This window comes from Cupressus sempervirens, chromosome 5, assembly GCF_028749045.1.
Source record: "Cupressus sempervirens isolate cs-2001-9-10 chromosome 5, ASM2874904v1, whole genome shotgun sequence".
NCBI classification, from domain to species: domain Eukaryota; kingdom Viridiplantae; phylum Streptophyta; class Pinopsida; order Cupressales; family Cupressaceae; genus Cupressus; species Cupressus sempervirens.
This window is the reverse complement of record NC_143122.1, coordinates 433,948,222-434,020,310: the sequence shown is the minus strand read 5'-3', so window position 1 is coordinate 434,020,310 and position 72,089 is coordinate 433,948,222. Positions and strand designations below refer to the sequence as shown.

Sequence of the window (72,089 nt, the reverse complement as noted above, 5' to 3'; positions counted from 1 at the left end):
TCACACTTCTAGAGCATTTCTTTGTTCTTAACATTGGGAAGGTGTTCCAAAGTACAATAACTTACTTGTCATGCTTGCTAATCTACTTAGTTGTGCACATGAATGGAAGAAAAAATCAACTTCTAAGAAAGGGAAGCTACTTCAACAAGCTAGTCAATGACTTTGTTTGTAAATACTTATATATAATAGAGTAGGTGTTTTCAGCTTTCCAAGAAGTGCGTGTGCATATTTTTTTCTTCTATCCCAGAGCTTCCTAGTTCTCCGTGGAGCTCTTCAAAGCTTTCTTCTTTTTCTTGGTTGTAATTGTTTGTGAAGTTGTAGGTGGGTTAATGTGTCATTCTCTATTGGTGAGTCCATGCCCAATAAATTCTTAAGGCCAATGGTCATATGTTTAGTAGGCAAGCATCCCATTGATTTGCTAAAAATGTTGGGTATTTTTTCCCCCATTGAACCCATCACAAATAATTGATTTAAGAAAGCTTTAATGAGCTGGATTTTTTTGTAGTGGATTAACCTTCATATTAACCCATTGCGCTATTTTACAGGGGTCATTTTTGGCATCCTGTGAAATAGAAAAATGTTTTGTTGTTTCTTCCATTGTGTATTGAGAAATGTGTGAACCATCATATTTAAATTTCATTCATCAATGATTGTGTTTTAACCATTTATTGGGAATGTTTTGCAACATTTGTGTCATCCATTTCAAAATGAAATATCTTCATCAACAGTTCACCATTTTTTTGTGGTAGATATGATCTTTTTCAAGTGGGTCAACTCTACAGGTGTATGTAGGTTGGTTAACACTTTGTGTTATCCATTCCCATATTTTTTGGTAGCAATGCGATTTGATTTGTTGTAGCCATGAAATCTTCCCAAGGCTAGTTCCTTAATGTTGGGAAACTTTTTTGGCCTTGTATGCATGACGCTAGTGCACTCCACACTAATTTATTGTTTGCAAGGATTTTATTCTACCAAATTTATTTTTCTACTAGTTGAATGCATTCATTTTGGATTTTCCTAAGCAAGTTACTAAAATGATTAGATTTTCTTCTAATACTTATTTATTGTTATTTTCTGCAACTTTACACTCACCATAGCTAGGATTTGAACTAAATGTAGAATCTGGGTTATGCATAAAACTTATTAAGGAAAAGTTTGTAAATAATTTTGGGGGTTCTTCTTTGGTTCTTTTACAATAAAATTATTTTCTATAACTATAATTTTCTTATTTTTCCTTGCATTAATAGAAACCCATGTTTTCCTCTTCTTACCATTTAATTATCATGTGCATGTATCTTTTCCTTGCATTGAATGTTTCCTTTTTATCTTTTAAGTTTTTATGTTGTGTTTAATTTTCTCATGGTTGTTGCGTTATGAATATATCTTTCCTTGAAACATTTCATTTTTTTAAACCTTCATATGAATCCTTGATGGGTAAAAATAGAGTTAAGATCTGTGTAGTTTGGGCCCTTTTATTAATGTCATGTTCATTTATAGGCATAGATCAACTAAATTTTTTAATTTGTTGTATCACCCCATTTCTCTGTCAATGTTTTAGTTTTATGCAATCCTTCTCCCTTTTCCCTTAAATTTTTAGTTTAGATGCATCTTTATTGTAAGGAAGCCGACCTTCTCCAAAGATTCAATCTTAAATCATAAGTCCCATACTTGGAAGTTGTTTCCATCTTTCACTAGATTTCTGAAAGTTCATTTCAGCACAAGGGTTCAATCTAAGTGACAACAATAATATCATTTGTTTCTTGTGCACTTCCCTTGAGAAAGCTAGTGAAGGGACCATCTTTCTCCAAAAGATTTATTGTTTTCCTATCATCATTAAAGACCTATTAGTGACTAAAATTATTAGTTATACAATAATTAAAAAATTTATTTACCTTAAGCAATCTTATCCCTTCATCTAAAATAAACATCAACCATAGCAAGATGTACATAGACAATTACACCAGATATGTTAACTAGGGAAACCCTTGATTAGAGGGAAAACCTTGATGGGAATGATGCCCAAAAGATGATGTACTAATATAAATATTCCTTGTTAGAGGATGGACCCTATTAGGACTCTATTACAACATTTAGTACATAGAGTCCTTGTTAGGAGACATTGAATCCCTATTAGGAGATTCCAATCCTATTAGGAGTTGTGCCAATCCTAGTAGGAGTTGTGCCAATCTTATTAGGAGTTGTAGTACAATGTATGCAAGAAGAGCCCACTACCTAAACATGCAATTTAAATTACAAGAAGAGTTTACTACCCAAACAAGTAATTTATTGTTAAGTTCCTCTTTACTCTATTCTGTCAATTGAACCAATCATTGTTAGATCTTGTAGACTAGTTTACGAACCTTGGATCCAATTATCAAACTTTGGATCGCTCTATAAAACCTCGCTAATGAAGTTTCCTTCACTTCTTCTTTGCTTTTCTCAACTTTTCATTCTACTCTTTGTGCTACTTACAATAATCTCATATCATTCTTCTAAGATAAAGGAAAATTTCCTTCCTTTATACCGAATCCATAAAATAATTCCTTGAGTCGGTTGTTACACCTTCTCAATTAATTATTATAGGACCATATTAAGAACATGTTACATTAGCGATAACATTAATCTTCTACCTTTCAACTTGAATAATATAATTTGTTTCTTGTGAACTTCCCCTGAGAAAGCTAGTGAAGGGACCATCTTTCTTCAAAAGATTTATTATTTTCCTATCATCATTAAAGACCTAGTAGTGACTAAAATTATTAGTTATCCAATAATTAAAACATTCATTAACCTTAAGAAATCTTATCCCTTCATCCAAAATAAACATCAACCATAACAATATGTACGTAGACAATTACACTAGATATGTTAACTAGGGAAACCCTTGATCAGAGGGAAAACCCTAATGGGAATGATGCCCACAAGATGATGTACTAATATAAATATTTCTTGTTAGAGGATGGACCCTGTTGGGAGTCTATTACAACATTTAGTACATAGAGTCCTTGTAAGGAGACATTGAATTCCTATTAGGAGTTGTGCTAATCCTTTTAGGAGTTGTAGTACAATGTATGCAAGAAGAGTGCACTATCCAAACATGCAATTTCAATTACAAGAAGGGTTCACTACCCAAACAAGTAATTTATTGTTAGGTTCCTCTTTCCTTTATTCTGTCAACTAAACCAATCACTATTAGACCTTGTAGACTAGGTCATGAACCTTGGATCCAAGTATTGAACTTTGGATCACTCAATAAAACCTCGCTAATGAAGTTTCCTTCACTTCTACTCTACTCTACTCAACTTTGCATTCTACTCTTTGTGATACTTAAAATCATCTCATATCATTCTTCTAAGATAAAGGAAAATTTCCTTCCTTTATATTGAATCCATAAAATAATTTCCTGAGTCGACTATTACACCTTCTCAATTAATTATTATAGGACCATATTAAGAACACGTTATAGTTAGCCATAACATTAATCTTCCACCTTGCAACTTGAGTAAATTTTTGTACGTGCAATATTATGATGAGTGAGCTTGACCATGTCATCACCAAAATGTCTTCTTCATATCCTAAACCTCGATTCTCATAATAAAAATTATGCTAGGAGATATAATCAATTTACCAAAACATGCCTCTGTAAACTCTATCTTAGAACTGACATTACCAAAACTTACATAACTTCTTCCAAGCTTAACATTCCTTCACCCAACATTAACTGTGTATACTAGATACTTAGAAGTATCTCCCATAACCTCAGGTAGTGAGAATTCTCAACTAGTCATCAGTACCAACTTGATTTTTCTATTGTTCTTCTATCAGATACCACATAAAATTGCTATGTTGACATCAATGAAAAACATAGTCATGAATGTAACATATCACCATGATAATGATCTAGCCATGTATCTACAATACTTCCCCATAGGAATATCATCAGCACTCATGCTTCCAACAATCTCCCCCTTTGGCATTTATGGAAACATAGATGAAAAACATCTAGTTCCAAGAATACCAATTGCAAAAGACAGTTAACTTTTCTTTTCAAATCCTCTTCATCAGTCATTCTCCCAAACTATTTTATTCTTAGCTACTAAACTTCTCTTGAACATGTTGTACTTGTTCTTGCTTGTTTTCTAGCTTTTTTTTCATGCTAATCTTCTCCTCCATTGACATCAATATCAAAGGTTTTAGCAACCATCTGATTCTACAACAACTGATTCTTACTAGCTCAAGTTTCCAAAGACACTATTCAAAAACAACATCTAAGAAGAGTCCTAGATGACTCTATCCAACACAAATACTCCCCCATATAGGAAGTATCAACATTCAATTTAGATAATAATGGTGCTCTATTACACTAGACTGATGCATCCTTGCATCTTCTACTTTGATGTAGGAAGGGGCATAACCCCTAGCATACCTTGCAAATACTCAAAAGTCTCTTTGGGAAGAGGCTTAGTGAAAATATCTACAATATGCTCTTTAGTGCTCACATACTCCAATCTAATTTCTTTTTTTGCAACTTTCTCTCTCAACATATAATACTTGATATAAATGTGCTTGGTCTTAGAATGCAATACTAGATTCTTAGATATATTTACTATGCTTGTCTTATCACAATGTATGACAATAGATTCACTAATTTCTATCCTTATATCCTTCAACATCTACTTCATCCAAACAATTTGATTACAATTTTTTGCTGCTACAACCTATTATACTTCTATTTTTCTTTGTTAGGTACAATCCTACTTCTTGTTTAGCCAAGAAACTAATCTTCCTCCAAGAAAGAAGGCTCTACAACTGGTGCTCTTTCGGTCATCCATATTGCCTACTCAATTAGCATCAGTATAAGCACATAGAGTGAAATCATTTGACTTGTCATAACACAATTCAAACGCTAGTGTTCCTTTTAGGTATCTAAATATCCTTTTGACTGATGTGTAATGTGCTTCTTTGGGATCAACTTGGAATCTTGCAACAATTTCAACTGCATTTTCTATATCCGTCCTTGTGTGAGTTAGATATTGCTAACCTCTGATCATAGATCTATGGTTCTTCTGCTCAACAATAGGTGTCTTATTCTTCGTAGATAACTTGTGCCTAGTTACCATAGGTGTTCCAATAGGTTTAAATGGTTCCAAACCAAATATTTTAAGCAAATCCTTCAAGTATTTAGTATGAGAAATAAAGATTCCTTCTTTATCCTGTACAAATTGTAATCCTAGAAAATATTTTATTTCTCTTGTCATACTCATTTCAAATTCCTTCTTTGTTTCTTCTGCAAACTTGTCACTTTCCTCATCATTTTCGCCAAATATGATATCATCAAAAAATATTACCAAAATCATTAATCCATCATCAATTTCTTTCCAATAGAGATTACTATCTAGCATACTTTTGCTATATCCAAGCTTTGTCAAATGCTTGTCTAACCTTGCATACTAGGTTCTAGGTGCTTGCTTCAAGCCATACAATGCTTTCTTCAATCTACATACTATGTCCTTGTCATCTATTAAAGGAAAACCTTCAGGCTATTTAATGTATACCTCTTCTTCAAGTTCTCCATTTAGAAATGCTAACTTGACATCCATATGATATACTTTGAATTTCTTATATGTTGCGTATGCTAAGAATAATCTAACTACAATTCTAGCCACAGGAGCATAGGTCTCATCATAGTATATTCCTTCTTGTTGTGAGTAACCTTTACATACCAATCTTGCTTTGTTCCTTACAACTTTTCCTTGTTCATTCATCTTATTCATGAATACCCATTTAGTTCCTATCACATTCTTATTTGCTTGTCTAGGGACCGATTCCCATGTCTCATTCTTTACTATCTGATCCACTTCCTCTTTCATAGCTTGCTTCCAAAAATCATCTTTACATGCTTCATTTTCATTCTTAGGTTCAAATGAGATATCAAACATAGTTCTTCATTGATTTTGCTTCTTGTCATCACACCTTTATCTTTGCTTTTAATGATCTACTCAGGTGGATGATTCTTTGTCATATTTTTACCTGAAGGATGATTTGTTATCTTAACTCTTGGCTCTGTTGAAGGTTCTAAGCTTTGTTCCTACCTTGGCTCTCCTTCATTCTGCAAATCATTGTTAATCTCAAGAAATAATTCATCATTCCTTGGTTTAGTAACAACACCATCATCAGAATTATAATCAACTATTTTTTCTTGTATTCTAAATTTCTCATCAACTCTCACATTTTCACTTTCCATAATAGTCTTAGTTCTTTGATTATAATATCTATGAGCCTTGCTTTTCAATGAATTTCCAAGAAACATACCTTTATCACTTCTAGCATCAAACCCTACCAATATCATCATATCTTTTGATATAACACTTACTACCAAAATTTTTGAAATAGTTAATTGTAGGTGAATGATCAAACCACAGTTCATAAGGGGTCTTATTTTTGTCTTTCCTAACTTGTACTTTGTTTAGAGTGTAGACTATTATATTCATAGCTTCTCTCCAAAACATCTTGGATATTTCATTCTAAGATAACATAGCTCTTGTAGCTTCTATTACTAACCTATTTCTTCTCTTAGATATACAATTCTGTTCAGGGATTCTTGGAGCTAATAATTGTCTTTTGATTCTATTTTCTTCACAAAACATGTTAAAATAATTTGAAGTAAACTCTCCTCCTCTATCTAATCTCAAACATTTAATCTTCATGCCTAATTCATTCTCAACTCTATTCTTGAATATCTTGAACTTATCAAATGCCCCAAATTTTTCTTTATGAAATGAAATCCACATCATTCTAGAAAAGTCATCAACTAAAATCATGAAATACCTTTCACCATAGATACCTTTAATCTTCGTAGGACCATTGAGATCTATGTGTACAATCTCTAATTTTTTTGTAGTAGTAAACTTCTTGCATGGAAAAGAAGTTCTATTATGCTTTGCCATAACACTCTCCTTACAAACTGTGTTAGAAGGTTTTATAGTCTTAGGAAAATCTCTAACTGCAAACATACAACTAGTATTCACAATGTTGTCAAAGTTTATATGGAAAATCCTCTTATTCCATAAACAACTATCATCTACCTTTGCAACCAAACATGTCATTTCATTAGGGTTCAACTAAAATATGTTACCTCTAGATCTAGTTCTTATTCCAATTATCTTTCCATCTTTGTCTCTAATCATGCATGTCTTTTCTATGAACTACAACTGATAATCTTTATCCACTAGTTGTCCAACACTGAGAAGATTGTGCTTCAAACCATAAACAAAATATACATCCTCAGTGTTAGTTTTACCATCAAGATTTATAGATCCAATACCTTTAACATGGCATACTACATTGTTTCCAACTTTGACAATGCCTCCATCCTAACTTTTGAAGTTAACAAACTTGTTCATATCACCAGTCATATGATGTGAACAACCATTATCAATTATGCAATCATATTTCTTTTCAACTTTTGATACCAAAGCTACTTTCTCTAGGCTTTCTTCTTTGATTGCTACAAATCCTATTTCATCATCACTAGCATTTATTGCTTGTTCATTAGATTCATCATCTTCATTTGCATACAAACACTCTCTATCTCTTTTAGGTTTAAAATTTCCTTCATAAATTTTCTCTCTTTTAGGACACTTAGATACATAATGACCAAATTCATTGCAAGTCCATAATTTAAGAATTTTCTTACCATCTTTTTCTCTTCTTACTAGAAGGGTTACTCCTTCTTCAATTGTTTCATCCTCAGATCCATTGTTGCTAGCAAAGTCTCCTCTAGCACTTGATAAACTAGGTCAAATATTCAAGGCACTAAAAGCTATTTCTATTCTGGTCAATTCTCCAAACTGTCTAAGCTCATTCTCAACTACTTCAAGTCTTCCAAGAAATGTCTCCTTTGTGAAATATTTTGTACAAGATATCAAAAATTGTATCATTTGAACTATTGACTTAAATAGTGGTGTTAAAGTCTTCAATATCTTGCATATGACCTCATCATCTTCTTTAGTTCCCCCTTGAGATTTAATACCTACAGTGATTTTTGATAGTCTGCCTACATATGATCTTATAGATTCATCTTCCATCATTTTAGCATCTTGAAATGCACAAATCCAATTTTGTAGCCTCAATTTCTTAGAATGTTCATCACCTTCAAAACTAGTTTCTAAAGCTTTCCAAATCAAATGTGAATTATCAAGTGAATTTACCTAATTATATTCAATTTTAGGAGATATGTAGTCAATAGTGCTTCTCTAGCTCTCGTGTCACACATAAAAAGATCTCTTTCTTCCTTGGTACAAGTTTCCAAAAAAATTTCAGCAATGATTATCTTTGATGTTTTTGTCAAGATCCAATATCCTGGACCCATATACAATAGATGTGTCTTCATCTTTTCCTTCTAGCTATCAAAATCTATTCCATCAAACTTCAAACTATCTTACTTGAACATGCTTGCCATGGATCTCCCAAAGTTCTTAGATTATATCTTCAAGGACTTGATACTCTGATAACAATTTTTAGAAACAATAGTCCACCAAGATAATGGGGGGGGGGGGGTTGCGCTAGTGAATCGGTTATCCAATAATTAAAATATTTATTAACCTTAAGAAATCTTATCTATTCATCCAAAATTAAAAACAACTATAACAAGATGTACATAGATAATTACACCGGATCTATTAACTAAGGAAACCATTGATTAGAGGGAAAACCTCGGTGGGAATGATGCCCACAAGATGATGTACTAATATAAGTATTCCTTGTTAGAGGATGGACCTTGTTAGGAGTCTATTACAATATTTAGTACATAGAGTCCTTGTTAGGAGACTTTGAATCTTTATTAGGAGATTCCAACCCTATTAAGAGTTGTAGGACAATGTATGTAAGAAGAACCCACTGCCCAAACATGCAATTTAAATTACAAGAAGAGCTCACTACCCAAAAAAGTAATTTACTATTACTTGTTCCACTTTCCCCTATTCTATCAAGTGAACCAATCACTGTCAGACCTTGTAGACTAGGTCACAAACCTTAGATCTAAGTATCAAACTTCATATCACTTAATAAAACCTCGACAATGAAGTTTCCTTCACTTCTACTCTAGTCTACTCAACTTCACATTTTGCTCTTTGTACTGGTTACAGTAATCTCATATCATTCTTCTAAGATAAAAGAAGATGTCATTCCTTTATACCAAATCCATAAAATAATTCCCTAAGTTGGTTGTTACACCTTCTCAATTAATTATTATAGGACCACATTAAGAACACATTACACTGAGTGATAACATTACTCTTCTACCTTGCAACTTGAATAAATTTTCGTAGATGCAATATTATGATGAGTGAGCTTGACCATTTTATCACCAACATGTCTTCTTCATATCCTCAATCTTGATTCTTAGAATAAAATTTTTGCTAAGAGATAAAACAAGTTTACCAAAACAAGCCTTTGTAAACTCTATCTTAGAATTGACATCACCAAAACTTACATAACTTCTTCCAGAGTTAACATTTCTTCACCCAAAATTAACTACATATACTAGCTACTTAGAAATTATATCTCCCATAACCTCATATAGTGAGAATACTTAACTACCCATTTGTACCAACTTGATCTTTATATTGTTCTTCTGTTAGATACCACAGAAAACTGTTATGTTGACATCAATGACAAACATAGTCATGAATGTAACATATCATCATGATAATGATCTAGCCATGTATCTACAATACTCCCCCATAGGAATATCATCAGCATTCATGCTTCCAACAATAACATAGGTCAAGATAAGAATGCATCTATTTTTTTAGTGATTGTGCACATATAAGTATCTAATCGTGTTTCCACATACAATATTTCTAATATTGGGTCACTAATTTTTATTTATAGTGAATTTTCCTTTAGGATCATATTCTAAATATTTTTTTTCCCCATCTAATATAATTATGGCATAAGAATAATCAATCTAAATATCTTGGAACTAAATCTTTGCAATTTTTTTTCACTTAATAGATATTTGTAATCATCAAGGATATTAGAAAATGATACTATCAAGTTTAGTCTCTTCTTAGGATATAAAGCTAAGGTAACTTGGACATATCCTTAATTTATCCCATGATTGTTACTTGAGTGGATTCCATAGAGTAACATTTTTTATGAGAAGAGGTAATCATAAATCCTAAAACTTTAGCTAGTTGAGAGGGATTGACATTGTCCAGGGCATTATATATAATGAGAAAAAGAAAGGTTTTTAATTTTTAGAAATTTCATCAAGAAAAATGGATTTTTTAGATATTATTGAATAATTTTGATCTTAATTTATAATAGATTCTTCATTTGGGCATTAACTAAAGAACCTAGGAGGGGGAGGAGTTTTGTTTAAAAAATTAGACCATATGATGTAATTCCAAAGGATTAAGAGTAAGGTATTTGCGATATTTGAACCTTTTTATTTTTATAACACTCAAGCATATCAAAAGAGAATGATAAATCACATTTGAAGGAATGAAATGCTACATCCTTCATATGGATTGACTTGGAACTATTTATCTCACTTTCTTGTGATTTTAATTTGAACCCCTAGATAAAGGGAATTTAGGATTGGACTAAGAATTAATAGTATTACCCTTTCCTAATGTAGGAGAATTATTGGGTTTGTAGACATCCTTCATCAACCAAAAATATTTTCTTTCAATTTGTTTCCCATAGTGTTAATTTTTTGTGTTTTGATCTCTATATTTTTTGTATTTTTTTTGGTGATACAAACCTCATGGCATGTTTTGGACATCATGTTTTACCTTTTTTTGGGCTTACACCTTGATCTAATTCTTCATATAGGAGATATATTAGATTCTTTCTTGAACCTATGTGTTCTTAATGTTCAATGGATAAGTTTAAGTACTTTAATGATGTGAAGTGATTCTGTGATTTAAATTTTTGTGTGGATCATCATTAAACATTCCTATTCATGGTTGCTCTACTTGTGGGTTCACAATTTATTTATAACTGTGTCGATTAATTTCATTTTGGTTTAGTTCTTGAAGTATATTTTGGTATTACATTTTCCTTACCTTTGAAAAATATGATGCTCCTTGGCCAACATATTTCTAGCAAATAATCTATATATTGAGACATTTTCTCATTATGTAGGAGGGGTTGTTAGTGATAAAATATTGAAGTTTTGAAGAAACTATAAGTATGTATCTATATTTGTAAATCAAACATGTATTCCTAGAATGTAATCCTACATGTTTTTGGACAATTATTCTTAGGATAAAGCAACATTGAGGGTGGGGGGAAGGGCGACCTTATTAGAGGTGTGAATGCATATTAGGAGTTGAGAATACAAAGAAAGATCTCACTACTCAAGGGTGAAGGTTACATCCACCTTCTAAACTTATTGTCCAAATAAAATAATAGTATTAAATAAAAAACTATTAGATATCATCATAATTTCTCATTAGTTCCACTAAATGTTAGATATAATCTAGTCTATAATTTAGCACCAAGGCTCCACATTACATAAACATCACATCACATTCCATCCACATATGCTTGCATACCAAAAGATCTTTCCTATAATACCCTTATGATTTACTAATTTAGTTAGCTTGAGTAAACTTTCACAAACATGTCCATTAAATTACCAATATATAAAATTAGACCATTTTATCCAACATATAATTACTTGGATGTCATCTCACTATTTCTAAGCAATTTAATTGAGAATTCAATTCAATTTGCTAGGCCAAATCATTCAATCTCATAATCTATCATGAAACTTTGTCATACTAGACCTATTTAGTTTTGCATCACCAAAATACATGTTATTAATCATAGTAGACAAGAAACCATTCCTGTAGCTCATATACATTGTATATATCATATTTTAAAAATTATAACCTCATCTAATAACTCTGTTGTTACTAATGACCAAAATTATCCAACTGTATCCTATATTTCTTTCCTATACTTGGGCATTTTCACATAAATATCATAAAAAATTGCTTTTTAATCCAAGTTATCATGAAAACAAGATATTTTTTCCATCAATAACAACATCTAAACACTCATTTATCACTCACTTTGTAACAATCTCCCCTTTGACATTGGTGTTAACACTTAGTGAAAAATGACTAAGTGTCCACTGCCAGATACCAAATTCTCTTAGTATCTTGATCTAGTAATACTGTCCTCCTTACAATAATAAAATGTACATATATCATTTTTCAATCTATCACCCCCATTTTGACATCAATAAAAAAGGGGAGATGCCAATATCTTCTAACTATGTACATCTAGTCAAAACCTTGCATCTAGAAAATCATACTCTACACAAACCTCATAATATTTGTAAAATTGACTTTCAATTATTAAAAGTTAATGTCCCATGTCTTATTTGTAGAGAGAAGACCCCATATCTTTGAAAATATCTAATGGAATCTATCCTTATCACACTATAATTTAATTATCTTATCCATTAAATTTATATCTTCCTTATCAAAATTTGCGACTGCTTGGTTAGAAGATTCATACATTGTAGATAATTCTTCAAGATTTCATTTTCTTCCTTGATTAGTTTATCAACATCTATTACATAATTAGTTGATCTTATAAAATAAATGTATATGATTTTACCATCATAAATGAAAGCTTTAATTCCCTTAATGTCTTCATCAATTAGTTTTGTGTCATCAACAATAAAAGCACATACCTTATTAAATCTATTTTCCTTGTATTCCCTACTGTCTCTAGAGATTTAAAATGAGTATCAAGCTCATTTAGTACCCTATCCAAGTTTTCCAAAAATTATTTACTATGAAATGTAAATGGAATGTGAAATAATTTATTTATACTATCTAGTGATCTATAGAGAACTCCGGCCTTCTTCTTTAGCTTCCTTTTTTACTTTTTTTTAGCATATGATTGTAGATATTCTTCCTTATAAATAGTAGCAAGTGTCTTCCTCAGATAAATTTCCAAAAATTATGTCACATCATATTTACTAGGAGCCTCCAAGTCTTTCCACTTTTCTTATTTTCCTCTTTGTCCTCTCAAATTCCTCACCCTCATTAGTAGGGTCACTGCAAGGCACATTATCCTTTGGAGATTAGAGATCTAACTATATATCTTATTTATTAACCTCATCAAGTGTTATCATTGATGAATTTCCTTCAATTATCACCTCCCCTATCAACCTTTGTCATGATATCTTCTTCTTTTTTCCTTTCTCTTTCTCTTTCTCTTCTTCTTTTTCCTCATCTTTAAGCATATCTTGTGCCTAGAAGATTATCTCCTTGTTTTCTTTATTGGAAATGAAATTTCCCATGTAGACATTCTTATCCCAATGTTACTTATATGGTTATTAGGTAATTGGTACACTTGAAACAAATAAGTATGGCTGTTGAAAAATACTAAAAAATGATTGACAACATCAATATCATCTTTTCTCTAATCAATAGGGGTTACAATTTTTGCTATTACTGTAATGATCTTAGAGGGGTTAATTTTTTTAATATTTCTATAATAATCTTAGATTAAGGTGCATATTATAGCACACCCTTATAATAAATATCCATTAGTACTTGAGATATTGTTCTCTTAATATCTTTACCAATCTCCTCACACTTGTTTGCCATTAGCTTAATGATTCTCATCTTGAAGCTACTTTTATCCTTGATTTTATTCAAAATTCTATGCATCTCATCAAATGTAATAAAATAACAAAGATTCTGAATGGTTTTCTCTATTATCATTTGATATTTCTCTAAATCTCTCTACCTTCTAATGTCAAATCTTTCAAAGAGATCATTAGGAATTCTTCCTTAAATCTTAAAGAGATTTATTTTAAAAATCAATAGATATATAGGTTCAATACCAAATCTTGTAATAACTTTTGACCATTAGGCTTATACCTATCATAGTACTTTCTTATCTCAACGATTACTCCTTCTTTCTCTATTCTTTCTATGATCTCATTCATATTAGATTTCCATTTACCTTTTTTCTCATCTTTCTTCTCTTGTGTTTGTGATTTTGTTTTAGTTTGTCTCTTGGGTGCAAGATTAATCACCTCTTCCTTCTTAGGACTAGGTCCCTTAGCCTTAACCCTCTCACTAATGGTGAAACAATAGGATCTTCATCTTCTTTGAATGGACATCTACCTTCATGGGTGGAGCTCTTCTTGTAGACTTCCTTGTATCCCTGAGTTGCAAGAGTTAACGTATGCTCTATGATTACTGCCAATGGAAAATTTAACAACTCTAGTGATTTATCTTCTATTCTTTCCTCATTATCTGGCCTCATAGGTGTAGAAGCTTTAATCTTGCCTTATCTTACAACTTTTCTTTCTTTTCTCAAGGTTGTCATTTCTCTTTTGTGATACCTTCCCTCTCTGTAATTTTATCAACAAGCTTATCTACATTTTTCTTTCTAGATACTCTAATAAGATCTTCTCTTACTTTTCTATAGTTTTTATCATATTTCTCCCATCTATAAACATTGGGATCTTTCTCAAATGTAGGGATGACTTCTACATGCTAGACAACAATGAAATGATCTACCTCATATCCCATAGGAAGGATCCATTGTACATTTAGTTTTAGTTCTTCTATGCATTTAATATTAGCTCATAGTCTTTGCATACTTTAAAATGATTTTGTTAATAATTCTTACCCTCTATTTTATTTCCCTTTGAATCCCTTAAATAACCCAAATATATATCACTATCTATATGATCTCTATCTTGCATTCTGTAATATTTTGTGATATGAAGTGTAGTGGGTACATCATTTCTCCATGCATGAGGATGCGTATTTGGAAACTTATGAATGATATAGAAGAACAAATGTGGAATAAGGTATCCAAATCTAAATATCTATGAATCATGCTTGATTATTATGATGTTCTTGTGTAATCTTTGTCTAATTATATCATAAACTTCAAATTATTCATGCTCTATAACTATTTTTGTAAACTATATGATTAATCCTTGATAAAAATGAGGTTTTCATACTATCATAATACATATTGTAACCCATTATCTTGGAGATAAGCCTCACAACCTTCTGTAAACTTTTTGTGAGGATCATGGCTCACTTATCCTTCTAACCAATGTTCTTTTCTACTTCCTTCTTGATTAAATTTATCACATTGGGTATTATGCCTTCATTCTCAAATCCAATCACTAAATGAATAAATAATTTGGTTATTTTAACAAGTTGATCTCCTAACCCAAAAGTAAATCATGAATCCTATTGAGAATAACATTTATCTGTTACTAGTCCTTAAATTCTTAAAATTCCATATTTGAACTATGTTAAGGGTTTCTAAATGTTTAAATTATAACTTGAAGATCCTATCCTCATTAAGCACATCCTTAATATCACTCCAAATGTCAACATTTCTATTTGTTTCATATTTTTACTGAATTTAGACCCTTATGTCTTCAAGATGTAACACTTCGTCAGGGGTTTGGAAAAAAACACCCTCAGGATCACCTCCATCAAATTAAAGGGGAACTTCTTGAAATGATATATATTCCTTTCCTCAATATCATAATTTTTTGGTGTATTCATGCTTAACTAACTAGAAATCAATCAGAAATAAACCTTGCAAGATAACACTAAATATGTTTTTTGTCAAACTATAATTTGCTTGAAGACTTTAGAAATCACTTTGTCAAATGCTTGAATCAATTTGACTACTTTATGTTCAAGCTCTAGATTCTTAAATGGTTACAAATAAATCATTTTTTTCATTAAATTATCCAAATTCATTTTTTAATTAATGCATTAGGTCAGATTATAGAAAATATGGTATAGAGACAGTAGTCATGAGAATCCATAGTGATGTCTCAGATCAATTCATCAAGGCCTGCAATTAGAGGTATCATATCTCCTAACCTTGAAACTTCTTAATCCATGCTCACATATCTTATGTCTATGATTTTAGGGGAAACATATTTTAGTACACAATTGTTCTCCCTAAGGTCATGCTTGCCCAACTCAAGATGATGTAGAAGGTTTAGTGCTTGAAACTAGAAGGATTATATTGAAAGGTTCTTTTTTTCATAATGATTTATTCTCCATATTCTCTTTCCATTCCTTCTTATTCCTAATCTTACTTTCCTTCACAAATGTATCATTAATTTTCTTGTAATCTATCTGATTTGATCCACTATTATATCTTCCATTATAATTGTTCCTTCTAATATTAGGTTCTCTTCTATTGTTCACAAAACCATCAAATCTATTGTATGTAGTTGGAGGCCCTAGATTGTTACATTTTAAACATGTAACAACTAAATTTCTATACCTTAGCCCACCTTGATTTACTTACAACTTGCAATCTCTTGAAATATGTCCATAGTTGTTGCACTTATAACATGTAACTCTAGAATATATGACATTATTATTTCCAAAAGGTCTTCTAACATCACATCTAGGATTAGATCTCTCATTTATTTCTAATTTGATTTAGCTTTGCATTCATGTGACTTATGACTTTAAAGACAACAATTAAAATAATACATAGTAAAAGGCTTAATATTAGTATTACCTTTGCAATGTTTCTTTGTACACCCATACTTGTTGCATTTATAACATCTTCCTTTACTTTTCTTGATCTTCTCTTTAGGTTCATCAATTTGAATAGGCATCTAAATATGATCTTTCATTGGTCTTTCTAGCTCATCTTCCTTATAATTTTCAACACTGTAATAACCAAGTCCATTCATGTCACCCTTAGGTTTTTACTATTGTAATTTCTCATTAAATTTGTCACTACTTGAGCAGAGTTTCTCAAGATGTAAATTTGCTTCAACAGATTCTTGCTTGACATTATTAGTGTACTTTCAAGATCCTAATAGTTAGATCTTGATTCTTCAATTTATGACTTCACTTGTCCAAGATGAGTATTCAAATTGTGGCATTCATTTACCATCATCTTTAGATATTCTTCAAGTTTTCCCCTTTTCTCTTTCCCATCTCCAATCTCTTTGGCCATTTGAGAAATGGTAATTGCAAATTCATGTTGAAGTGATTTTTTTCTTCCTTTTCCTTTTGATGTTTCTCAATTAGATCTGATAAATGTTCAACCTCAACTATCTTAGTCTCATTAATCTTGTTAATTAATTCCTTCCTCTTCAACCTTGAGATATTAATTAGTTCCTTGAGTTTTCTAATGAAATATTCTATAACTTTGAGATTAAATTTCTTGGATAGGTTAGTTCTTAAAACTTCATTATTAGTTCAATATTTTATATAGGTTAGTTATTATTCTCTTTCTCAGAAGAATAGTTTGTAACAATAATTATTTGGAAAACTAAATATGCAATTATAGTGTTGAGAACCTACTCAATGTTTGAATAATTATTTATGATATTTATTTTAGGCACATTGATAAGGAAACACATTTCTCTGTGATGTATAACTTATAGCTATAGTGCACTACACTAGTGTAAGAAAATATTTGAACAAGCTTCCAAAATATAGCAACAATAATTATAGAGAAATAATGATATAAAAAGATATAGTACCTCCTTAGTAAACTCTATAAATACATTGTCAAATCTACACTCTTTTATCTTTTCTGCCATTTTTCATATTCATTAATCTACCATCATATAAAATTCATACATTATTTGTACTATTTTCACACTCAATTAATATTTTCACATTCATGTATCCACTATCTTGAATATTAAAAATATCAATAAGGATGGCCACAAAAAGATAAATAATGTTTGGATAAAGAATACCATCATGACGTAAATATTTAATATGATCCATCCAAGGAGAAAAAGGAGCCAAATTCATCATAACACATCATCCATAGAAAAATTCATCAAAGAAAAATCATTGAAACCCTATTCAAGGTTGAACCCAAATGAGACATGTAGAAAGTTTTAAAGCATGCTATTGGGTTGGCCTAAAAATACTCTTTGATGCATATGATTATATGGAAAACACAAAATCCCATAACATGACCTATTCCAATGTATTAATCCTTATTCCAATTTTTTTTTAATCTAATAATTTATAAATCAATTCATCAAAATTTGCCAAGTTGGCTAGAGACCAACTTTAACAACAATATCACACTCGAAACAACATATCTTCATTGTGGAGAAAACCATTATAAGACATCCAAACTAGAACACTACACATATGTTAGAAACATTTCCACCAAATTTCACAACCTATATCTCCATAAAAATAATTATCCAAGCTTGTCCTGATGATTCTTGACAACTAATTTTTTTGTCAAAAAGTAGGAAAGTGCAACTTCTTCCTTTGAACTATTGTATTCTTGAAAATATGGTAACTTCTTATGTGAAGGAATGTAAAGTATTTTTCCATAAGATTTTTTTGTAGTTCTAAAATATGCACCCCATTTTAGCCTTTTGGCCTAATAGTGTTCCCTTTTTTGGTATTCTTATTCTTTTAGTTGGTTTAGAGTCTTTAGGGTGAACTTGACTAGGTATCTAGTGAGTCATATTATGGACCTAGGAAAACTCTTGATAGTTGGATACCAATTAGTCTTCCTTCTTGACCCCTACTCTCCCCCACATTTTCCCTCTTTTTGCTTTCTTTAAGCCCCCTTTTGGCCCCTTATGAACTTTTACATTTTTTGAGGTCTTCAGACCTCTAAAACCCTAAAAGGCCAAAAGGTTATTCCTCACACTATGTTAGGCCCATTTTTAGGCCCTTTATAGAATTTTTATATTTCAAGTTCCCTTGGTCTCCCAAAAAAATCAAATTCCTAAGCCTTTGATCATCTTAGCAATGATAGGCATCAATCTATTAGACTTCCATAGTCTAAAATGCAGAAGAATCTATGGCTATTGCAGATGTGATCACATCTACTAGGCTATAAAAGGGAAATTTTTAGGGTTTCTTTCTCATCCTATGACCTCTTGTTGTATGATTTTTGACTCTCTGTGAATTTAATGACCATTTTACAAATTCTTTTCTTTCATTTATTGATTGTGACAACCACCCATTTGAGCACTTTTATCACAAATTTATCCCTTTTCCTTTTCATTTCAAGATAGGGTTTTGTCATTTTTCTTTGTAGTTTCTATCATAGTTGTTTTAAGATTTCCTTTTTCTAGGTCTTTCTAGGGTTTAATTTTTCTTTTGGGTGCATTTTTTATATTTTATATTTTATATAGATATGTCTTAGCTTTTTTTTGTGTCATTGTCAAACACAAGGTTCCTAGTTTTGCAGTACAAAACTCTAAAATCCATTATCTTGAAAGCCCTTTGGCAGATGACTTAGTGAGTTAACTAAGTGGTGCTAAGTCATTAGAGTTTCACACTCCAATACTATGAAACTAACATCATCTCTAAACTCTTCACTTGCTAAAAAAATCTCTCCCTTATTGATACCTTCCAATATTGTTGTAATATCATGCTGAAAAACTTTGATATTCATATCTTTCAACGTCATTGTAATGTCATACTATGGAACTTTGATTGGATTAATAAGGCATAAAACTTTGATTCTAACTCAAATGTTTGAAGGTTACAGTTATTCATTTGTGCATCAGGGTGAAATTTTGTACTGTACAAGTGTAAAAGTGCAAAGCCTATAGAAACTAATGGATTATTGTGCAATTAATGATTTTGGGATCATTTCTTGGGTTTTTCATTTCTTTTCTAGGGTTGTTCTTGCATAATTAAGATTCATTAGCTATATTTACCTTTCTTTCTTTAAAGTAAGATGTTAGTGACAATTGCTTTTGTATTCAGAATCCTATGAAAATCGTTCTCCCAATGAAGTATCATTACAAGGGTTACCACATTCCATCCAAGATGGGCAACCTACATGCATAAATCATGGACATTGACATTAGACACATGGACTAGGGTGATTTCCTAAAGAGATGCATAAACCCACATGTTCATTCATTTAATTACACTACTATAGTTCAGGTGGGACTACAATGACACATCTGGTATCTATCCTATTGCTCAAATTAATCATGATCTTGGCTGAAATCTATGTTCTTGGTGAGAGTGTAGTCAAGAATAGGGGAGAAGATGTGGTCCTTGACATCCACCAAGATGTGTTTGAAGAGGTTTTCCATGTACCAGTTGCATATTAGTATTACCCTTTTAGCACTAAGAGAGGCCAAAGGTGGTTCAATGAAATGTCTTTTGTTTATGAATTGGTGAATAATCACTACCTAATTCATCCAAGGAAGACAAATAGGTTAGAAAAGATTCATATATGTAGAGGGTACCTCAATGATGGTATGAATAATTTATCACCATGATGAGAAAGGTATGGGGCCTATTTTAAGCCAAACAACTAAAGCCTTGGATGGTCTTACTTATCGAGAAAATTAGAAGAAAAAATGTTAGAATTGATTGGAGGACTATCATCGGTGACAACCTGGATGAAAAACTAAAACAAGTCAAAGTGAATCCCAAATTCTACATGACCTCCTATGTGGTCTATTCATTGTTTTCCTATGTTGAGTACTTGGGTATGACAAGGAGAGTGTTAATGAAATACTAGAATGCTTACCCATATATTATGTACTCTCAATTGGTGAGGAAGGAGAAAGTAGAAAACCCTAAATATAGGATAGTCAATGATTCTTTCATCTTTTCTATCATCAAGTCCATCAAGGGAGACTATGCCAAAAGGATGTTAGAAGACACAATAGATGATGTTTAAACCTCTGAGGGTTATTTCATTTAGTTCCATACATTTGCATACATTAGGGTATCTAAGAGTTTCCTTAACCCTAAGAATCTACTAAGGTATCCTACTAGTGTGATAGTCCTCATGGTGATAACCCAAGTAGATAGTTGACTCATATGAGCATATAAGGACAAAGAAGAACTAATGAGATTTTCCAATCTCTATTGAGACCCATACAATACAATATATAAATGTATGTGAGTACATTAATATTTAATGAGATAAATACCCCCTACACAAATTTAAGCTTCAATTTGGTCAATGTTTTATCCAATTAGTACCTACAACAAGAGCGTAGGAAAACTCTACAAACATGATCCCCACCTCGAGGACCACTAGATCAACTACATTGATGATTATGACATCCAAATCCAAGATAATTGGAGGATGGATTTGGATCTAAAAAATATTTCTATCCTTGAGAATATTCTACTAATGGCCTCAAGGAATGATACTGAGGATGTTTTGGATCCTCTATACAATCAAGATAAAGTATACAATAGTTCTATCCTAAATGTAGAGGTGGATAAGGATGAAAATGATGATGTTTCCATCCATTGGGGACATAAATGATCTAACCAAGAAGTTGGTGTATTCTTCATTTAAACTTGACCGCGTGTTGATGAAGATGTAGGTGGAACCATCTTCAAAGATAGATAAAGGAAAGAAAGTGAAGGTTGAAATCTCTACCTTTAAGGAGATGACCCCTTTGAAAATAGAAATAATATATAGATACTATATGGAGATCAACTAAAATCCATAAGAAAGATCAAGAATATGAAAGAAAAGGGATAAGGGTGATGTACTTTCCGCTCCTTCCCAAGAAGCTCCAACCCTAGTCATAGACATTCCCTATCAAGATTCATCTACTTATGAAAAAAGAAGAGAAAAGTGATTAGGTTCAAGAGAACTCAACTAGTAGAGGTCTAATATTAGGAAAAGGTCTACAAAATAATAAGGAAAGGGGCTTTAGTTTCACCATCTGTTCAGATGTTAAGTAAGGAAGAAGAATTAGATGGAGGTACACATGAAACAAAGAGACATGAATATTTTGTGTCTCCATGGGCCCAAACAACCAAGCGACATCAAGTGGATATTCTAATACACCCATCACAGATTGAAGGGAATTAATTGGGTGAAGATTTTAAAGAACCTAAGTAGAGGGAGTAGCCCAAAATGAATTGAAGGAAGGTGAGATAGACACAACACAAAAGACAAGGAGCCTATGGGAAATGAGTTGGTATAGGTTAAACAACACATTGACGTGTAAACCCTCCCCCACCCCCCCCGCACCTTCTCCTCAGCCACAGATGGAATGACAAATCCCATGAAAGAAAGGCCATGGATAAAAAAAGAAGGGATCAAAGACAATGCTTGAAGTGTAGCCATCCTTTGAGGGAAATAGAGAAGTAGAACCTCCTAAGGAAGAAATGCATGTCGAAGAGGTAGAAGAGGAAATGCCAAAACATGAAAGGCATGAAGAAAAAGAAGCGCATGAAGAGAAAATTGAGGAATCAATAATAAAAGTTTCAAGATATGAACCTCTAATTACTAGTTGTAAGCCCATCTAATTGGTGAAATAAATCCAACCTCTTAAAATGACATATACATAGATTGAAGATGTATATATGGTGGAATTGGGTTAAGATTTTTTCATAGGAGAATCTAGTCATAAGGTACAAATGATGTCTTTTCTTACCCCAGATTAGAGTGGGAAATGGAAGGTGAAGGTGGCCATACTCACTCCAGATATCATTATAGAGGGCATCTCATCAGGGGATTACACAATGGAGGTTGATTGAGGGGAAACAACTAGGGAAGGTGGCAAGAAATTGGTGACACTAGGCCTCAAAACATTATTTGATTATTTAGATAAATACGAGACTCAATTTGAAGGCCTCCAAAAGAAGAATAAAGTCTTGAAGGACCATGCTAGTGAAATAATTGGTCTTATTGACCAAGATAATCCTAAAATTCATTAGAAGTCACCCTTGACAGTCAAGAAACTCCAGATACTCCATGGGCTTCAAATTATTTTACCAAGACTTGTAATGAGTGGAGAGAAGAGTTGAAAATATTTGGGTAAGAAATCATCCACATAGTTTTGAATCACTGTGTGATAGTCAGAGAACTAACTCAGCTTATACAGTTGTAGATAATGAAGATGACATTGTGGCTAATATTGATGAGTGTCAATAGGAACTACAAGACTTGCAGGTAATAAGGAAACAAAGGTACAAAGCTAGATTGATACTTGCGTCAGTGATATGGATCAGAGAATTGAAGTTTATCAAACGAAAACGGAAAGGATTGATGAGACGGAGAAGGGTGTGCTACTCTGGAAAAAAGAGAGATTTTTTCTGACGGAATGGACTTGGAGTTATATGAAGATGAGGATCAAGAAAGGTTGTATCTAGTACAAAACCTCATTCAATAATCTACAGGAGTTGTAACGACCATTAATGCTCAGGAAGATTTGCAACAAATGTTTTAAAACAAGGATGACATGCGGCAAATCGTGGAGCGCATCCAAGAGATTTAGGAATTTGTTTCTAAGTTAGCTTCGTATTGAAAAAAAGGAAGAAGATAAAATCAATGAAGCTACCCAATTTTGATGAGGTCCATAAAGTCAGAAAGGTTTCACAAAGTTCATCGTGACATTCTTCTTGAACATTTAGTGTTCAATTTTGGGAGATCGTATTTTTCAATGTTACTTAGCCACAAAATTTCCGGGTCAGCCAATTCTATACTTAGCCATTTTCTCTCTCTAGAAATTTCAGAGTTTCCATCAACCTTTAAATTTCTGTACATTCAGATTTTTCACTTTTTTTTTTATGGAAAATCAAAATTTTGACGTAGTCTGATGCATGATATGGGTCATTTCTAAGGATCAAGTTGTTCACTATCAGTTAGCATTTAGAAGGGAAAATGATCCTGTGCAATTTAGGTATTTAAGATCAAATTAAATATTCAAAACATGGGCACTTCCAGTTAGAAATGGTTGAACAGCAGTTCATTCCTTGAAATCTAGATGCATTTGTGGCCCATTTTTGCATATTTTAGGTAGGCAAATCATTGTAAAATCATCTTGGAACAATAACTCAAAGGATAGGATCAATTTAGCATAGTTAATCTCTACTTCTATTTCTATTTTGCCCCTCTTTTGTCAATAGAAATCCTATTTATGGGTTTACATTTCTTAGCTATAAACATCTATATAAACTCATCTCACCAATGTAATTGGGGTTGGGGTTTTATCAAATTTAATCTATACTCATCTCACCAATGTAATTGGGTTGGGGTTTTATCAAATTTAATCTATACTCATCTCACCAATGTAATTGGGGTTGGGGTTTTATCAAATTTAATCTATATGCTATTGGTGCTTCATACACTGTGTGGTTTTCCTACTATCTATGCAAATTTGTGAGTTTATATTTACTAATTCAAAGAGTGAGTTGCATTTTGGTTGCAAATTACTCATGTGATCTTATAGTTTGGTACTGATTTCCTCAAATTCATCTTATTGTGACAAATTATTGGACAAATAATTCTATTTGTACTTGTAAAGGTACTTTGTCTCATGCGTGTGTGCATATGGAAGACTCACCGACTAGATGAGTTTCCATATATCTTTCATATTTAGTGAACTTTCCTTGGTGAGTGCATTTGCATAATATGAATTGTGAGTATATCAGATTTATATTGTGTGGGTTTTCAATTCCTTTGGTAATTTAATTCAAAAGATTGAATTCATGGTGATCATTGTCCATTAGATTTATGTTAAGGTTATTTACTTGAAAATCTTATAACTCTATCTTTTGACATTTTTGATGAAATTGGTTAAGTTAGGAAAATCATAGTAGATTTTAAGTTAAATTGCATTGATAGATTTGCATTCATTGAAAATAAAATAAAATTGTTTAAGATTCATTATTTTAGTCACAAATTATTACAAACTAGCAAAGGCTTTCTAGTGAAACATTCAAATTATCTTCAAGTTAGCTATCCATGCGGTCAATGCACAACTATACCGAATCTTGGCAATAACATAACTGTTCTTTCAAGAGGGCAATTTGGATCTCAATTTCCTAGTAGTTGACTTATTTTTTAAAAAGTGCTCAAAAAACTTCAAATGAGCTTTTCTACATATACCAACTTTGCATAACTCCATCTTTTCAATATACCTTACACAATCTTGTTATTACTACTACCCATTAGATTAATCATGTGAACTTATGGTACTTCAAATACTCTTTCTTGCATATCAAACTTCATGTACTCTTTCTTGCATATCATAATTCATATACTTTTTCTTGCATGTTAGACTTCAAATACTCTTTCCTACCTATCAAACTTCAAAAACTCCTTCGAGCATATCAAACTTCAAACACTCTCATACTCCTTGTGCACATCTCTACATTAGATTAACATTAATGTGTGTAGTATGTTAACATTGTGTGAGTAGTATGTTAACATCAATGACACCACCAAAACCACAATTCTAACTCATGTGATTTCGATGAAGTGAAGGGAGTACTTAATTGAATTATTGGTATCACCAACTGAGATAATACATGTTACGAGCTGTGTGTGTGCGGCTAACGAGGATCAAATGGATTGGTAAGCTCAAATAAGATTAGGTGAACATAGAGAAACCAAGATAAAACAATATAATTAATTAGAAGAAATGTTATCAATATAAAACAAAATACAATTAATTAGAAAAGGTGTTATAAATTAAGATAGGATGCTATATAAAGATTATGTTTCTATTGAAATAAATATTTGTTATCGAAAATACAATCAACAATAAAGAATATACCTATTGAAAAGGAAGTATGAATGCCTACTAAAATGTGAATAAACATAAATACTATTGATGATGACTAATTCATGAGATCTCCTAAGACAACATAATATTTGCCATATTAAAATAACTTGTTTTAAAATAAAATAAAATGTAAAACTAAAAAACTTAAATGAACCATGACAACTATCAAGCTATTTCTTTTTCGTACGAAAGAAAACACCTATACTTAATAGGTAATGATAAGTCAACAATTGCCAAGATAGCATCAAAGTAGTGGATTTATCAAATATAATAAAATGAGGGCGTCTATCTTTTATTAACGTATGTTGCATGGATAATAATGTATATTGTTGAAGGAATGCAATGAATGTGACATAAACAAATTTAAAAAACCATCAAAGGGTGTCGAATTGTATAAGAGGATATCCATCCAAAACAAAGTTTCAAACTTAATTTATCTTTAAGTTATCTATTAGCATAGGAAAATGAGTTATCCAACCTTTTCCTTAACTTTACTATTTCTCCCTAACATATTTTATCATTTCTTTATCTTTAAATATGTTTTGTTTTTATTTGGTGCATGTGATTTGGATCTAACGAGGTTGTGACTTATAATGTTGATTAATTCTTTAAGTGTTCTTTTGTATTGATGCATATTTTTTAATTGGTTTATATTACAATTTTTTTTTATAGATTTTTAAAAATAATTAGATTTAAATATGGTGAATAAGTTAAATATATTTTGAGTTTTTGAGCTTTTAAGTTTCTAAGAAATAGTTTAAATATGATGTAGATGTATTCATTTAAATTAGAGTGTTTTTTTAAAAACTATTTTCAAGATAGGAGCTATTTTATCAAGTAGTTATGACTATGAGATCTTTAGGTAAGGTATTGATAAGTAGGATGATCTCATTCAAAGTTATCAAAGGGCTAAATGTGGTGTAATTTTGCCTTTAGGTGTATAAATCTTTGTGGATGTTTCAATTATGGAATACAACATCATCCTCACTAATTGTGTTCGACTAATTGAGCTACTATATCTTTGTGGGTGAGTTTTTATACTAGAATTTTCAAGAATTCATAGATAATGAAAGGTGCAAATTAGACAAGTAAAACTAAACTTAGGTTGTGAACAAGTGACATGTCACTCAACTCAATAATCTATGGATCAAATTATAGCTTTCAAAATGAAAAATATCCACCCTTAAATTTAAGAAATACTAAAAAAAAATTTGAGAGTAGATGCCTACTATAGCTTTTAATTTAGTTGTAGTTACCCTTGAAATAGATCAATATTTATTGATAAATATGAAGATCTACCTTAGATGTTGAGACATAGAAAACAATAATAAAATATTTGTTTAGGTAAATACTATTAAATTTAAGGCTAGTGTTAATCAAATATACAATGCAATTAGTCATTTTATTAATTGAAAAACACTTTGAAATAATAAGATGAACATCGTTTTCCTTAATTCTTTTTTCATTGTAACAAATAAAACCCCTAAGTTTGGTAATTCAAATAAATCTATGAATTTAATTTGTAGGAGAATTAAAAAAAACTTGCTTACATTCATTCTCACAATACTCAAATGTACAACTTGTTGTAAAGAATTAATAAATAAAAATTGATCACATGTATATCATCAAATACCATCATTATCTATATTTTTGGATATTTTTATGTAGATGAACACAAAAAATTCAAATGAAAAGCTATAAGGATAATACTTCCATATGGTTCATTTGATAGATGTAAATAATGAGCGCAAATTTCATGATGTGTTGTACAACCAATTTAAATTGTAAATTAAATTATAAATTAGTCTATATATTTAATTGTATCACACATCAATTTGGTGTAAAAGATGTCAAAATTTATCATCATTAATAATGTGGTAACTTGCTAAAATTAGAAAAAAATGATATCTTAAATTTAGAAAGCTATGTCAAGATTTTCTAAAATGTGAAAGTTAACATAGGAAAATTAAAAAACCTGCCTATTCAATTGCTTCCTCGAATTGTTTCACAATTTCTCAAATAGCTAAAACTAGGATATCTTAAGCTTAGAAAGCTATGCCGATATTTCTAAAATATGAAAATCAACATAGGAAAAAAATGAAATACTTGCCTATCACCTCTTTGAAATATTTCAAAATTTTTGGCATTTTTTTAATGCCCATAAAAGCATTGCAGGTCATTTTTCAGGGATAGTTTTGAATAGTTTCCAAACAATTTAGCGTGAAGAAATAATTGAACAATCACTATCCATGGATCCATGGGCATGATTAACTTTTGTTACAAAACTTTTAAAAGAATGCAATAACTCGCCTAGAAATACATCTTGCTTCTATTTCCCTTTGTTTATTGTCTCTCTCTTAACTTTGTTAATATACTCAAACCCTGAACTTGTTTTCTTGCATATATTAGAATCATTCATGAAAGGAAAAGAAATAGGTTATCCAATTTCATGAGATTATCTCTAAAATAAAACCTTTTTTTGATTCCCTGTTGTAAGAAATAAAACAACTAGAGAAGCAAAAGAAAAGGACAAAAACAACAACAAAAGAAAACTTGATCGAAGATGCAAAAATTTGAGAATTTTTTTTACCAAATGAATGATTGTTTCAATTTTAGCATTTTCAAAAGGGATAAGTATAGGTGGAAAATAAATCTTATAGGTGAACATAAAAAAGAAACCTAATCACTTAAAGAATGACACATACAATTGCTTGGAACTTGAAAACTAAAAATGAAAATGTATAATAAAACACTAAAAAGTGGTAATATTATGTATTTGTTTATAGAATGCATTACACTTGTTAGTAGGTATGAATTCTAATATGTTTTCAATATGGTGGTTAGTGTACACTAAGCCCTAAATTCATTTTTGAAAGCTCTCAAGAGAAAAGAGTGCATATCCTATTCTTTTAGCAATTAATTATACCTCTTGGTAGAATTTACAAATAGCCTACATTGAGAGTTAGTAGTTGAAGAGGACATGGTTATAATTAGATGAGTAGAGGTATGAGAGAGTCCATCCTAGAAATAATAAAAATGAAGTAGTTATGTAATGATAGAAGAAATATGATAAAATCTTAGGAGATATGTCAACACTTGTGAGACACACAAGAAGAACAATAATTTTGTGAATTTTAATTTGGAAAAATGAGACATGACATAACAAATATATGACTATATGCCCATATCCAAAAAATCTTCCCTTATTATATTCAACATTCTGTGGCAGGAGGTAAGGAATGACTGTAGATTTAATTTGCAGGTAGATGTAATATTTCACCTCCCATTATTGGAAAACCAATGGTTTGGACATGAGACATAAAACTAGTGTGTGAGACATAAATGATATGTATGATCACAAACTCATTGGGTAAGGGAAGTCTATTGGCTTGATTATGATCAAACTCTTCCTTGTGATCCAAACCTAGCCATTTGTGTGTGCAATATAGGGAATAGATTAAATAAGTGATGTAGGAGCATCCTAGGATAGTTGGAAATCCTATATGTTGGAGTGGTTTTTGACCTTGGAGCTGGTGGACTCTATTGAATGGAGGTGATTATAATTCACTATTGGGGTAGTTCTTAGTTATATTTTAACTGAGGAACTCAGTGACTGGAGGAACTTAGCTATTCTTGTGGTGCATGATTGATGATCTTCTTGGTGGACATTCTTTCTTGGTATGATCAGTGTATACTTGGTGTACTCAGTGGTTGTTTTTGTTGTTTGATGATTTGGTTCAATGGCCAAATGTTCTTATTGTTTAGCCAACCAAGTGGTATATTTAACTTGTGTTACATGTGATCATTATGTGGATCAATCGTGGAATGTGTGAGGACCTATTTATGGTATTGGTTCTTTCTGCTGTGATTATTTAATGATTTTTGTAAGATGATTAAGACATGTTCTATTTATTTGAGTTCTAGATGATTCTATTTGTAATATGTCAACTTGTGGTTATATGAGTATAAAAGGAGGGGTTAAGTAGTATTGTAGACAGTAAAAAAGAGGCATACATTCAAGGAAGGAATCTAGAGTTGTGAATTTAGAGAATAGCTAGTAGTCGAGTGCGGGGTTAGGAAAAAGGAAGGTTTCTTGGTGGCTTGTGAACACAATTTTAGATCTTTCCTAGTGTTTCTACTAGATTATTGTGCTACTATAGATCTATGCTAGCTAGGGTTTATTTGGATATTGTGGGATCTTGTATAACTATTACTATAATTGATTTGTATTTTTCCATAATTGGGAAGGCCTTACAACTTGACACATTGCATGTAATAAGTAGTTGATATAAAATGAAATTGGATTTTCTATCAGATCTTGTGTTGTGTATTAAGTTAATGTTGTGTGGTTAGTTTCTTGGGGATTAATCACCTCCATTCGAGGTTCACTTAGCCTTGTATTGCATCAAGTGGTATCATAGAAAATATTTGATCTAGTTGGTGATTGTTAGAGTGTAGTTGCAGAGATTTCATGTGATTCTTATAGAAGATTTATGTTCTTGGAATTGTGAAATCATTTCTTATTGTTTGTGTAAGGTGGAAAAATGAGCTCTGACTTGAAAAAAACTTGTGTTTGTCACAAGGTGATGAGGTAGGAATTTTTGGAGGGGGTTTCAAAATATCTTGGAAGCTGCCTCTGAGAAGATTGAATTCTAGGGAGATTATAGATCTTTGTGATGTAGTGGAGACTAAGATTTGACAGAAGCTTAGATCAAATCTTAGATATGAGATGGAGTTGATGAAGAATGATATGGTTGTTGAGATAATGAGAGATATGGTTGGTTTATCAAGGAACATGGGTATGAAAGATGGTTATGAGGAAGTTGTTATAGACTTTGAGATTGTTATATCTTGTTGTGAAGATAGAACCAATCAAATGGAGAGATCTATGGAAGACAAAATTGGTTTGTTCAATACATCTAAAGCCCATTTGAAACTAAAGCATAAGATGGATGTTTCTAATTTCTTAGGTACTTTGAATCCCAAAGACCTAATTGATTGGATTTGTGAGTTGTAAGACTAATTTAATTTAGAGGATATTGAAGATCCACTTAGAGTAAGGTTGGTAAAGACTAAGTTGAAAGGACATGTTTCTTTATGGTGGAAATAATTGTATCAAGATAGAGAGGAGGAAGGAAAAATAAAAAATCACTTGGTATAGATTTATGGTGACTAAGTTGAAGGCTAAGTTCATTCATGTAGATTATGCACTTGAGTTGTCTAAGGGATTGCATAATCTAAAGTAGAAGGATACGACTATGAATAATTATACCAAGGAGTTTTACAACTTAACTATTTGGTCTCAGTATAGAGAATTTTCTATGGAAAAGGTGACTAGGTATATTAATGGTTTGAGATACATATTCATGATGAGATTGGCATGCTAAAAATTGATTTAGTTGAGGATTCTCATTAGTATTCTCTAAGGGTCCATTTGGTTGAAATAATTAGGGGGAGAGGAATTAGGAATAAGCATCTATTGTTCTAGATTCACTATTCTTGCATTTGTTATTCCAAATTTACAATTCTTGATCTATTTGATTCACCCATCGTTCGATGAGGAATATGTTTCTCCCATGTTTCGTTGTGCAAAAATGGAATTGGAATACAATTACTTATTAAGTTATTTTTTGTTTTAATCTAATATTTTTCCCCTTTTACATTTTTTGAATTGGTTTATTTTATTGTTATATATATATATATATATATATTTCATTTTATGGAATTAAATTATCAAATCATTAACAACAATGCACAATAGAATTTTCTCATCATATACATAATTAGTCACCAAAATCATAAATTAGTTACTACATTCATAAATGAGTTCTACATAATGAAATAGTAGAATCCATATTAAATTTATCCACTATTTTTATATGAAATCAAGAATAAGTTACAGTCTATGATAGTTGCTCTGAAGTTCTACATAAGAAATAGTACAATCCATATTAATGTGTCCATTATTTTTATATGAAATCAAACAATAAGTTACAATCTACAATAGTTGCTCTGAATTTTAACTGCATTAACACATATGGTCCCAATACACTAGTGTGATTGAAAAATTATAATGCACACCACACCTCTTAGAAACATGATTTCACCATCTCAAAACTTGCACATCTTGTAATCAATAATTTTGTCTGTTGTAGATTTAGCTACGGTAGATGTAGGTCGGACATCATCGACCCACCAAAAGAAATTACAACCACTATCCCCCTACAAAACCAAATCTAAATTAGTGATTTCCACAATAATTCTAAAGTAAAATGTAAGCATACACAAAAATTTAGTAACAACCTTTCATTTATTGGGGCAACATTTGTTGTGTGTGAGGTTTTCACTACTACAGGGCCAATGCCACACTCACACATTGGAAAATTTAAATCCATTAACCCTAAATAAGTAATGAACAAATCAAAGACAAAAAAATATTCAATTACCAAGATGATATATTTTTACATACATCCATTGATACAAAAAAACTAGCAAATATAAATTCAGTTTTAAACAAGCAGCAACAACAACAACAACAACAAATTCAGTTTTAAATCATGCAGTTCAAACAGGGCATAAGATGAGGTGGCTCGATGAATTAAACAAGCATGTGGATCTTAAAGCAATTATTAATTATGATGTTATTCATTCCAAAGTGGGAAAGATTTGCTTGGATTAGAAATTTAATGATTTGCGGGAGTGGCCTTACGACTATTAGATTACCATCCCCGAGGAGGTACATTCATGTGAAGGTAATGTGCTCTCTACACGTACCATAAAAAAGGCGACCTCAATCTCAAGTCATAAAAAATTGGTCTCATTTCAACCTCTCTACTATCAATATCTAGGGGTCTCTAGTTTTTTGTTCACTCTGTAATATGGGGGGTGAACTAAGGAAGCAGGAGCCCAAAAAATGTGATGATTGGAAGTCTAGGTAGGACGTTTGGAAGATTCTCTAGAAAGGGAAGGTGGTCAGCTACCTGGAGTGGATGCATGGATTCAAACCCCATGTCACCATCGCCTTCTTCAAAAATTGGGTTGATGACAAAGTTACTCTCCACAGAGTCACTGTGAAGCTTACTGAGGAATTCATACCTGAGGTTACTAGTCTCCCCATGAAAGGAATTAAATTCTCCAAACAGACCAGTATTTCCAATGCGGCCTACAAAAAATTCTTGAAGACGGATGAAGAGGAGATTCAATTGGAGAAGAATGGAGACTTCTTTGATGTGCAATAGATTAAAGGTATTTGGCATGATGTGCTTGGCTATATTTGTGAGTACTTTATCCTTGATGGTAGGAATAAAAGGGTGCACAAATTCCACTTTTTTTTTCTTAACCATTTTAGGTACAAGGATAGAATTTCCTTCCCTTTCTATTTGCATTTCTCTCTGCTCCAAAGCTTGAATGCCCATAGAAAGAAAGAGTCATGACCCATCTTACATGAAGGTCTGATTTTGCTCATAGAGGGTTTTTGTAAAAATAGATCCATTGCTTCATCTCCCTCTATTGGAAAACTTAAGGATTCTAAATCCTTAAAAGGTAAAATTGAGGAGAATGTTAAAGAGAAAGAAAAGGCAAAACTGAAACCCTCTAGCTCTCGAAGACAAATTATGGAAGAGGATAAAATGGTGGAGAGTACTGAAGGCTTAGATAAGGATATCCTTGAGGAAGAGGAAGGGATGGATGTTGGGGAGTTTAGCTCTAACCTGAAAGGTTATCCAGAAACGAAAGGCAAAAATGAGAAAGGGAGAGAGGAAGAAACTACTGAGAATAGCTCAGAACATAGCAAGTCTGATAATGAGGGTACTCAAACTATGTTAGGGGGAGGTGATAAAGAGAAAGATAATTTAATTGATGATCCAACCATTATGAGTGAGGAGGAAAACATGGGGAAGGCGTCCATTCCTGTAAAGGAGATTGAGGGATAAGATAAGGAGGTCCTTAGTCAACATGACCCTGTGGAGTCTGGAGAGGAGGAGCCATTGGATGAGGAGGAACAAATTGATAAAGTTGGGCCCCCACCACACACCATTGCTAAAGATGCGAGTGACTCTCTGGAGAGGGAAACCAAGCTCTCCTTCCTATATTTTGCCAAACTAAAAGCTGATTCTATCCTCCAGGTCGATTCTTGGATTTATAATGAAATAATGGGGCTGAAGAAGAAAGTGGAAACCTTGCAACATAACTAGGAGGTCAGGCTATAATTCAACACTTGGAGGTGCAAATGGGAGATATGCCAAAAAAATTTAAGGATTATGAGCAGACTCTTAGAATGCTTATCAAGGAAAGTGGAACAAAAATGGAATAGGTAACTTCTAGCATCTGTGCTGCTGCGGCAACCTTGGGAAACAGAGAAAATGAAGGAACCATATCTTCGGAGGGCCCTAGCAAGAGGACAAGATAGAGTTCGAGGAAGAAAGCCTTGATTTTTGTTGCTTCTTTGGCTACTAACTCCATCCAGGATATGGCTAAGATTGGTAAGGAGGCAGTTAAGATGATCACAGAACTGCAATAGTTACTTGGGTCTTCTTTTTCGGTTGGTTTTTGTTCTGGTCCTATTGGCTGGTTGTTTCTTCTGGTTCCTATGTTTGGTCCTATTTTTTGGTTTTTAGTTTTAATCTATACTAGAGATTCTAGGTCCTTGTAAAACCAAGGTACTTTAATTGGACTTTGTTAATGGTTTTAGGTCCTTGTAAAACCTGATTTTGGTGCTGCTTCTAGTAGGTTTAAGGACTCTTTCTTGATGGATGTCTTTTTTATTCCTTTTTAAGGATGTGAAAGGGTTTCGGGGTCCCTTCGAAACCTATTTTTATCGTAATCTTAAAAAAAACAACAATAATAAGGTTTATGTTTTGTAAATTAGTAAAATCACTATCATTATTCGAATTGTAGACATTCTATCAAACACTTCATAGAACACACATAAGCATTAGAATAATATAGCTCTTGGCACTTTCTATCTTACCAACTATTTGACAACAACTACTAAAAATTATATCTTGTAAAACTGTTAAAAAAACACAGCTGAACAACTACTATAACATTTTCAACCAACAATTTTTTTTTCTATTTTTTTGATGTGGGTTGGCAAGTTCACCTAAAATTAAGACATCCAAAAACATTGAATGAATATACTCAGAAATGCTCCACTGATTAAATTTAAAGAGACCATTAAGAAGTCAATGTTCTTATGTTGAAATGCATCACTCAAGATTTTAGAAAACATGTTCACTCAAAAATTTAGAAAAGTTTTACAAGTCACAAGCAATCTCCACCATAGAAACACTATATTATTAAGAGAGCTTGTGCAAGTACATAAAACTTATCAATAAAAATAAGAAATATCTATGAAAAATAGAAAGCTCTGTGGCCTCTAGTTAGTAACACAATAAATAAAAGTACCACCAAAAATATTGAGAAAGCTGAAAGTATCCATGTTTCACATTTGTGGTGTGATCAATTCTAATTTAGCATTCCTCTCTAACAATTTGGATATAAACTTCAAAAAAATATAGCCTGCGAGTAAAGCACACTTGATAGAAATAAAATATATATTCTATATGTTGTGGATGCAAGTTTTGTAATGGCAACTAAATGGCATTATAATATCTTATAAAAAAATGGATACCACAATTTTCCATTCATCAATTTAACATCTAACCTTTTGCTAAACACTGTTAATGTCAAACATAGCTCCCCTCATACTCCTACCAAAGCATGAATAAATATTCTCAACACATAATTTTCAAGTATTTCAGAAAGGAACAAGTTCATAAATATACTAAAGAAATTGAAATGATCCAGAAATGAACAAAAAAATGTTTTCCTCTGTCTAGCAATAAGGACTCGGTTATTGGCCTGACCATTACACATTAGAATAAAATGCTAACAATGAAGATTTATTTTATACTAGATTTGACACAACCTAATACTCAAATCTTAATCTATTTGAGCATCTACTATCCATGACAACACATGGTCCAAGTGTGGAAGCAATAATGGATTAAATGAATCATCATTAACATTTTGATGAAAAGTAGTGGTATAATATAGAACAAGAAGCAATGAGTTGAAGGTAGCATAAAAAGTACTAATAAATATTGAACAACAAGAGTGAATATAGCAAGGCTAAAAAGTGGCTTCTTACATGAATATATGAATATTATAGTAGATAAAACACATTCTTGAGAACTTATATTGCAAAAACTAAATTGTAGTTGCAATTTAAATATATGTTTGAAACTTTCTATAGGAAAACTCAAATTGCAATTCAAAATGAAACAACTAATAAAAATCCAACACATTTATAATGATCTACAACTTATATTTGACATAATCTTCCCTCCCCTCTACATCCATCTCTAAGAACCAAATAGCTCTTGTAGGTTCATGCATAAAATTGTCACATGCCACACTTAGAGTCTCTCGCTTAAGTCTAGGGATGGCTTTTAGAGAAAATAACACATCTACAAAATATTTTTATTAATCTCATATTGGTTTTGACATATGAGTGACAATACACTTAAGTCATTTACTTAGTTCATGCTGAACAAGTAATACATGTTGAGCATTAGTTGTTAGATAGTATATGCCAAGCAACAAATATTTAGTTTGAGCTGAGTAACTAGAAAGTGTTGAGTCACTCAAGTGTCGAGAAAATGGTATGTGCCAAGCTATTCAGATGCCAAGTGATTAGTGGATACTGAGTCATTTAGAGGTTAAGTTACAACATTGAAGTTGTAGTTAATGTCAAGCATTAGGAACTTCAAGTGCCAAGTTACACAATTTTGACATAGATGTTTGTAATGATACAAAATTCTATGCAAACCATTTTTGGATTGACTTAAGGATTGTTTTATGATCTCATTGATAAGGATGAATCTTAATTGTGAATCCCTATGCATTACATGCATCCAATCAGAAAAAAGGGAAGGTTTAAGTGGCAATATGGGTGAATCACTACTGTTGATTCATACCTAACCCTAAGTCACCTAGGTCTTCTTATGGAAGACAAACCCTAAAATCTCTAAGAATGCTTAATGAGAATTGAAGAGAGTTTGCATGCACAAATAAAGAATTCATGCTGATTAAGGTGTTATAAATTGAGTTACATTGCAGAATAAATTAAAGGAGAACAGAGGAAAGGAATCAGAGGGAAATAGAGATACATTTGATAAAAAAGGATCAAGTACACATTAGTATAGAGGTGATATGGCATCAAGCAATAGTGTGCTAACTAAAGGATCATTATTGAGACATTATAATAGGTGAATTAGTTAAATCTCTTAATAGAGTAGTCTTGAAAAGTTGTTTTAAATCCTTTAACATGGCGCTTACTTTATTTTATGTTAAAGTCCTTTTACTAGGCACACTTTTATTAGAGTGTTTAAAATCCTTTAATAGGGTAAGTTCTAACAATCTTGTAAGTCTTTAATAGGGCACACCTTTCACAAGGTAGATCATGTTTAATGGTAAAAAATTGTAACCTTCATTAGATACACTTTACTATTGTAGTAGTGAAGATTTGTGGGTGTCACTCCAACCCTAGTTTTACCTTCTCCTTGGAGGGTTTCTGGGTAACCAAATATCTTGTGTCATACATGTGTTGAATATTTTACTTTCATGCTATGGATATATATGTTTAATTTGGTATTTTAGTTTGTATGTATAGATTGTGAGATGCATGTGTGGTGAATAGTTTTAGAGGTTGAAAGTTTTAACTGCTAATTCAGCCCCCTCAAAGTTTACTTCCCTATTTTATTTCCAACAATTGGTATTAGAGAAATTTTTTCTAAAAGTAAATCTTTTCAACTTTGAGGAAAGATCTTGAAGATGGAAGTCTACAAGTTGGGAAAGACTATTGAGAACTAGATGATTGAAATACAACTTTCCTTATATCATCTGAATGAAGCAAGAGATTAGTTAAAGAGATCATTGAAAATAAGGAAGGAAATTGCTATTAAAGAGAATGACACACAATACCAAGATATTGACACTATTGAATTATTTGCAAATGGAAACTCTAATGAATTTGATGTCGTAGTTGTGGATTTGATGGAAAAGAATGGAATCCTAACTGAAGAAGTCAAAAATATGAAGAGAGAATAAGAAGTCCAATTAGTATTACTATGTGAGGTGACCAAGTAGAAGAAGAAAGTTGAAGAGGAAAAAGTCATGGTTGAAGATGACAAAAGGATTTTGACAAATAGACTAGAAGATAAAACAATAGGGTAACTACGATTGCTAATATTCAATTGGAAACTTTGGTCAAATGATGATTGCAATTCATGAACTGAATGTAAAGGATATTGAGATCACAATATTAAAGTTACAGAATGAACAACTAAGAAATGATCTAAAAAGAGAAAAGGAGTTTGCTGATAGTTTCAACAAACCTAGTGAAACCATCAAATACTTTGAACAATTGATGAGATCCCCTAGATCCAATAGTGACACTTTTGGATTGTGTTACACTACTACTGAAGAAGGAGAATCATCCAAAAGTGGCAAAGAAAGAAGTAAAAAAGGTAAGAACTCCAAACCTACTTGTCATAATTGTGATAAGATAGGTCATACTACTAATGTATATAGGAGAAAGATTAAAAATCAAAATCCTAAGTAGAAGTTCATGAGTCATTTCCATAAATGCAACAAACAAAGACATCAAGCACATGAATGTAGAACCAAGACCACAAGCACATGAAGATTTGAAGGATACTATTATAACTAATAAGTATCGACATAGAGCATATGAGTGCAAATCCAAACCTAAATGGTCATCAAACAAGCAGACAAAGGTAAAGCACAATAGAAACTCTTATAATTGGGATTATAATACAAGGTATAGTTGTCACTACTATCAAGAGTATGGAAATATTTCTGAAAATTTCATAAGAACACATTTCAGAAGTGACTGTAGTAGATGGTTGAGTCAAACCACATGTTTCAGTTGTTTGAAGAATAGTCACATAAGCAAAATTTTTCCAACAAGGTCAAAGGCTTTGAGTAGTGAGTTCAATAAAGGTAAAGGAAAGGTAGATGTTAACAATGTCATAGATGAAATGAACAAGACATGGAAGAGAAAGGAAGATTGCAACACATCAAGTTTAGATGGGATCACTTCACCTAATGGTTTAGGTAATCACACCTCCTCAAATTAAGAAATCAAGAGGTATGCGGGACTAATATCTAAAAGATATACTATACATAATTTCTAAGGATTTAATTTTGAAAAGATTACATATGCATGAATAAAGATGCAAAGTGTTTTTAATAATCTAGAAGATATCTTTAAGTTTTATTAGTTTTCATATTTTTGTCGAGTGTGAAAAGTTTCACTATGGTTGCTAAGTGAAATGTTAGTTGATGCTAAGCGATCAAAGCTAATAGTTTTGATTTAGCTTTTAGTGGTTGTCGAGTGGAAAGGAAACTTCATGGAAGCCAAGTGAGTCAAAATCTTTATTAAAGATGAGCTTACAGCTGTGTAAGTACTAAGCATTAATTGCAGGGTTTTAAGGTCTATATGATCAATTTCTACTCATTTGACATCAATCAATTTTGAAGGAGAGCATGAAGAGTGAAAGGAGAAATTAAAAGAGATCATACTAGCATTTGCAAGCTGAATTCAATAGTCATTTGACACTATCATAGTAGATTCTCAAAGGTATTTATCATGTGTCGAGCTATGCGGTTTGAATTTTTGTAAAACCTAGTTTACATTATGGCATCTAGTTCTTCAACTGCCAAGGTTAAAGAGGGTAAAGAAGTTTTGAATGTGAAATTGATAAGTAATGAGATTAGACAACCAAACTTTAGAGCCATACTTGATATCACTTACAAGCAAGATCCATCCGATGTGTTGTCAATGATACCACCGAGAGTTTTAATGATTTGAGACGTTAAATGTTGTTACACATGAAAGGTTGGAAGCATAAGAGACATGGAGATTAGGGAAATATATGGAAAATTATGTAAAAATGGAGCATTCAAGTATGGATTCAAAATCGTAGAGAGGAAAGGGTTGACCTGTGTCCTAGATTTTCTAGATGTTTTCAAGACTAAATGGATTAAGATAGTTTTGAGTAGAATTCATGATTATTCTATATGGTTGGATAATGGACCAATGAAGATCACCAAAAATTTTTTACATAGAGTAACGAGGTATCCAAAACTTGATCGACCTAAAACAATGAGAAATGAATCTAAAGAGATCATTGAGAAGAATACATGGGTAGTGTGGAACAAATAAGGCATGATAATTGATACTATCTTAGATCCCATAATTGCATTTGTAGTGAGGATAATGTTAGAGTAATTATTTGTTCACACTTATTAATTAAATCACTTTGATTTAATTAATTAAGTTGCCTATTACTCTAGTTTTCTTAAGCTATCTTGTAGGTGCATATAATTAATATTTTATTAATTATAATGTGCAACCCTAGCTTTTTTAGGCTTTAGGTTACCCTTTTCAAGTTTCGATCTCCTTTATAAGGATCGATCTCTTTGTAAATTATTGAATCCATTGAATAATATTTTTCTTCTTCATCTGAGTTTTTCAAATCAAAGCCTTGCCTCTTCTTGTCTTTTTCTTCTTCGTGACAAGTTTTTTGCATGCAAGTTTTCTTGGGCTTCATGGATTTGTTATGCACTTTTGCTCAAATCCTACATGGTATCAGAGCTAGATCTACTGTAGCTTGTTCGGTGTTTCAAGAAAAAGGGAGAACAAGGGTTTAGCAGATCAGATCTAGTGTTTTTTAGGTTTTTTTTGAGAAAATAGTGATGTCACTAATTTTTGGAGTAGTTTGAGGCCAAACAGACATCACGGATGGATTCAAAAGGCGTCAAAACCCTTGTTTTGATATAAAATTTGTCTGATTTGGACAATGTTGATCTGGGAGGCAAATTGTTTTTGCCGTACGACCTCTACATGCAATCTGAGGCACAAAAAAAAAAAAATCACAAAAAAATGGTGTAGTGGTTTATTTTGACCTGCAGTTGTTAGTTAGCTACAGCAGAACCACTAATGATTAACTAATGTGGTCCTTGCTGGAGTAAACTGCTAGCAGTTACTATTGGAGGTCTGGTAGTGGCCTGCAGCGGCTCTGCTGGTGGCGCCCATCATGACCCCACTGCTGCTCCGCCCCACAATGGCCCTCCACCCTCCCACCACTCCACTGATGGTGCAGGGGTGGCTATGTTTTTTGTCTTTATTATTATTATTTTTATTAAAAAAATAATTGTTCATGCATTTCAGAGGCCTTGTTGGGTTTTTCTTCATAACTTGAGCATATAGACATATTTTTTCAATCCAAAAAAAGTGCTGAAAAGTTGGTTTCGAGACAGAGATATTTGTGTAGGATTTTTTGAGTTTTGATGTAGTTTGGTTGCCTATTTTGGTAGTCAAAGCCAGATGTTCTATTTTGCACTCCGGGAGGCTTATCTTGAGCATCCGATCTCTAATTTTGGACTTCTTTATATCGCTAGAAAGATCTTTCTACACTCTTTTCAATGATGCTAGTTGTTGTTCCATACTCTTCTATAGGTACATTTTATTCAGCCTTCTTCATTTTTGCATGCTGGTGGATATCATGGCTATTTCAGGTTTGGGGATCAATTTTGTTGCTTTAGATGCTTCATTTTGGCTTGTACTTTCTATTGTACTAGTCTTATGTTTTTTCTGATTATTGTTGATATTCATTGTAAGCATCTTTATGCAAACACACTGAGATAAAGTGCCACTCTTGCATTTCAGGATGCTTTTCATCATTGTGGTTTGTTGTACTCACACTATTTTATAAAGTGCCATGGGGGGGGGGGGGGGGGGGGGGGGAGGGGGGATGGTTGTTTGCCAGTTTTGTGCCCTCTTCCTCTTTTGCCTCATGTAGTGTCAGTGACATGTGCCTTTATAGGTGTTTGTACCTCACTCTCGATGTATTTGGTTCTTGTGTTGTAGGAGATTTTTGGCCCACCTTTTTAGTTGCCTGTCACCTCACCCCATCTGCATTAAGGCAGGGGGGGGGGGGGGGGGGGGGGGTTATATTGTTTGTTCTAATGCTTCCTTGGTTAAATGGTTCATTAGTGTGAGCTATGTATTTAGTACCAGATCCTACATACTAGGCAATTGCAGTGGCTGGCTACCTATGTATTTCGGTGAGATGGATCATCTACCATATAGACACGCTCGGTTCATGCCTTCTATTTTCATGGATGTTCTTCAGATCAGCACCTTTTGACAGAGTTTTTGTGGCTTTTCATGCTTCAGTGGTTCTCTTCATGTTTTCTCTTTATTCCTATCTTCTAGAACATTCTTTGCTATCTCTTTTTGGAGTAGGGTTTTTCCCATGTGCTTTTCTCTATTTCTCTAGTTTACAGAGATTTCCTTGTATAGGGTATCTGATTAGGCCTTGTTGCCAGGACCCATTTTTTGGCTTTCATAGCTATGCTAGGTTAGCTTACCTCCTAAGCTTCGCTTAGGGGGGGGTGTTAGAGTAATTATTTGTTCACACTTATTAATTAAATCACTTTGATTTAATTAATTAAGTTGCCTATTACTCTAGTTTGCTTAAGCTATCTTGTAGGTGCATATAATTAATATTTTATTAATTATAATGTACAACCCTAGCTTAGGTGCTTCATTTCATGCTACACCTCATAGAGGTTATTTCATTGATTATGTCCAAGGGGATTTTGGGCTTGTTTATTTAGGGGATAATGAACCCTGTCAGATTGTTGGAAAGGGAAAAATTAAGATTAAGTTGTAGAATGGGAATCATTGGCTACTACATAAGGTAAGACATGTTCCAAGGCTGAGTAGGAATTTAATTTCAGCAGGGAAACTTGGTGATGATGGTTGTTTAGTTACTTTTAATGATAAAAATTTGAAAGTTAAAAAAGGTTCCCTTGTAGTAGAAAAAGGTGTGAAATTAGGCACCTTATATCTTTGTACAGGTCATATTGTTCCTTCTACTTTAATTGTTTTGGAGAAAAAAGAATGTTTAGGAATAGTTGCTATGGTTAAGTGATGCAAAGCCCTCTGTATTTACCTTAAAAGAATCTTTGTTCAACTCAAGGGATTCAAAATAGGCTGTTACACCCTTAAGGAAGCAAGAACATCTCAAAGATTGCAACAAGGAACCCTGGCATTCTACTCCAATAAAGACAACATCTTCATTCACATAATCATATTTCTATGTTTGGTTACATTATTTATAACTTTCATTCCTAAACTTTTCTTACCAAACCCTTTAGAGTAATTTTTAAAAATTAGGAATAATAAGACATATTTAAATATTATACCCATCCAATAAACCAATTACAAGTTATGGTCTTTTTATCAAGACCCATTTTCTCTATCATAAACCAGAAGTAAAAATAGTAACTCTGTCTAGGGCATCGAATATATTTCACATAAAAAATTCAAATAACACCAAACTAATTCAAAAGTATCCATTTGTGAGCCTAGTTTCCAAATATATAAGCCATTTATTTTTACCATTCATAATTCATTGTATAAGATCAAATCTTTGTCTGCAACACCATTGAACGCATTTAAAAACCAGTTTTCACTCAAATCTTCATAACTTTCACAAATCTAAATAAAAATGATTCAAACCAATTGAAAATGAAATATAGTTCACATATCTTTCCAATTAATATTATTATAGGTCCTGAGTCTCCAAAATGTGTTTGTACCACACGCTACAATATGACTGTATTTAGGGAATCTCAAATTTTCAAATACCCACTTTCACCAAAATGATCATAAATTATTCATTTCTTTAAAAAATTGAACCAAACTAGAAGAATGAGAAGGAAAATTAATCATTCTATCTATCCATTACTATATTACATGGTTTCTAATCTTTACATGGTCGTACAAGGCCTAGAAAAAATACTAAAACTAAAACACAAATCAAAACAACAACAATAGAATGAACCAAAAATGTATAAAAATATTTCCTCTTCTCAAAATTGATTTGGTTCAACTATATAATGGTATTTATGTCCATTTTATAGTTATAAACCTTCCAAACTACCCTCAAGACCAACCATATACCATTTTACATCATTTTTTGTATTGTTAGCAACTTTTACATTTTGACAAAATGGCTTCATAGTCTTTATAAATTGACCCAAATACAATATGAATGATTCAAATGGATTTAAATATCTAAAATAATGAATATTAACCTTCTAATGTTCTTGTACTTTAGGTGCTCTTGCACCACTTGTGAAAGGATTTGCATAGAAAAAGGGCATTGATTTTGATGAGATATTTTTTCTTGTTGTTAAAATGACTTCTATCCATACTATTTTAAGTCTTGTGGCTACTGAAGATTTTCATTTAGAGTAGCTTGATGTTAAAACAACCTTCATGGTGATCTAGATAAATAAATATATACGGCTCAACCACAGGGTTTTGAGGTTAAAGGTAAGGAGAACTTAGTGTGCAAATTGAAGAAAAGTTTATATGGCTTGAAGCAAGCACCTCGGCAATGGTATCTAAAATTTAATAGTTTTATGCATCAACATGGATACAATAGGTGTCATTTAGATTATTATGTTTATTTTAAGAGGGTGGATGATGATAGCTAGATTATTTTATGTTTATATGTTGATAATATGCTTGTAGCTGGGTCTAACATGGATCACATTAAGGGGCTAAAATGCCAATTAGCACATGCATTTTCTATGAAGGATTTGGGGGCAACAAAAAAAATCTTTGGTATGAAGATTTGTAGAGATAGGAAGAATAGGAAATTGATGCTATCTCAGGCTAATTATGTTAAGAAGGTGTTGCAACATTTCTCTATGGAGAATGCTAAAGTTGTCAGCACACCTTTACCTAGTCATTTTAAGTTGACTAAGGATATGTGTCCTAAAACACAAGACGAGGAGGATAATATGTCCAAGGTACCCTATGCCTCATCTATAGGAGGCTTGACATATGCTATGGTATGTACTAGGCCAGATATTGCACATGCAGTGGGAGTCGTTAGTAGGTATATGAGTCATCCAAGAATTGAGCATTGGAATGCAGTCAAGTGGATTCATAGGTATTTGAGAGGAACATCCAATAAGTGTTTGCATGTTGGGGGCTCTACTACTGATTTACAAGGCTATGTTGACTCAGATTTGGTAGGGGATATTGATACCAAGTGGAGTACTATAGGTTATGTCTTTACTATTGGTGGGGTAGCCGTGAGCTAGGTTTCTAGGTTACAAAAGGTTAATGCTTTATCCTCTATAAAAGTAGAGTATGTAGCTACTATAGAGGTAGCTAAGGAGATGATATGGCTTCAATTCTTATTGGAAGAATTGGGACACCCTTAGAGAGATAAATTTTTTTTATAGATAGTTAAAGTGCCATTCATCTTGCAAAGAATTTAGCTGTGCATTCGAAGACCAAACACATACAATTGTGGTACCATTTCATTTGATTAGTTTCAGAGGATGGATAGTTAAAGCTAGATAAGATACATACAAAGGACAATCTAGTAGATATGTTGACAAAGGTAGTAACAAGGGAGAAGTTGAACTCCTCTTTTGCTTTGGTTGGTCTTCTAGACTGAACCTAAATAAAAGAACAATAGAGTCTAGGGTAGTTTGATCTAGTGGGAGCCCCATGTGGCAGAAATATAGCTATAGGATTAGTCTCCAAGTGGGAGATTATTGTTTAGTGTGGAGCTTGATCAGTCCCCAAGTGGGAGATTGTTAGTTTGTGGTGACTGATTAGGAAAGTACTATACATACTTCATAAATTCTTTGGGATTCGAGGCATTGCCCCAATTTTTTTTTGGGGGTGGTGGCTGATGTTGTGGTTGACATATGGCTGACATGTTGTAACCCTAAAGTAGCATAAGATTGCTTGTATAAAAGGGCTTAGGGTTAGGTATTTTCATTATTGTGGTGATACAAAAATTGGTTCTTGTGGCGGTATTGAGTTGTAAGGGATTATAGATTGTAATTAGGTTGTAATCACCGGATCATAATAATATCAGCCTTGTTGTTTGGTGGACATAGCCTAGGGATTGGGTGAACCATGTTAATCTTGCTGCCTTGTGTTATTTTCTATGTGATCTATTATTTTTTGTTATTGGTTATATTTGCATGTAATTGTTATTTCTGTCTATGGTTTAATCCTAATAGACAATGGCTTGAAGAAGATACTGGTAGAATCCACTACCTAGGACAAACTTTGTGACAATCCTATACTAGTGAGTGTTGATGAAATTGAGAATGCAGACAAGGTAGCTATAGGGGAGGAAGTATAGAAAAAAGTTACACTTATAGCCCTTCCTCAATTTTCCATGATAAAACCTAAATTACCCCTTGTGGTATATCAAAGGAAGAAACCAACTACTTCTTCCATTAGTATATTTGTACAAAGTACTCCAATCTCAGTCAATGAAAAGGGTGAGATAGTTGGAGAGTATAAAGATGAAATAGAGAAGACTAAAGGAACAAAAGTTCAAACTTGTTAGGTAGATACTCCTACACCTGTAACACAAGAGCAAGGTGCATCTATGAATATAAAGAAGGAAAATGATAAGATTGAAGAGCTAGGTATGACTACCAAACTAGAGGAGCAATTAACAATACAAACATTGGTAAATTTACTAGAAACTACTACTCCTAGTCATGCTCTTCATAGGCCAAGTATAGATGCTATACCCCTACAATCATCATGGCCAAGTCCAAGCACATCTAAGGAAGCTAAAGTTACATCATTTGTTGATGTGAACTTGGATGAAGTGATTGAGTTTACAAAGTTTGATTATGTAACTATCACTATTAAGCAAATGGGAATACTATAGGATGCTCTAGCAAAGAAGAAGAATCAAGAAATGCTCAAACAGGAGCATAAGCAGAAGCAAGCCTTGATAGATATCAAGGACATTTTTATTAATGCATTCAATCTACCAAATCTAGAGGAAAACAAGCCAATAATTAAATAGTTAACTAGCTTAGTGAAGAAGCTAAATGATACAAACCTAGATTCAAATGTAAAATTACTCAAATGGTTTGAGAGAAAGTTCCAACATAATGTCAATGAAAAGATATCAAGTGCTATTGTACTATCATAGGTTGAGTTAGCAACTAAAATAAATATTGTGAAGAAGGTACTAGAGAATATCTTCTCTTTGTGCACCAAATTGTGTAATCCCACACTCTTCACACAAGAATTAAGGAGTCATATTTAGAGTTAGGAGAGTCATATACAGTCATCTAGTATAACTCTATCAAAATCTCTAGCACAGTCTGAGAAGAATTTTAGAAATCTCCTCAACTTCCAAAATTAGTCAGCATTGTTACACACAGATGAAGCAAACATCAAGGATAAATTGATAAGAATCTAGTCCATTTTGACTCCACATGTGGAGATATTGCACAAGGAATTAGCCTTTTTTGAAACACTCATGAAGAAAGATATGCATCTTTCTACTCATGAAGGCTTAGTTCACCTTGTTTTTGAGCTAACCATCTAGATCTCATCATTGGAGGTAGCTTATGATAACTGGGATGCAGCATTGAAAATCATGTTTGATGTCTACAAACACACTCTAAGTGTATAACTCTTTTACATTAGTTTCAAAATGGAGGAGAAATAAAGTATGGGAGAAATAAGAGGTATGGGAGGGATAATATGTTTGAGGGAGATGGTAGAAACAAAGTACACATAAATCTACTCAGCAAGAGGATATAGAATAGTGATACATAATAACACAATCAACTTAGTGGGAGTTATTAAATTTTGAGGTATGACTGATGACTCATAAGCTTTTGCAAACTTTTGAAGTTTTGAAATTTTGTATATATGTGGATATTATTTGAAGTTATGCTTGAAAGGCTAAAGGTTATTTATACATAATCAAGTATTTTTCCACTCATGTCAAAGGGGGAGATTGTTAATCTCATATTGGTTTTGACATATGAGTGACAATATACTTAAGTCATTTACTTAGTTTATGCTGAAAAATTAATACATGTTGAGCATAAGTTGTTAGATAGTATATGTTGAGCAATAGATATTTAGTGTGAGCTGAGCAACTAGTAAGTTCCAAATCACTCAAGTGTTGAGTAGATTTTTATGTGCTAAGCTATTTAGATTTTGAGTGATTAGTGGATGCTGAGTCATTCAAAGGTCGAGTTACACAATTGAATTTGTAGTTGATGCCGAACATCAGGAAATTCAAGTAATAAGTTACATATTTTTGACATAGATGTTTGTAATGGAACAAACTTTTATGTAAACTATTTCTAGGATGACTCAAGGATTGTTTTATGATCTTTTTTGATAAGGGTGAATCTTAATTTTGAATCCATATGCATTACATGTATCCAAATAGAAAAAAGACAAGTTTTAAGTGGAAATATTACTTTTATCACTTTTGGAAGACAAACACTAAACTTTCTAAGAATGCTTAAGGATAATTGAAGAGATTTTTCATGTGCAAATAGAGAATTCATGGTGATCAAGGTGTTATAAATTGAGTTACATTATAGAGTCACTTAAAGGGGAACAAATGAAAGGAATTAAAGGACAACAAAGATACATATGATCAGAAAGGATCAAGTAAACATCAATATAGAGGTGATCTAACATCAAGAAATAGATTGCTAACCAAGGGATCATTACTAAGACATTCTAATAGGTGAACTAGTTAGTGTTAATAGAGTAGTCTTGACAAGTTGTTGTAAATCCTTTAATAGGGTGCTTACTTTATTGTAAGTTAAAGTCCTTTTACTAGGCACACTTTTAGCAAGGTGTTTAAAATCCTTTAACAGGGAAGATCTAACAATCTAGTAAGCCTTTAACAGGAAAACCTTTTATAGGACAGGTCATGTTTCAAGGTCAAACATTGCAACCTTCATTGGATAAACTTTATTACTATAGTAGTGAAGATTTGTGGGTGTCATCCCCACCCCAATTTTACCTTCTCCTTGGAGGGTTTCTAGTAACCAAATATCTTGTGTCATACATATGATGAATATTTTACTTTCATGATATAAATGTATATGTTTAATTTGGTATTTCAGTTTATGTGAATAGATTGTGAGATGGATATGTGGTGAATAGTTCTAGCGGTTGAAAGTTTAAAGTGTTGATTCACTCCCCACCGCGCCACCCCCCCCCTCTCAAATTTTACTTTCCTATTGTATTTCCAACACTTTCTTAGTATCCTCTTTTTCAACCTTGATAGTGTGAGGCTTACTAATTCCCTCTTGTATCATATATATGCTTTTAGATATTACATTCAAAGAAGTGGCAATGCTTTCCTTCTTCCTCTTTGGTCACTTTGTCGATGGTGTACATGGATTATTTCTAGTAGATGTAGTTGACTAATTTGACTAAGGGAAATCTTCATATACATTACCAGCAACATTCACATGTGTACTAAAATCCTCATTTAGATTAATGACACTAGCAAAAGGTTGCCATCTTTAGTATCTTGCATCATCACTGTTGTGTTTCCTTTTTCCATGTCATTATTGCCAATGGCTGCTAGGTCATTAAAATAACTAAATGGATACCTCTTGTACACTTTTGCAATCCTGAATTCCTTTCTCTACACATTTTCATATAAAACAATTAGATGTTTGTTTAACATTATAAATTCAAAAAACTTTGAAGAGTACTTTACCTTCAACAGTTCATCCCATATACTATCCTCATCATCCATGCATTGTGTTGTCTCATTCAAAGCAAAGCCACTTGTATTTCATAACTCTTTCATTACTCTATATCCTACCTTCCATATTTTCAACTTGTTCTTGAAGTTCTCTTTTCCAAGATTCAACTTCAAATCTTCATTGAATTTTTTTTATGATAGTCCATGCTTCTTTTCGAAATCCTCCTTCACATTTTCTTCCTAGATGAACTTGTTCTAGGAGAAAATATAGGAGCTTTCACTCCATTTCTCTACTACATATCACTTTTGGACTTCTAGAAGAACTAACAGTCAAGGTAGAAATTGGGGGAGCAATGGGTGTAGGAATGGGGGGCATTTTAAACTCTTCATGTATGCTGGTCATTAGATTGGTGAAAGAAATTTTTATCTCTCAAATAAGAAGCTATTATATTACTTCAAAAATTCAAATAATTAATGAATAGTCAATAAAAGTGTACAATAATAGTATGAAGCAAGCATCACAATTGAATACAAGCAATATATTAGTGCAAAGAATTGATTGTTGGTTCGTTGAAAGTGATGATATGAATTGTCAAAAAAAAAATAATGTAGCTTAATATAGTTTTGAATACATGATATATATGAATGTGTGTGCACAATAAGATCCAAAGAAATATGTAAATAAGATATGATGAACTAATAATGTGAGGTTAGGAAATATAGCTGACTAGAACTAAGATTTTGACATACAACTCACATAGTTGAGTGGAAGAAAGTGGTAATCATTAGTTTGCTACAACTTGAAGTGATAATCCATTGATGATAGGACATTTTAGTCTAATTTAGATTATTCTTTTTATATCAAAAAAATCTTTTGAAAACAACCAGTTTTTATCATACTACATGTATTGAACTCTTATTGCACAGAAACATAAAATTATGGTAGAATGTTTAACATCTGGGTTCTAAACTTAAAGAAGGGTTGATGAGTAATTTTAGTTTTGTTAAAAAATACAAATAAAAAACTAAATAATTAATTAGCATGAATGGTAACTCCTAGAAAAGTTGTCAAATGAAATCTCTTATTGGTTCTTGGAAAATCTTCATACCACTCATCTACTGAAATTGGCCAAGAATTTATGTTTCTAAGAAGGTAGAGGTGCGACACTAGTATGTATAAAACAATCCCTAGGGAAAAATATTTTTCATGAACTTAAGGAATCTTTACAGAATACTAATTTGAGCATTTGATGATTGAACTGAAATCTAGTATGGTCTTACATTTTAGTGACAAGCACCATATACACAACCTCACATATCATGCCCAACACAAGATATGCAATGGGCATTCAATAAGCCAAAAAATGTTGTCAAAGCTTATTTGTATGGTAAACTTTGTTTCTAACCTAGAGCAAGACTTCTTTAACAAATTTCAAACTACTGGACTACATCCCATACACACATCTAAAAAGTTAAAGAAATGGTTAATAAGTAACTAAACAAATGTGCAATATGAAGTTCAACTTCTAGAGAACATTGGGATCTTGAGTTCTTTCAAATACACATAGGGTGATGCAAAGGAGTTAAACCTATGTCAAATGTAAGAAATTCACCTATATTTATTACTTGAGCTGACATTCATCAACAAGAAAGGGTAAAAAATACAAGAATCTATGTGTAAATCATTCAAAAATGTTATGAATACAATCACACCTCATGTTCACTTTGGACTTTCCTAAGTGTATCTAAACTTGTACTCAAACAGAGCATGACACTATGACAAGATAAAGCAATTGCTATGATGATAACCTATGTTCAAGCCCCACTTTGTATGCTTCAAATGGCTGCTATAGGAATGCAAGCCCACAAATTATTGCTTTTTAATTCAAAACCTAACAAACACATTTGGAAAACTAATTCATCAACATATTCTTAGACCAAGTGCAGCTAGAAGATTAGCCTAATGAAAGTGATGATATTAATTGTCAAAATTGAAATGTCTATGTGAGTACTGCAAGCAATATTGTGCAAAGAATCAATTGCTAAACTATTGTACCTAAAGAAAGCCATATAGTTTTGAATACATGAAATACATACACACACACACACACACATACATACATACATACATAAATATATGTATGTATGTATGTATGTATATGTATATATGTATGTATGTATGTATGTATGTATGCATATACATATATATACATACAAATATAAGATTTCTAGCCTATTGTACCTAAATAATGCCATAAAGTTTCTTTGAATAATGAAAATTTCAAGGCACACATCAAAATTAATATAAATAAATAAATAATAGTAGGCTGATAGAAGACTTACATAGTTGAATGGAAAAAATTATTACATTAATTCATAACCTAACAAACAAATCTAGAAAAATAATTCATCAGTATATTCTTAGATTGAATGCAACTAGACAATTAATGTACTAAAAGTGATGATATGTATTGTCAAAATAATACAATGTAACATCATATTTAGAGTATTCTATCTATTCAAAATTGAAGTATCTATATGAGTAAATGCAACTAATCTTGAGATCTATAGTCCTACCACATCCTTCGTGCTATTTCATCTCAAAAATTTCTTGAATCAGCTCTATCTCATTGATTCATCTCATCAATCTCAAGATTTGGCACATTTATCCCATCACATTCATTGTCCTCTTCAATTTTCACATCAAGTGGAACACTATCCTCTATCATAATGTAATTGTGTAGTATGCAACATGCTAACACAATGTTTGTTTGAGTAATGATATGATAGGACACTGCATGCCTTAGGATAGGAAAACATTGCTTCAAAATACCAAATGTTTACTTAATCACATTCCTAAGTGAGGAGTGTTTGTGGTTAAATAACTCATGTGAATTATGGATTGGGTTTGCTCTAGAAAAATATTTTAAGTGGTATCATGCACACTGATAAGGGGTGAGGAATCTAGGAACATTTGGATAGCCAACATCAACTAAATAGAACTTTCCTATACAAAGAAAAAAAAGCTATAGATTGGAAATAGCATAAAAACTAGGATTTACACTAATGACTTTATTAATCATAAAAAATATATTTCAATATACCAAGGGGAACTAGTAGTGGATTTGCTCTTGATAGAGCCAAAGCAAGAATGTGGCTATCTATAGCTGACCCTTCCCAACTAGCAAGAACATATTGAAACTTGTAATCAAACAAACAAACACCCATTACATTATGTGAAAGGTTTTCTTTTCTATCATGACATTTTTCTTGGTTTTCCACATCGATGGTAATTGGTATATGGGTTCCATTGATTGCTCCAATACAATCCTATCATAAAAAAAATATTGTTGTCAAATATGTGGCAATATGCTAAAGATTCAATAAACACAAGATTTCAGTAGGAGAGTTACCTTAAAGTATAGATCAAAATGATCCTTCCCAACTATTTCTAGAGGAATAGTCAGAGAAGGGAGCAAAATGTAATTTATATGGAGCTATATGATAGCCTTCAAGACTTTGTGGAAGTAGTGATTCACTATCTCTCCTACGTAACCAAAGTTATGGTCAATCTTATGATTCCATAGATTGTGGCCAAGGGTATTGAGGAACATGACTAGTTATTCTTCCAATTTCATATGTATTGTATCTTTAATGATCTCTTTCTCCTTTATAATATTAGTGAGTTTGAAGAAAGCCCCTCTACTCATGTGTATTTTTTCATGGCAATCCATCTCATTGGAATATATAATACATTTATAGAAAGGACAAGAAGCTCTTCTTCTCTTATGCCTATTTAATCTAGCTTCTTTGGAAGATGCTACTATGAATACTACTTTGGTGGCAAGCAAAAGAGAAAGTACACACAAGAGGGTGATCTTCCTAACGATGCTTCCCTAAACTTCTATATCATTAGCCAGATCCATTAGATGACATGTAACCAAAAATTGGAGTTATTGTTTGACACTCCCACCCAAGGTTAGGGTACACATTATCTAGGTTTGACATTTTTCTATATAACCACAAGATGATTGACTGACAAGAAGCACACAAAAAACTATAGAATCTTATTTTGATTGAAAACTATGGGGAGCACTGTACAAGTCTTCAAGACATTTTTCAGACATTATATCAAATCTAAATATTTTAAGATATTTAAAATCTTTCATTTCATTAACTAACTCTACTTTGAAGGAAGAAGATAAAAAAAAGTTACATACCCATCTCCCAAAAAAAAGGTACACCTACCTAACCAAAAAAAGTATAATAACATTTTTTAATCAACTAATTAGAAGTTTGTTAAAGATTAAGGTTTCCTAAAAGTTTATTCCTAAAACATAAGAGCTTGTCATTCCATTTTTTTAAAATAACCTTTTAAATTAACTTACAGTTGGGCCCAACATCCAATGCAAAGGTGGTGAATCATTTTCATTGAAAGAGACTTTGCACACAACCAAATCAAAGCAATAAAGAAATCATTTCAAATAGATACATAATCCACCTTTCTTTAACACTCTTTGAACCCATTGAGAATGAGATACTAAGAAAACAACATAAATTGTAATATACACACTAGAATTGCAATTGCATAGAAAGAGGAGGCCTAAAATACAAGGTGATTGGATATCTACAAAAGATGGTAAGTTAGTACACATTTCTTATGTGGGTCTATTCTAGTGTGAAGGCAATAGAAATTGGGGTCAATTGGGGCACCATATCAGCACACAAACTCCATCCTATTTTTGTTGTGAGGCTTCTAAGGGCCAATAATGTTATGAAGGTGAATATTTTTGATGTGGATCCCCTAGTTTTGGAGGCTCATGTGGGCTTTGGTATTCAAGTCATGGTGGGCATTCCAAATGACATGATGAGGCTTATGAGTGTCTCTTCAATAGCTACAGACATGTGGATTCATGATAATGTTACTAGATATTATAATCTTTCTGATCAGCTTGAATACTAGACTTGTTTACTAGGGACCATTATTAGTGTTGTCCACAATAAACCAAATAGGAAATTTTTATACTATAGTGAGGAAAAAATTATCAAGTCTTTTCAAGAAAATGACCTCTAAAACTTTCTTTTAATCAATGTTTTCTTTTTTATATTTTCAAGTTTATATTTCTTATTGATTCGTTGGTTCTTGAATGCATGGGTACAAGTATGTTGCAGTTGGTAATGAAACATTTCTTTCTAGTTAGCAACTAAAATTTCAATCATTTGTAGTTCTTGTTGTAAATAATGTACAACAGGCTCTTCTAAAGGTGAATCTTACAGGCTTTGTGAAAGTTGTGGTTCCATGCAATGCAAATGCTTACCAGTCTAACTTACATTTTGAGAAGCCTTCAGGCTAGATGTGAGTCTAGTTATGGTTCATCTTTTCTCCTTTCTTAGCAAGAATGTATCTCCTTTTTTTTGTTAACATTTACCCCTTCTTAAGTTAGGAATGCAGATTTTCCAACAGACTATGCTTTTTTTGGTAATAGTACTCTTCTGATTGTTGATGGGAAAAATATTTATACTAATGCCTTTGATGGAAATTTTGACACCTTTGTGTCAAACTTAGATAGAATTGGATTTTTTCAAATTCCAATCATTGTTGGAGAAATTGGATGGCCAATTTCCAAGAATAATTTGGTGTAAATTTAGTTTGGTGAATAGTGGGATATTCACACATTTGGTTCAAAATTAGAGTCTTTGCAAAATTGGAGATGATGATTTGAGAGAGTTAATTGCAAGGTATAATGGATATCATATGTCGACATTTATGAGGGTTCCTTAGAAGGGACGTGATGAATAGTTTAAAGACAAGAAGTAAACTTAAGAAGTACACTTGTGAATGATAGATTATATTATTGAGTGTCCCTTGGTTTTCATAAGCCTTAATAATCATTGAATGTTTTGAGGAGTGGATTGCATATGAGGGAAGATTACATTTCATTAGGAATGTCAAGGTGTTTTAGTATTTTTTTGGCAGCTTTTTTCTTTCAATGATGATAAGGTGGTTTTTCTAAGCTCTGGGTGGTCATTTAAAATTTATTGTGTGGAAGATAGATTTACCTATTGTTAGTGTATTTTTTTATTTTTCCTATTTTGCTAGGTTTTTCCTACACTTTTAATAATCTCGCTTAGGTTAATAAAGCATGTCTTATTAGGTGAATGGTTGTGAGGTGTCACCTTCCTACATGTGAGCATCCATTAGCTATCTTGGGAAGATACTTTTCTATCTTTAGTTCGATAGATGGTTGCTCCTCATTGGTTGGTGTTGCCACCTCCTCCCTCTTCCTAGCCTATAAAAGCATGCTACCTGACTTGTATTTGCATCTCTTGTTTTTGCATCCTCTTAATGCTATTTTGCTTCCAGCATTTGCATTACTCTCTTGGAGACTAACTCTATGAAGCTATTTTGATTTTGTATCATTTGCATTCATAGTTTAGATATTTATTCTTTGCACTAGTTTTTTGGGTTATTAATCTTATCAGATTCTAACATGGTATCAGAGCTTTTCTATGTGCAAGAGTAGATTTTAGTTTCCTTATTTGAGAGATTCGGGGGGGGCTAATAAACTTTATTGTAGTTTAAAAAAAAATGAAGTATGCTCTTCTCTTGCATCATTGGATGATCTTGAGAATTAGAAAAGTTTTGATAACAACGATTTTTCTCTAGGGTTTCAATCTCAAATCTGACAACCAACTTGCATATTTGGAGTTTTCAATTAGTATTACAGGTTCCAACATGCCATTGATGGACTTAGGAAGTTGATCCAGCATTTGGATGTCATATTTTGGTTGCTGGGGTTGGTTTTTGATTTTTGGAACTATTTTTTTATTGTTAAAGGCAACTAATTTACACTACAGTTGCATCTTCTGTACATCAACAAGAAAAATGCTTTCTGGGTTTTGTTCGCAACCTCGAAAAAACATCTGGGTATTTTTTAGATTTTGCATGTAAGCTTTATATTTTTTAGAATCAAGCATGAAAGGCTTCAGCCATACCCCTCTCCGTTGGCAGTCGTAGATTTGAATGCAGTTTTCAAATGTCTCGTTCTTTCTCATACAAATTCTGATTTTGATGATTCTTGTTATGAACTTGGCTATTTTTTTTGCTCTATCCACTAGTGGAGTTTTTTATTTATTTTCATGCATGAGTTCTTCAAAAATTGCAGATTCTTAGCCGTGACTGTGCATAGTTCTTGTTTTGGAAACTTCAGAGGATCATAACTTTCTCATACGACCTCGTATCAAGGCGATTCTTTTTTTGAAAGTGCATGTTTTTTCGAGTAGATCATAGTGGTGCTATTTGTTTCCTTGAATATTGTGCCCAAGTTTCACTTTTAGCGTATGCTCTTCATGAGGGTTTGTAATGCATTGAAATCAAGACCACTAATTATTTCTTTCTAATGGTAGTTGTAAATGCACTAAAATAAAGTGCCAAATCATATTTCTTTGGAGGGGGGGGGGGGGGTGTTCTTTGATTGAGTAAAAAGGGGGGGGGGCATTGTCGTGGCTGTGTTCTCTTCTTTTTAGCATTTCTTTGCATTTCTTCATCATGGATCAAACAAATATGCCCATCCTAACTCCATACAATTACTTTGAGTGGAAATCATGCGTGAAAATTCACTTAAGGAAAGCTAGATTAAATAGGATAACTATGGGACTTGAAACTAAACTTGCTAAAGATGAAGACAAGCCTAAGTGGTTTAACAAATGTGATGAGGCATATGGAACATTGTGTTTGTCTGTTTCTCCTGACTTTTTATTTCACATTGAGTCTTTGGATACACTAAATGAAGTATGGACAAAGCTAGAAACACTATTTGGCACACAAGATTCAACGAGGGGTCATATGTTGGAAAATGAATTAATTAGTTTGAGTCCAAGCAATTTCAACACAATCCAAGATTTCTTCACCAAATTGAAATCACTAAGGCTGCAGTTCAAACAATGTGGAATTGAAAAGAAAGATGAACAACTGATTCTCAGTATTCTCTCTAAGCTAAGTTCAGAATATTTTGTGTTTGTCTCTACCTTCTATGCTACTAAGGGTGCACTTGGTACTCAATTCACCATGCCATCTTTAGATGATTTTGCTATCAATCTCACTCGAGAATAGGACAAGTTAATCTAGATGGGCACTCTTAAGTCCTCTAAGTCACATGCCTTGGCTGCCAACCAAGGTACAAAAGAACAAGGACAAAGTAGTAACAACAATAGTAAGGACAAGAAACAAAAGAATAGCGAGGAGAAGAAGGATAAGATACCAGTTTCTTCAAAAGAAACTATTGATACACCATCTTCCAAGGGCGATAAGCCTAAGAAAAAAAAGGTCAAATGTGCCTATTGTAAAAGACCTAGTCATGATGAACATAAATGTTTGCAGAAACAACTTGATCACTTGACATACATTCTTGAGAAGAATAATATCAGTGTTCCTGAGTCTATCAAACAAAGTTCTAATGAAGGGTCTAACAAAGAAAAAGAAAATAGCAAGGGGAAAGGAAAGGGCAAGGCTCTTTTTGCAGTTGCTTCCTCACCATCCACTTGGGTTCTTGATTTGGGTACTTCACACCACATGGCTTCATCTAAGGAAGAAATTGCATCCTTAGAGCAATGTACTATGCCTTCTATGTTGATGGGTGATAACACTCCTGTTGAGGTGTGTGGGAGAGGGTCTATTGATGTGGGGGATGGGACATTCCATGATGTTCCTTGTGTACCCTCAATGTCAACTAATCTCCTATCAGTATACTAGATCACTCACACAAGTTTAGGCAAGCAGGTTGAGTTCACTCCTAGTTTAGTGGAGATATGTGAGGTTCACAATGATTCTACAGTTGCAGTTGGGAGAACAGTTCATCAATCATGACTCTATATATTTTCTCACTTTGTTCTTGATCCTCCTTTGACTATTTTTCTCACTCACTCTAATGATGTGAGCAGATTATGGCATGAGCGGTTTGGCCATCTTAACTTCCACTACTTACATCAGCTTAACCAGCAAAGCATGGTCATAGGGTTGCCTTCTACTTTGACATTGGAGTCACTTGGTATACATGATAGATCTAATGGGTCAGATTCACTTGAGCAGTCTTCTACTTCCACTTTTGATGCAGAGAGTGATTCAGAGGACTCACCTCCTTCCTCTCCTAGTCATCATTCATAGGTTGATGATTCTCCTCTAGATTCTCCATCTTCCGGTCCACTTTGGGCTAGACAAACCTTGCAGTTTATAGGTGATTGGGTTGGGGATCCATCAGACACCAAGCGAACTCATTCAGAATTCCCAGATGCTCTGCATATCTTCATTGCTACTGCCTCAAATCCATAGTCCTTTCACGAGGCTTTTGATATTTTTGAGTGGGATACAGCTATGCAGGAAGAGTATAGTTCCTTGATGAGGAACCACACTTGGGATCTTGTCCCTTTTCCTAAGGGAAGAAAACTTGTTCGATGTAAGTGGATGTATCAGACAAAATTTGCAAGGTTTGCTGGGGGTGCGGGATGCTTCATCTTTTGGGGGGGCCTCTTCCTCTCACTTGGAGTCCTAATTTTCTTTGGGGAGTCTCTTTTCTCTCTCTTTTGGGGGAATTTTATGTACATGGGTACCTCATCAGGCTTGACTTGTCAGGACCCATTTCTACATCCACCTAAGCTTTGCTTATGGGGGGGTGTTAGTGTAGTTTTTTATTTTTCCTATTTTGCTAAGTTTTTCTTACACTTTTAATAATCTCGCTTAGGTTAATAAAGCATGTCTTATTAGGTGAATGGTTTTGAGGTGTCACCTTCCTACATGTGAGCATCCATTAACTATCTTGGGAAGATACTTTTCTATCTTTAGTCCGATAGATGGTTGCTCCTCATTGGTTAGTGTTGCCACCTCCTCCCTCTTCCTAGCCTATATAAGCATGCTACTGACTTGTATTTGCATCTCTTGTTTTTGCGTCCTCTTAATGCTATTTTGCTTCCAGCATTTGCATTACTCTCTTGGAGACTAACTCTATGATGCTATTTTGATTTTGTATCATTTGCATTCATAGTTTAGATATTTATTCTTTGCACTAGTTTTCTGGGTTATTAATCTTATCAGATTCTAACACCTATCACACTTAGCTCACCTAGTAGAAAAACAACCTTTGATGGATCCATAAAAAACTAGAGAATCAAGGAGTTAGTGCTTTCCAACCATCATCTAATTGTTCATGTTATTAGAAGGATTCTGGGTTTTGACTTTCTACATACAATCCATCTACTGAGAGTGGATTCATATTTTTGTTCTAGCTTTCTAGAATTGATTTTGGTGGTAGGTGAGCCTTAGTGGTTGCAGAAGAAGTATGAAAATATTATTCAAGGAGAAATATATTAGCTAAGGGATTGAAATATTATTTTAGCTTAGGGATTGAAATATTTTTTTCTACAACCAAGTTCCATGCAATTTTCCCCTATAGCAAAGTTAGGAATTGAGGATGATAGTAGGATAGTCCACATTCCACTAGATCATTTGATTTTTTGATACATAAGCATCCTAGGGTAATTTGAAGCCCTATTTTTATTTGATCAATGAAATCCATTATTACAGGCAGAGATAAATGGACTATGCCTATGAATCATTTTCATTTTTCTAGCTAATTCCAAATTAAGGTCTCTAAGAGTAGCTTCCAATAATTTCTTTCTCTATTGTCATTTATTAATTACTAGATTCCAATTCCCTTCTTAGACTAAATAGTCAAGATATACTTTGTTAGGGTTTGAAGAAAAAAGCATAGTTCACATAGTTTGTGTATTATTATTTTATATTCTTATTTATTGACATATTTATGTTGAAGGCCTTTCATATTTGAAAAGAAAAAGCTAGGATGAGCATCCAACAGTTTGTAGATGTTGTTACAAGTGCAAGATGATTCAATCCATCTCTCCCATTTATTTGTTTACATGTTCATTGCTCATTTAAACAAAACTTATCGTGGATAGTACATGTCAATTTCCTATGGTAAGCTCAATTTTTTGAAACCCATCTAATAAGACATAATCACATAATGAATCTCTAGGTCTGAACCAAAATAAGACTAGACTATAGTCATTGATCAAAGTAATTTTTGAAGCATGTGAACACTAAGACTTTTGTCAGAGCATAAGGAATGAAAACTTCGGTCAAAAATTATTATTGCAACCCTTTTAACAAAATTGGGAACAATTTATATTGTTATATCTAAGCTAGTGAACAATTTGTAGCAAATAAGAGGGCTCTAATGGATGATTTTTGAGGAATGGAAAACACATTACTGAAAAATTACAAGCAAAATGAGAAGAACATAGACAAGCTTTTGAGGCATGGAAATTACATTACCTAGAAGAATGTGCTTTCTAAACCCATGGAGGAAGAAGTGCACCTCTAGAAAACAACTAAATCATTGAGAACACTCCTCAAAATAGCTAAGCCGATGAGCATACAAAGTAAAATAGCTAAATGGACAAGCATAACTTCTACAAAATAATGGAGGTGGCCTAGGTCAATAGAGAATGAGAGCCTAAATTTTATGAAATTGTCTAGAAACAAATGAAGTTGCATGGGATGAGCAACCAAATTTGAGGGAAAAAATTTCACAGACCCAATAGATTATATTTTGTGAAAAAGTAAGAGTTGGAATAGGAGTATATATTCCAATTCCACCTCTTTTAGTGGAATAAAAAAAGCCCATTTTTAAGGTAAAATTGGCATATATATTCCTATTCCTAATTCCTAGTGGTAGCACCCAAACAAAGAATATAAATTTCTAAGAATTAGGAAAAGCCTATTCCACTCTAATTCATATTTCCAAATAGGCCCTAAAGGAAGAAGATAATTTGAGGAGAAGACTTCAAGTTAATTCACAAGGAAAGAGAAGCAAGAATGCTTGGTGAAGGATAAGATGATTTATATGGATGAACTGAAACCTATTGAACCAAGGAGAGTAACAAGTAGAGGTATATTTAAAGTAATGTGCTATATATGTGGTGAAGAAGGACATAGGTCATTTGAATGTACCGATGCTAATAGGTAGGTTGATAATAGAAGATTTATTGTGGTAATGAGGACTTAGTGAATGAGCTAGAGGTGGGAGATAATTTGCTAGTTTAGCAAGTATTATTTGGTAAGGTGTTGGAACCTTATTAGAAAAGAAATTTTTTTGAGACTCAATGTAAGTATGGAGGTAAATGTTGAAATGTGATTATGAATAGTGGTAGTACCAATGACCTAGTTAATAAAGAGATGGTTCAAAAACTTGGTTTGAAGAGAGTGAGACATCCTTTTCCTTATAGGATTAGTTGGTTACAAAACAAACATGCTTTGGAGGTGAGAGAGGAGTGTCTTCTTAACTTTTAGATTGGATAGTGTGTGGATCAATTGTTGTGTGATATTGTGGACATAAGTAGTTGTCATATATTACTTGGTAGACCTTGGTAGTATGATTATAGGGCAATACATTGTGTAAAAAATATGTTTACTATTGGGAAGGGTGGCAAGAATTTTCTGTAATTCCTTTGTAGAATGTAGAACTCATAGGCAGAACCTGAATTTTGGTAGGCGAGTTGAGTTGAAGGATTCTCAAAGGGGAAAATATCAATGTAGGATAAGACTTGTGGAATACTGAGGATATATGTAAAGTTCTTTGTTATAAAAAAGGATTTGCAAAAGTGTAACAAAGGCAAGAGTGTACAAGTTAAAGACTTTCATGACATGCATGTGAAGAACCAATTACAAGTTTATGTGTTGAATCCCAAAATATGTTATTCCAATTACTAAGAACATCTTTTTACACCTAAGATGTCTAATGCAGGATCATCCTAGGGTAGTTAGAAATCTCATATGTTTAAGTCTTTTTTGACCTTGGATTTAGTGGACTCAATTGAAGGGAGGTCATGCTTAGTCACTATTAGGGTAGCTCTAGGAGGTAGTTTCATCTGATGAGCTCAGTGACTTAAGGAAATTGGATTTTCTTGTGCTTCTTGGTTTCTAATATTCTTAGTGAAAGTTCTTTTTGTGATACCCAAAACTAGGGAAAAAACACATCATAATTTTTTTTTGGTAATAACAACTATTTTAAGACACATATTGATATAAAATATGTTGTGCAAGGATGTCAGCAAGACAAGGTTAGTTTTGAGTCACAATGTATAGGAAATAATTGAGTTTGGATTACATCACATGATGATGTAGATTTAGTATTCAAACATACTGCATAGATTCAAAACCCTAGGTTCTAGTGCTACTGGCACACTTACTTTGGGTTAATTAAGTCAATTGATTAAACTATAGTTTCATCTTTAATAAGGTGTGACATCATTCTCAAAAAACATTTGATCATAACATAAGTTAATTTAGATTTGATTTGATACCTTTACACTTAATAAATTTTACTAGCTCAATCCCCTAGGTGTATTAATCTGCACTTGTAGGCCAACCTATCAATACCTTAATAATTGATCCCAATTAGCAACATAACCTATCAAAACTAATTAAAAACATTAAATATTTTTCATAAATCTAATTATGGCATACAATTGATCATCTAACTTAATCTGACTTATCTTAGGAAGTTTTCTAGTCAACTTTTATCTATAACAATTTCAAACATTAACAACCTCTACTAATCAAGTTACTATCTTTATAGTCTTGTGTATTTAATTATTTTTATTTGTTAAATGTCATCCTAAAATATTGAAATATCTAAATCAAGTTTATAAACTATAATCCAACATTATACACACTAGAAAACACCATTTCATTTACATTTCCTAACACTATTCTACTCTAACCCATGACCCTTTCCATAACTAGCCCCATAAAAAGTATCAACTACCCATAATAGTTTTAATTCCAAAAAAAATGTAAAAGTAATTCCTAATATAAAATAATATTACCCATACTAATTTCTTATTTAAACTAAAAACATGTACCTTTTTACTAATGGGCATGGCTATCCTCCCACAAAAATGTATAGTTGACCAATTTTCAAAAGATCAAAAACATCATGGATTTTTTTTTAAATTTCAGCATTTGATCTTGATGATCTACATGGTTTGTAGTAAAAAACAACAAAATTTTTGGAAAAGAATCACTGCATTTTAATGAATTTAGAAAAAAAAAAGTTTGACTTTGTTTTTTCTTTGGTACTTTTTTGTTGGAGATTAGCCCATCCTTTACTAATCTTATAAATGACAATTTTCTAAACACATTTAATAATAATGCTATTACTAATTTAACATCACATCCTATTACAAAGACTTAAATATATCATTAAATTATATTAATATAAAACTAAACACTAATCCTATTATAAAACACTAAATATAATAACTAACCGCATGATAAAGAATTCTTAAACTAGTCCTAACCTTTCCTAACCCTACCCACTTGCCAAGTGGCAGTGTGGCCTAGCCAACCCACCCACACCCTTCCCAAAGTTCCCCTTGCATTCTATAAGGAATTTTCATGCTAACCCAAGGATTCTACATGATGCCCAAGCCACCTTGTCCCATTAAGGAGGTGAGGTACACATGTAGGTGGAGTTAGATGCAAAGGGGAGTGGTGATGATTGTTTGAAAAGAAACATTCAATTTCCCTCCCACTTGTAAGACAAAGGCCACATTCAAATGCTCTACTAGCTGAGCACTTCAATTTATGTGGGTTCTAAGGAAATGAAGGGAGATGGGTAGTGTGGGACCCAATCATTCCCATCTAGTTTAAATTTAATAAATATGTATAGAAAAGGTGCCTTAAGAAATAGGTTATAATTTTTTTTTAATAGAGAGACACTCAAACTAGATTTAATAAATAAGATTATTTGGTAAAGGGGATTTTAAAATTATAAGTATATTGGAGAGTATCATATCAGAATATTCTCTACAATTTATTTTGAAATATTTAGCAATTTTTCCCATATATTTTCTAGCATCTTGTAGATGCACATTTGGGGTTTTTATTTTTGTTAACATTCTTTTTTCTCTCTCTCACTTTTTTGTTTACTCATGGGGTATAATCACATGGGTATTTATATTTTCCTCAAGAGGTTATGGGATGATTTAATGTAGTTTTCCATATGTTCCAAATAGGGCTTTAATCTATTGGTGAACCATTGGATTTACTAGGTAAGGTTTAAAGTGAAATCTAGGATGTATGTATAAATTTGTACATTGAAACTTAACATTATCCTTTGAGAGATCTATTCCAACTTTAATTTAAATATTCCCATCAAATTCCATGATCCTATTAATGTCAATCCATATTAATTTTATTATTGGGATTCAATATTTCAAGATATAATTTATGAAATGATTAACCTTTTCTAATTATGTTATCTCAATACATTTAAAGATAAGAATTGAATTGAATTCAAATGAAATATTGTCACATAATATACATATTTCCATACAATAAAACTTCATTCCTATTATCAATTATGGAATTTATAACATATTATCTATTTCATAGATCTTCATCAAGTTACAACTCCATCTTCAATACATGAATGCAAAATACAATAGAAAGTATTACAATGGAGAAATCTCCAATACAAATGACTCAAGAACACCATCAACACTCCAATTCCAAGATTTCTCCTTCATAAGAACCTATCCAAATCTACAAATATACAAAAATCCAAATATAGAAATCACCTCTCATCCTATGTCTCAAGGATACAACCCATTGATCTTGGAGAAACCCTAGTAAATTTGGTGACAATCAAGTCTAATCCATAATAACACAAAACATAACAATAACACCCATCAAAGTTATACACAATGGGATTCACCTTGAGCCCATGAAAAAGGTGTTAATGTGGAATACCATGTAGGAGATTCCAAATGTAAATACATACAAGAAATATGCATTTTCCAAAGCTATAATTCACATACAATTTTCATACTTTCTTCTCCTTATCTCCCCCAAAGAAAGATCAATAACATTGGCATGCAAGGGCCCATACACCTTACATTTTCTCTCTCTTCTCTCCTTGAGAAGAGACTCTACACTTCCATGGAGTCTAAGTATCCTCTTCTCCCATACTTGGCCACTTCTTCCCAATCCAAAGGTGAGTAATGTCATTACAACCTTCACAAAATCCCTCATACAAAATCAAAAGATGAGCACAATAAGAAATATGAAATCAAATTCAAAATCTCATCCCCTTATATTACAACATAAAAAATACATGAAGCACATATGCAAGAGAATTCAATCACATACTAATCTATTTGCAAACAAGAAAAAAAACTCCATGGAGATGCAGGTGACCAACCTTCACAAGTGTTATGGTAAAATAATGAAGAGCCCAATCCCCTTTGGTTCATTCAATCCAAAACCCTAATGTCTCTAAAAGTAGAGAGTGGGTGAATAACCTCTAACTCATCAAAAGGTCTCTAAAAAGGCCTCAAATCCACCCATTAACTAGCAATAAAGTTAGAATTGACCCTAAGTCCATGGCCATCATCATGTCCCCTATCATAAATGTAAGATTGGAAAATGAGTGTGGGTTTGGGGAAGGTTAAGAGATAGCTCAATTTTTGAAACATGTAGTAATAGGGGTAATTAGAGGGTCACCAAAGCCACTAGGGGGTTCTATATTGTCAAAAATGTTCCTAACCCATACCTCTAACACTTAGGCACTTAGATTTAACTAAAATTGGCCCCCTAGGACCACTTTTTGGCCTCTAGAAGTGACTAGAAAAAAATTGAATCCCAATAACCTAATTGGTGGTACTTTACAAGTATATTTAATCAAAGGGGTTTAATTAGGTTACTAATAAGTTAGTTTGGTTTAGGATTACATTGCCAACCTTAGTAGACATGTCATTTACACATACACATGACAAGTGTTAAGTGACACTATGAAATTGCATTACACAACATCTAACATGCCACTAATTACATAATGAAATCACCTAAAATATACATACAGATTACAATCATGAATTAAATCACTTATTAATGAGGTTCAAATATGTTCATTAGCTTCAACCTTGGTTTTATGGTTTGTACATAGGATTGGTTACTATTTCTCCAATAATTTCTACTGAAAGTTTCTTGCACAATCAATTTGAATATTAGTAGCTTGATACAAATCACATTACTACATAAACCAAATTGCATAATCAATAGACTAAACATTCTACATTCTCATTTTAATAAACTTTTGCATTTTTGCATTTGATAAAACATAACTAATTGCATAATTGAAATACTATAACATATTCAACAATTCAAATTAAAATACTGAAATAATAATCACAATGTGTATATACCTAAAACATAATAATCATCATAATTAAAGCATACTAAAGTAATCATCACATGGCATAAATAATACTAAAAAATTTCTAGTCTATCAAATATAATTTCTCAAAATATCAAATCATAATGTACCAAAATAAGTGTATTAGCTAAGCTATGATAGGTCAGGGTGAGGCCTCACATCTTCCCCCACCAGGCATGAATTTCCTCCTTGAGTTGATAAAAATCATATGGGTATTGAGATCTCATCTACACTACATGAAGTCATGACCTCATCATAAAAATCCCACTGGAGTCTAACCTAATCTAGCTCTCTACCTCACAGTGCAAGGGTTCGTCAAGCTATAATACAAATGGGCTCCAATTCTAACTACTCATCTGACTCCACCTAAAAGGCATCCTAATCTATAATGTGAGACTCATAAACATGGAGCACATCAGGAATGCATGAAAGGCTAGGTGGCAAGCTAGATGATATGCAATTGGTCATGTCCTCTCTAAAATTTCAAAAGGTCCAAAGAACTAAGGTGTCAACTTATATCCCTTTTTGAATTAGACTAGACTCTTATGCAGTCACACTCTCAAGAAGTCTTTTCCTCCAACTCTATATTCTTGATAAATCCTCTTCACATCTACATAATTCTTCTATATATCCTATGCCTCTCTAAGGTATTGTCAGTTCAAAATCATCTACTACTCCATCTCTCTAACTCACTAAGGACCAATAAATACTCTATCCTTGATCTTGTCCCAACTCAAAGGTGACATTCAAGGTCTACCATATAAGACCTAAGAAGGTGGCATACACATAGAGGAATGGTGACCATTTTTATAGGAAAAATTTAGAAGATGCAAGTATTCCTCCCACTTGACTTGATGGTCCATTACATACATGAACAACATACCCTCCAATACCTAATTAACCCTCTCGGTCTAACCATTTGTCAGAGGATGGTACAATGTACTAAAATTGAGCCTAGTACCTAATGGTTCCTACAATTCTCTCCAAAAAGGATGATGTGAAAAATGAGTCTCTATCTAAGATGATCTTACGAGGAGTTCCATGAGGTCTAACAATATCCTGCAAAAACACCTAAGCTACATCTTGTGTTCTAAAATTAGTATGCATGGGTGAGAAGTGGTTGACCTTGGTCAATGTGTTGACCATCATGATGATGAGAAGACATGGGAAGACCAATAATAATGTACATAGAAACATTACCCCACTTGGAATAAAAAAATATCATATGGCTGAAGAATCCCATTGGGATGAATGTGCTCTACCTTCACCCTATGACACTCAATACATCTTGTAATAATACTAGCAATTTTCACTCTCATTCCTAGCTAATGGTATAACTATCTCAAATCTACATGTAACTTCTTAACATAATGTAAGAGCATCTCTTGTTGGCTTGTAGTCCTATAGGATGGTGTGATTTGGCTTTGGATTTTGGGAACTTAGTTGAAGAAGGAAGTGTAACTCAGTTGATACCAGTTTGGTTTGGTTGTTGTCTTAATCGAGTGACTTAGTTAATGAAGAAGTTCAACAAAGCTTGGGGCTCTTGATAGATATTGAGAGCTCATTAGTAGTGTTTCTTGAGTCTACTCAATAATTGAAGGTAGCTTGGAAGGTACTTGGAGCTTGACATACTCTATGGAGCTTGGCATACACTATGGTGCTTGGCATATACTAGGAGCTTGATAATTCTTGGGAATTATTGATGCTCAGCTTGGTCTTGTTTCCTATTGGTGTCGAGTTATTTGTGAGCCAACTTTGGATATTTAATTTATATTGTAGCCAACTTGTGGGTCAACATATATTTAATGTAAGGGATTTAATTAAATTTTTGATGAACTAGGCCAACTTGTGGCTTAGTTGGGTATAAGTAGGGGGTTTTGTGGAGTCTTTAGGCATTATCATCTAGCTTGGAGAAGAGGATGAAGGCTAGATGAAAAATTTGAATAGCTAGTAGTTGCATCTTGAGAACTAGAGTATTGATTTGATACCACATTGATGAAATACCTTGCAATGCATCATAACACTAAGGTGTGATGCACAAGGTGCTTTGTAAGCCTCAAGTACAATGAACTCATGAAAATATCTAATGGAAGGTACATAGCTACATCCTCTATGATGAAATAGTCCATAAGACTCCAAAGAGTACTCTAAATACTTCCCCTCTAAGGGTCTCTAACTAAACAACCTCTACATAAAAGGAATCCTTTAGAAAATGTCGTAACATACACTCTCTCAAATTGGTACAAGTAGCCATAGATGAATTCTCCTAGCACCTCCTACTCAAGGAATCCACAAATACATTCTCCTTCCTCTTGATAGAATGAACATAAAAATAATACTCACAAAGGAACTCCGTCCACCTTTTTTTCCTAACATTAAGGTTAGGTTGTGTGAATATATATTACAAGCCCTGGTGGTTAGAATGAAGCTTGAATCTATGACCTAGAAGGAAGTGTTGCCACCTCACTAAAGCATGAACCACTATTGAAAGCTCTAGGTGATCCACTTAGTTTCCCATAGTTTTTGAAATTACTTCCTCTCTCACTCATTCTGCCTCAACTTAGTGCATTCAAAGCACTTCCTAATGTAGATCCACCTGAGGTTTTCCTATGATTTTTCTCACTCAAAATAACACCGATCACATCATTATATTTTAGGGTACTAGATCTAGAAATAGAATTACTCACATCCTTTACCAAGCCATTCCAACTTTCACGAAAAGAACAAAAAATAAAGAGAGCCCTAATATATTCATCAAAATTAATACCCATAGAAGATAACTGACCAGTAACAATATTAAGCTCATTTAAATGATCCAAATAGATCCACCTTTTTTTAGTTTCATAGTAAATAAATGTTTCATGAGAAATACCTTGTTTGAAGCAGAGGGCTTTTCATACAATTTATTTAGGGTTTCCATCAACTCTTCCATCATCTTTTCTTTTGTAATATTAAATGCCACTAATGGTGCAGGACATAATTGAATGCTTCCAAGTGCCTTTTTGTCTAATAGATCCCTAATTCTTGGTTTTCCTTTCAATGGCTTCTATAAATCCTTCTAATAAATATAGTCCTCCATTTGTATCTTCCATAATTAAAATGTCCACCCATTAAACTTGTCAACCCTTAGCCTCATCTACCATCAGTCCCTCTCAACCGTGAGATTTTCTTGTAGATGATAACTAAAAAACAACCTCACTTTGATACCACTTGTTAGGATTAAACCATGGATACAAATAACAATTACATGCAAATATAAATAATATCATAAAATAATAGATCACACAAAAAAGAACACAAAACACCAAGATTTAATGTGGTTCACCCAAACTCTGGGCTACATCCACTAAATAACAAGTCCAATATTTTTATGATCTAGTGATTATAGCTTGATTACAATCCATAATCTCTTATATCTCAATACTGCTGCAAGAACCAATTTTTACATCACCTTATGAAACAATCCCTAACCCTAAGCCCTTTTATACAAATACTTTTACCACTTTAGGGTTATAATTAATAATTACACATCAGCTCAAAGTCTTGATAAAATAGGGCCACAAGGAATTTATGAATTATGTACAGTACTTCCCTAATCAGTCACCAAAAACTAATACACCATGTAGAGGCATTATCTCATAAAAGGTGAATGAAAAGTTGTGCATTTAGATTTCTCACATGGGCACATAATCCAAAGCAATGTTGTAAACTATGTAACCAAGCCTCTACTACCACACTGTCTATGGATCCCAAGTGTATGCATGAATTTGTGGGCCTCTAAACTTCACACACACTCCAACATAGTCATTACCTATAGAATCATCCTAGAATAAACATGGAGTTGTTTATCCAAGATACTCGACAGTGTGACCTGTTGCCTTCTCTCTAGAAGGATTTTGCTTATGAGCTCTCAGAATGACATGCAGGAAACCTAACTTTTCTAGAATGAAGGGTTTAAGGAAAATATGAGTATGCAAGAAATCTATATGAAATACAATCTATTCTATTAAACAATAAAAGAAAACTAAATTAAATGTATACATTGTTTAATCTAAATGATACTAAGATATTAAGCTAAGCAAAACACATATAAAGCTTATGAAAGTGGGTATTCAATCTGACAACAATTCGATAGCATAAAAATTCAACCTCTGTAATGAGGAATTAGGAGCCCCTTAAATAGAATTCCTAGAATCCATCAACAGTTGAGATCAACTCAGATCAACGGTCAGATTGAAACCAAGATTCAATCAAAGTGGAAGATTCCCAATATAGATGCAGATAATTGACTCAAATCTTGAGTGCAAGAAATATTTAACTCATATTCATGTTAGTGTGAGAGTAAGTGAATTAAGTCACTTCTAATTTGAGAGATAGTCAACTAAGAATTCCCATCTTGAACTAAGAAATAGAATTTGGAAAGGATATTCAATTTAATAAAATGAGATATAACCTCATAAATGCCTTTTCTATTTAATTGAATAATTACATTCAATTAATTAAAATAAACATAGTTATTAAATTAAATCTTAATCAATATGTTTAATGTGACTAATATGAGTCAATACTTTAGGAATTAAATAGATAGTGTGATTAATGCAAATTAGAATTTTTTGCATTTGACACTTAGGTCAAGTAGTGAAAATTAGAACTAGAATTGCCTAGTGACATAGGACTTAGAATTGATTGAAATAGACTAGAATTGGTAATCATGGCAATGAGCCAATTTTGGGGTATTACATTTTCCCCCTCTTTGAATGAATGTGCAAGCAACATATTCAATTCAAAAAAAATTAGAAAATGTGATGCAATAGATCAAGAAATAAGATTGGTCCCAAAGTTGATGTTATAGAGACCAATTGATAAGGTTTTAAGGACCATTTCCAGAATGGAGCTTAATCCTAAGGAATCTAAGTAGAGAACCTAGATATCTGAATTGATAGCATTTTAAAGGTTTTCTTTAGAATGAAGTTTAACCTTTAAGGATCCAGAAAAAACATCTAGATACCCAAGATTGATAGCATTTTAAAAGTTTTCTTCAGAACAAAGTTTAACCTTTAAGGATCCAGATAGAACATCTAGATACCCAAGATTGATAGATAAGATTTTAAAGATTATCTCCAGAATGGAGCTTAACCTTAAGGGATCCAGATAGAACACCTATATACCTAGATTGATAAATAAAAATATTCAATCATGAATCATAGAATCATCCTCAGAATAGGGCTTGATCATCATGAGTCAAGGTTTAGACTGTCCCAATACTTGTCTATCGAACTCTGATAAGAACTACTATAAAGTGTGATCAAGATGTTAGACAGAGGGGAACAAGATGCCCCTAGTGATGAGATGCCCTAAGTGGTGAGGACATAAGATGGGAACAAGATGGTTCGAGCAATGAAGATTCAAATTGATTTGGAATTCTAGTTCGATGATGTAATCATCCTACCCCCTCAGGAGCAAAATTGAAAGGTGACACACTAGAGATATGATGTAAGTAGTATATGGAGAGATATAGAAGAAATACAAGATTCAGCAAAATTTAGAAGAGATCAGAATGATTAGAAGAAAATTTGGAGTCCATTCAACATGATTGGAAGGTCT

General features: G+C 32.6%; 1 pseudogene; it reads left to right on the top strand.

The window, feature by feature from the left end:
- The first annotated feature begins 33,183 nt into the window (after nucleotides 1-33,183).
- LOC149556646 (glucan endo-1,3-beta-glucosidase 9-like) lies at nucleotides 33,184-54,837 on the top strand (annotated as a pseudogene).
- The last annotated feature ends 17,252 nt before the right edge of the window (nucleotides 54,838-72,089 follow it).